At 42.3% G+C, this 72089-nt stretch overlaps 4 protein-coding genes across 4 annotated transcripts; 1 reads left to right on the forward strand and 3 right to left on the reverse strand.

The window, feature by feature from the left end:
* The first annotated feature begins 781 nt into the window (after positions 1-781).
* Positions 782-1204, forward strand: IQCF5 (IQ motif containing F5). Its single transcript, XM_003409858.1, has one exon. It carries the CDS (start codon positions 782-784, stop codon positions 1202-1204), a length of 423 nt encoding a protein of 140 aa, XP_003409906.1.
* Positions 1205-9423: 8219 nt separating this feature from the next.
* IQCF2 (IQ motif containing F2) lies at positions 9424-29306 on the reverse strand. The gene is made up of 3 exons (XM_064275186.1): positions 29301-29306; positions 10554-10634; positions 9424-9836 (listed from the first exon to the last, which is right to left on the reverse strand). The coding sequence occupies exons 1-3, from the start codon at positions 29304-29306 to the stop codon at positions 9453-9455; spliced, it is 471 nt and encodes a 156-aa protein (XP_064131256.1). The 3' UTR covers positions 9424-9452.
* Positions 29307-36626: 7320 nt separating this feature from the next.
* On the reverse strand, positions 36627-38623 carry IQCF3 (IQ motif containing F3). The gene is made up of 3 exons (XM_003409860.3): positions 38007-38623; positions 37806-37856; positions 36627-37016 (listed from the first exon to the last, which is right to left on the reverse strand). Exons 1-3 carry the CDS (start codon positions 38361-38363, stop codon positions 36627-36629), a joined length of 798 nt encoding a protein of 265 aa, XP_003409908.2. The 5' UTR covers positions 38364-38623.
* A 21144-nt stretch (positions 38624-59767) lies between these two features.
* LOC100667677 (IQ domain-containing protein F5-like) lies at positions 59768-61106 on the reverse strand. The gene is made up of 2 exons (XM_064275187.1): positions 61075-61106; positions 59768-60429 (listed from the first exon to the last, which is right to left on the reverse strand). Exons 1-2 carry the CDS (start codon positions 61104-61106, stop codon positions 59772-59774), a joined length of 690 nt encoding a protein of 229 aa, XP_064131257.1. The 3' UTR covers positions 59768-59771.
* Between the last annotated feature and the right edge of the window lie 10983 nt (positions 61107-72089).

Consider the following 72089-nt stretch of genomic DNA (forward strand, 5'->3'; position numbering starts at 1 on the left):
AGGACAAGTATAAACAGAGGATGTCCCAGGGAAATGGGACAAAGGGTCACTGTACACAGAGCTGGAATAAACAGGGATTGGCCCCTCCTTGGCTGTTCTCTTACCCCATTCCCTTCTTAGATGAAGAGATGTGGGTTTGGCTGAGATATGGAGAAGGGTTGAGGGGTGTAAGGTGGGGACTGTGCTTGGGAAATGCCTGGGTCTAGAAGTGAGTGTATGTTCATACTTATGTATGTGTTAACTGAAGTTTAAGCTCCTAATAAAGCATGTGGGTTGGAGAAATCTTTTAATGTTTTGGTGTGGCAGAGGAGAGACAGCAGATTGTGGGTTTGAGCTGAAGTCAGAGGTGAGAGGGCAGGAGGAACAAAAGATGGTACTTCCCCAAGTCTGAAGGAAAGGGATGTGGATCCCAGCTAGGTGGGCAATCCAGGTGGAACACGGTAACTTTGATTGATACATCATGGTGTTCTTGTCCTAAACTGGCCAACCAGATTCATGTAGAACAGGGTAAGGTAGCTAAGGCAGATGTATTCTCATTTTACAGAGGAAGACACCGAGCCTCAGGGGCAAGACAGGGCGCCCAAGGCCATTAACCAGAAAGTGGTAGAGGCAGGCTTGGGCTTCTGGCTCCTCAGTGTCCTGCCCAGTGCTCCTGAACTTTGGATGCAGGGGTGATTGTTGACTGAAGATCTTGGTCCCTTCCTGGCACACCCTGGGGCTGAAATGTACGTGTTTCCTAAATATCCTCTGTTTTCCCTTGCAAGACCCAAAAAAGAACGCCATGACGAATGAAGCCGCAGCCGTGCTGATCCAGGCCTGGTGGCGCGGCACCCTGGTGCGCCGGACTCTGCTTCACGCAGCCCTCAGGGCCTGGATCATTCAGTGCTGGTGGCGGAGGATGCTGGCAAACCTGCTAACCAAGAGGCGGCAGGCAGCACTGGAGAACTACGCACGGCGAGAATGGGCAGCCGTCAGGGTGCAGGCCTGGTTCCGCATGTGGCGCATCCGCGCACCTTATTGCCGCCTGCTCAACGCTGTCCGCATCATCCAGGCCTACTGGCGTTGGCGTAATTGCCACACCCGTGGCTTTATCCAGGGCCACTATGAACTCAAAGCAAACCTACTGAATCTTCAACTTGAAATCTCGTTGGGTTCACAGGCTTATAGGGTGACGCAATGCATACCCCTTCCAATAAAGGAATGACCAGGTCTGCTGTATCTCTGTGTCCTCAGGTCTCTCTGTCGGATATTTTTTCCCCAGGAATTCATTGTCTGAGCTAATAATGGCAAATACTTGAAATCTCACAAGTCAGCTTTGAGAAATCAGCAGGGCCTGTGATTCTGAGAGGCCAGTGCCGGATGAGCAGGGACTGTGATAAATTAGTCATGTCTGGAGGTGTGCAGGGTTAATGTGCTCAGCTGCTAACCAAAAGGTTGGTGGTTTTAGTCCCTCCAGAGGCACCTTGGAAGAAAGGCCCGGTGATCTACTTTCAAAAAATTGCTGTTGAAAATCCTGTGAAATACAGTTCCACTCTGACACATATGAGGTCACCACATGTTGGTCTCTACTCCATAGCAACTAGTGGTGGTGATGGTGGCCATAAGGAGGAGCATTGGTGGTACATAGACCTCATGTTGTCCAACTCCAGTTAGCCTCATTCCCCTTGTGATCTAAGTTAATGGTGCCTCCCCTGGAGTTGTGTGGGAACCCTGGCGTCACAGTGGTTAAGAGCTATGGCTGCTAACCAAAAGGTCAGCAGTTCGAATCTACCAGACGCTCCTTGGAAACCCTATGGGGCAGTTCTATGCTGTCCTGTAGGGTCACTGTGAGTTGGAATTGACGGCAATGGGTTTGGTTTTTTTGGTTGGGAGAAAGAGGGAGGTTGTGTATCTTTTGCTCTTAATCCAATGTCTTCTGATTAAATTTAGAACAAAATCAAAAGCCCTCTTCATGGTCCACATAGTCCTAAATGGTCTGGCCTTGGCCAGCTCTCTGAACTCAACAACCTATCACTCATCCTCTTATGGTCCTCTCTGGCCACTCTGATATTTATCAAATATCCCAAGCATGTTCCCATCTCAGAACATGGTACTTGTTTCCTCCTCTCCTAGCATTGTCTTCTTTTAGGCTGAGCACTTCATTCAGGTTTGTCTCTGCTCAAATGCTATTTCCTCAGAGAGATCTTCCTTGACCACCTTCTCTAAATAGTTCTTCCTTCCCTCCATGGTTATGTTATAGCTCCTGACTCTGCTTTTCTGTTTACATAGCCCTTATCTTTTTTAAGTGCTGAGTGATCCTATTTCATCGTTTGTTAATTTTCTGTTTCCCCCACTAGAAGGTGAGCCCCAGGACAGTAGGGACTTTGAGTTCAGTGCTGCGTTCCCAGGACCTAGAACAGTGTCTGACACACAGTAGGTGCTCAATGAATATTTATGTAATGAATGAATACATGAGCCTACCCAGGTCTGGGATTTGTGGCTTTGCCATAGTAAATTCTTCTCTAGAAAAAACTGTCCCATCCCTAAATGGTTCTCTTGGCCAAGATCCCAGATTCATCATACCCAATAGACATGTTGTTGTGGATTGTGTTGTGTACCCCCAAAATGTGTGTCAACTTGGCTAAACCATGATTCCTAGTATTGTGTGGTTATCTACCACTTTGTCATCTGATGTGATTTTCTTAAGTGTTGTAAATCTTACCTCTATGATGTTAATGAGGCAGGATCAGAGGCAATTGTGTTAATGAGGCAGGACTCAATTTACAAGATTAGGTTGTGTCTTAGACAATTTATTTTGAAATATAAAAGAGTGAGACAGAGTTCCCACAGTGTTGTATTAAAAATCCTGTTTCCTCTGCTGGGCTTTCTCCCCCACTAGCTTTGCATTTGAATTCTGCTTTTGCTTGGGGGTTATATGTAAACCCCATTGCGCCTGTATAGTATGATTCAGAATGTTGCTGACATAACTTGTATGAACTCCCTATTTGTAAGCCCCTTAACAGTAACTTGTCTGGTAGCTCCTGAGGAACAGTCTTGGCAGCAGCAGCTCTGACTGACTCCTTTTCCTTGTACAATGAAATAAAGGTGCCTTTCCTGTTCTCCCACCTCGGTCTCTTGTTTATTGGCCAATACAAGTCATGCCGAGCAAGAATCTGGTGTTTCCACCTGGTAACGAGAAGTGAGCAGAAGGATGGGGGGACCTCACACCACCAAGAAACAAGAGCCGGGAGCAGAGTGCATCCTTTGGACCCTTTGGTCTTCCTGCCCCGAGAAGCTCCTAGACCACGGAAAGATTGATGACAAGGACCTTCCCCAGAATTGACAGAGAGAGAAAGCCTTCCCCTGGAGCTAGCACCCTGAATTCAGAATCTAGCCTCCTAGACTGTGAGAGAATAAATTTCTCTTTGTTAAAGCCATCCACTTGTGGTATTTCTGTTACAGCAGCACTAGATGACTAAGACACATGTGTTCTTAGCCTCTCTGAGTTAGTATTTCCTTCTGGCAATTTTTCTGTGTGTGTATGTGGGTGGGTGCACATGCATGTATGTGTATCTGTATTGGGTGGTGGTGGTTGCTTCTCTATTTCTTCTGTCTATACAACTCTATTTCTGACTCTACCTCTCTTGGTTTCTGTCTCTGTATCTCCATATCTCTCTCTCTTATATTTTTCTCTCACTTTTTTTATATCTGTAATTAACTCCTTACCTTCCTCAGCTGTTGCTTTCCTTTGTCTGCATGTCTCATAATCTCATGTCTGTTTGTGTCTGTTTCTCTGCCCCACTGGGTTTCTGAATCAGTAAGTTGCTGGCAGGTCATTAATATTTAACCTGACAATCCACAGACATAGCTCTGTTCTTCTAAACCCTAATTACCCACTACTCTCCAAGAGCCCTAGACAAGTGGGATGGAGAAGCCTCTGAGAAGCTGCCAATGCAGTTGCTCGTGGGTGACAGAGCATTTACTGAGCACAGACTCAGTCTAGAGTGTGCAAGTGTTTAAAGGAATATTAGGACACTTTATCCATAAGGCCACAGTGATTGGCTCACTGATGGCCAAGCCAGGCCAATGAGACTCAGTTCTGGTGCTGTGTTGGGACTACTGGAACTATTAAGATTATGAATCCTGAGGTGCTGGGAGCTACTACGTGGAAATAGCTTGCTGAGAATGGAACCAGCAGGGAGGAAAGGAGAACCATAAGATGGAAAGAAAGAGACAAAGTCTTAAGAACTCCTTTAGGGTCCCTGGATTCAGCCATGCCTGAAGCTACACCTAGCTCTACTATGAGAATTCTTATTTTTGTGAGTCATTTTTTACTTGTCAGTCTGCTAAGAAAGATAGCAAACAAGTCAGACATCTCAGCAGATTAATGAAACTGAATTGAGTTTTATGTGAGCTGGTTTTTAGGAAGTGGCTTAGGGAATTACTGACAATAATTGTGGAATTATCTCCCATTTAATGGGTCCAGAATACCAGAACATTTTTGTAAAGCTACTTCCAGGTGGTAGTGGTAAAAAGAGAATGTGGTGCAAATGGATAGATCAATCAGCTAATCATCTAGAATTAGAATGGCCCGAGTGTGAGTCAATCATGGATTGGTCACTTGAAAGCAAAACATGGAGTTTCGTAATTTGCTTAGTTCAACAAGTTAGCAGGAAGAGCCCTAGGTAATCATCAGGCTGTTCGTTAAATAATCACATTAGAGATATGTGACCTGGTCAGGTTTCTCTCCTGCCCTGTAGTGCACTTATGCAAAACATATGTATGGCAAACTTCATTTCCAATGTAACTCTGAGTTCTGCCTCCTGAAGAAAAGTGGGCAACCTTCCCATGCAGAGATCCTACTGTGGGTGATGGGCCTAAGAGAGAAATTAATTTAGAGCAGTGCTCCTCAAACTTTAGTCTACATCACAAGCATGTGGAGGTCTTGTTAAAGCAGACTGCTTAGTCCATTCCCAGTGTTCTGATTAAGTATGTCTGGGTCCCAAGAATTTGTGCTTCTACTAAGTTCTCAGGTGATGCTGAGACTGCTGTTCTGGAGACCCCACTTTGAGAACAACTGGAGTAGAGCTTGACATTTAGGATTAAGGTCGACAGTGAATGACAGCACACCCAAAGTGATAATGGTTGAAACAAATTGGAAGTTTATTTCTCTTTTCCATATAAGCCAGGCATGGTGTCTTAGGCTGGGTTATCTAGAGGAGCAAAACAAGAAGTATACAGAAAGATTTACTTCAGGGAAATGGCTCATACAGTTGTGGAGGCTGGCAAGTCCCAAATCCATGGGTCAGGCATTAGGCTGGAGGCTTCTCCTGACACATATGGTTGCAAGGGCTGACAAACTCAAAATTAGTACATCAGGCAGAAGGCTGCTGGCTCACAGGGCTGTGGGGGCTGGTGAATCCCAAAATCTCCAGGTCAGATTGTAGGGTCATGTCCCAAGAACCAGAAGTCAGAGGGTGACAAATCAGATGCAGAATCTAGAGAGAGTGAGCTTTGCAAGAACATTCGTATATATCAGATGCAAGCCATACCCCCAAGGAAACTCCCTTTTCAACTGATCGGCTGCTCACATTAGGTCAGAAAATGTAGGATGATTACATAATGTCTGCCAAACCACCGAGAATCATGGCCTAACCAAGTTGACACATAACCTTAACCATCACACATGGTATGGCGCTCCATAGGCTGAGGAATATTGGCCTCTTCCTACTTGTTTTTCTGCTATGTGTGACCTTCATTTCCAAGGCCACTTCATGACACAAGATGGCTGCTTCAAATTCAACAATTATATCCACAGTGCAGCCAGCAGCAAGGAGGAAAGATGAGAAGAACATGATCCTTTCCTTTAAGAGAATGTCCTGGATGTTACATATCCCACTTTTGCCCACCAAAAAAACCCATTACCTTCGAGTCCAACCCAACTCATAGTGACCCAGCTCAGGATATAAAAGGGCTGAATAAATGGAGACATATACTATGTTTATTGATGGAATGACTTAACACAGTAAAGTTTTCAATTATCTCCAAGTTAATCTATAAATTAAACTCATTTCCAACAAAAATTTCATCAGGAACTTGAAAAACTGATTTAAAACATCATATTGAAGAGTAAATGTCCACAACTGGCTAAAACAATTTTGCAAAAAGAAGAGATAAGGGGGTGGGAACACATTTGGTCACATACCAAGTGCGTTACAAAGCTGTAACAATAAGGTTGTGTGGAACTGAGGCACAACTGGCTAAGAATCTGAGATAGAGAATAAACATTTATTTAAGGATTTGTCCATTTCATTGAGATTATCTAATTTGTTGGCAAACAATTGTTCACAGTATTTTTTTCTCTTATAATATTTTTTATTTCTGTAAAGTCATTAGTAATATCCCCACTTTCATTTCTCATTTTAGTTGTTCGCATCTTCTGTTTTTCCTTAGTCCGTTAGCTAAAGGGCTCTCAATTTTATTGATCTTTTCAAAGAACCAACTTTTGGTTTAACAGATTCTCTCTTTTTTCTTCTATGCTCTAATTCATTTTTCTCATCACTGACCTTTTTTATTTCCCTTTTCTGGTAGCTTTGGGTTTTGTTTGCTCTTCTTCTATTTCCTCAAGGTATAACAATAGGTTATTGATATGAGATCTTCTTTTTTACCATAGACATTTACAGTTATAAATTCACTTGGAGGACTGCCTTTGCTTCATTCCATAAGTTTTGGTATGTTGAGTTTCATTTTTATTCATCACCAAGTATTTTGTAATTTCGCTTGTATGTCACACTCAGCTGCTAACTGAAAGGATGGAGGTTCAAGTCCACCCAGAGATGCCTGGGAAGTAGGGCTTGGCAATGTACTTTCGAAAAATCAGCCATTGGTAACTGAATGGATGTTCACTCATAAATAAACAAAATATTTTTTAAAGGAAAAAAAACCTGTGGAGCACACTTCTATTCTGACACACACCAGGTTGCCATGAGTCAGAATTGGTTTTGGTTTTAATCAACTCTGTAGCCTAATGCAGAGATGACACATAAGGTAAAAATAGAAGTAACCACTGGCTTTGGCCAGTTGTAACACTGATGATGCTGCTCAGTGTAGTCTTAGTGGAGGGAAAAGGATAGAAGCATGACTGGAATGAGTTGAGACAAAAATGAGAGGAATAGATGTAGAAACAGTGATGACATGTTTTGATATGAGGAGGAGCAAATACTGCAACAGATGTTGGTCAAAGAATATTTTTTAAAGATGGAAGATGTAGGCATTAATAATTTAGATAAAAGCACTATGAGTGCAGGGCCAAACACCTTCAGAAGGCAGTAGGGTAGTGGAGGCTTTGGCCTTTGATTGGGCCAAGACCATTCATTTCAACTGGAGGGAAGGCAGCAAGTATAGTCCAGATGCAGCTGGGATAGAAGATAAGGTGGTAGAGAAATGGAGGTACAGTCAGTTCCCATTTTCTCAGTTAGGTGTGTGGTGACATCATAATCTGTCTTCAAGGCGAGAAGAATTTAGAGTTGGACATTTGGAGAGGAGACAGTATGGATTATTTAACTCAGAAAATGGAAACACAAACATATGAGAAATTTATTGGGAAAATTTTTCAGTCGAGACCTGTAGTCGTAAGTATAAACTGAGACCATGCAGCAGGTTGGTCGTTTTGCTCCAGCCATGCTTCACTCTTCTGTAAGCACAGAGCAAAGTGATGGTTGGGTTCATCGTGAACATGTTGTTTGCAGAGAGACAGAGGGCCAGTGGCGGTCAAGTTGTGCAGCACAGTGATTATAATAATTAACCACAAAATCTAAACTGGGTAAAGAAAGATGCGGGCAGATGTCAGGAGTGAAAGCTGTAACAAAATTGGTAAGGTCAATAGATCGAAATACCTTATCTCAGCCGAAGGTACACTCGATTGGGAATATTATAAAGGTGAACTGGAAAGAGAATAATCTGAGAATAGAACACTAGAAGAAGATTTTGGCAATAATACAGTTATTAGTGGTGGTGAGGTCTAGAGCCACACTATCCAATAAAGCAGCACTAGCTGTGTATGCCTATTTAAACTTAAATTAATTAAAATTAAATTAAATAAAACATTCAGCTCATGGTTGTACTAGGCACAGTTCAAGTGCTCCACAACCACGTGTGGCTGGTGGCTACCGTAACAGACAGCACAGACATAGAACAGTTCCGTCATCACAGAAATACGATTGAACAGCGCTGCTTTACTATGACCATGGGAGTGAGTGGTTGAGGAGAGCAGCGGAAATGGTTTATTAGGGCTAAGAAGTAGGGACTGGTGGAGACAAGTATATGGATAGGAATGCTACCAGAGGTAGCCTTGTTTGTGGCATCTTCTTTGGGGAGAGGAATTCCGGTGAGGGAATTGTGGAGACAGAGTTGAGGTGCTCTGAACTCTTGTTTTCTACTAGTCCCCAGAGTCATCACCCAGGTTAACCCACCCACCACTAATGTCTTGCACTGCTCCCAGAAGTGTCAGCCAAACGTTGGCATTCTCTCTTTGTGTTTGCTAAAGAGCAAATTGATGCACCCCAGACTCCAGCTCACCCTCTAAGCTGACAGAGTTCATTCTTATGCTCAAAGGTGCCCAGAGTCTTCAGGACAATGGAGCCCACCCATCTCCCAGCTCCTTGGGCAAGAAGACGGAAATGGGCAGGACAAGGAATTGAAACCTCTGGCTCTCCCTTATATCAGGGCAAACTGGGGCCTCAGTTTCTGCTTTGACAGCTGGGTTACTGGCATACGGCCATTGTCAGTCCACAGCAGGGTTCATGGGCACAGGGCGCAAACTTCTTTTCCAAGAAAAGAAGATAGCAAGGCCTAAATCCCAAGATTCCTAGGCACTGGAGAGACCATGTGTCATAGATTAAATTGTGTCCCCAAAAATATGTGTCAACTTGGTTAGGCCCTGATTCCCTGTATTGTGTGGTTATCCTCCATTTTGTGATTGTAATTTTATGCTAAAGAGGATTAGGGTGGGATTGTAACACTTTTACTAAGGTCACATCCCTGATCCAATGTAAACAGAGTTTCCCTGGGGTGTGGCCTGTACCATCTTTTATCTTATAAGAGATAAAAGGAAAGAGAAGCGAGCAGAGAGTGGGGGACCTCATACCACCAAGGAAGCAGCGCCAGGATCAGAGCACATCCTTTGGACCTGGGATTCCTGTGCAGAGAAGCTCCTAGACCAGGAGAAGGCTGATGGCAAAGATCTTCCTCCAGAGCTGACAGAGAGAGAAAGCCTTCCCCTGGAAATGACACCCTGAATTTGGACTTGTAGCTACTAGACTGTGGGAAAATAAATTTCTCTTCGTTAAAGCCATCCACTTGTGGTATTTCTTTTATAGCAGCACTAGATATCTGAGACATCATAAGACACAGCAGATCAGGTTCGTTAGACCTTTACTGGGCATAGGCAACACAATGCCCCTTCTCACCAGTCTTTAGGGATTAATGACCTCAATGTGGAACTGCAGGTGAGTAGTTGTGACCACACAGTGGCCCCGGAGCAGAGAGCAGGTCTGGCAGGTGTGGCATTTCCAGTGGCATTGGATGACATAGATAGCGTTGAGCACCTGGCAGTATCGCCAGTGGATGCGCCACATACGGACCAAAGACTGAAGCTTAACCACTGCCCACTCTTTCTTTGCATAAGCAATCAGGGCTGCGCGCCGCTTCCTCTCCAGCTGCCTTGCCAGCATCAGCCGCCACCAGCACTGAATGATCCAGGCACTGAGGGCCGCGTGCAGCAGCGTTCGGCGCACCAGTGTGCCACGCCACCAGGCCTGAATCTTTCTAGCTGCCCTGTCTCTTTTCGTTGTATATTTCTAGGCAGAGATAAAAGAGGCCACTCAGGCAACTTCCTGCCACCAGCTTCCAGGGTCTTCCTAGGAGAGGCCTGGGTTCTCTCAACAGTCAACCTTTCCTCAGAGAGTTCAGGGGAGTTAGCACGACATTGACTTGGAGCTAGAAAACTAGGATGGTAGTCTGCCTCTGCCATTATGGACACATCACCTTGTACTCAGAGTTACAGACCCCTTGATACCTCACAGGTACATAGATCAGGGAAAAAGCAATTAGTAGCTAGAAAGATACATTAGGGGTGTGAGAGACTTAGTCACACTCCACCTGTTCAGTGTTAATTGGGTTTGGGAAGTTTGACCTCACTGTAGTTTTGCCTAGTTATTCTCTGCTAATTCCAGTCCCAAACCACCACTGGCTGACCTCTCTGTCACGGCAATGTACTATGATACTGTGATGGATTTTCACACTCTCGCCCTATAGTCTACTCCCAGCCTGCCCATATTTTGAACATTCTCACCTTCCAGCCTATACATTTCTTGATGGTTTTCATTCTCCCCAGCCACTCTCCATATCACAGCCAAACCCAGACTCAGGGATGGGGATGGAGGGAAAATGAGCCAATATTGAGTTGAACCTTCATTACTTTAGACTCTGGATCCCTAAAAGACACAATCTCACACCCTTAGGGCACAGATTTTAACGTTCTGGGTTTCTCTTAACTACATGGAGTTTTTGCCTACCTTGACAAGCTTCGTCTTCTGCTGCCATTCTATTGTCTCTTCTACACTCTCAATAACAATTGTAATGAAATTGCCGTCCTTCTATAATCAGATTTAAATGGGAAATGCATGAGTGGGTTAAGACCGATGTTTCTCCCTATGGCTTTGCACAAAGGCACAAAGGCCTTAGCGTCTCCTCTTTCCCCAAGACTTACAAAGTCCAGGGTGATTCTCTCCCACCCCCAGCCCTCTTGGTATATGTGGCCATGTCTCTTACACAAAATTGAATCCCCATGACTTGTCTATAGATGTTTCATTAGCCCTGATTTCTCTGCTTCCCAAGGCCTGGTATGAGTAAGATGAGTGAGGGGGAGAGCTATGAGTTCACAATTGCAACTATGATATAAGGATTAGGACACCTGCCACACAGTTGAGTCTCTGTCAGAAACAAGCCTCCTGGGAACTTATCATACGTATCTACTTTCCTCCTGTCAGAGATGTGCCAGAGTCCAGGATATTAGGGCATTTGAGCTCTGTTTCACACCAGGGTTCTCCTCCCATGAAGTCCATCCACAATCCCGTCTCATTATCAGTCACAGAGAAGAAAAGGAGGGACCGTGGCAAGATATCCCACCTAGGTCTGGACTATCTTGACAGACTTAAACACCTCCTGTCCTTTCTTGGGAAACCCTCCTGGCGTAGTGGTTAAGCACTATGGCTGCTAACCAAAAGGTCAAAAGTTTGAATCCACCAGGCACTCCTTGGAAACTCTAGGGGGCAGTTCTACTCCTTTATAGGGTCACTATAAGTCGGAATCAACTTGATGGCAGTGGGTTTTTTTTGTTTGTTTATTTTCTCTTGACTCGGGTTTCAGTACCTCAGTGTATCTTTTTTTTTTTTTTGCTGTGCATATATATGTTTTTAATTTTTATTGTGCTTCAAGTGAAAGTTTACAAACCAAGTCAGTCTTCCATACCAATACTTATATACATCTTGGTATATACTCCTAGTTGCTCTCCCTCTGATGAGACAGCACACTCCTTCCCTCCAGTCTCCTTTTTAGTGTCCATTCGGCCAGCTTCTGACCCCTCTGTTCTCTCATCCCTTCTCCAGTCAGGAGCTGCTGCCCACGTAGTCTCATGTGTCTACTTCATCTCAGAAGCTCACTCCTCGCCAGTATCATTTTCTATCCCATAGTCTAGTCCAATCCCTGTTTGAAGACTTGGTTTTGGGAATGGTTCCTGTCTTGGGTTAACAGAAGGTCTGGGGACCATGACCTCTGGGGTCCTTCTAGTCTCAGTCAGACCAATAAGTCTGATCTTTTTATGAGAATTTGAGGTCTGCATCCCACTGCTCTCCTGTTCCCTTGGGGGCTCTCTATTGTGTTCCCCTTCAGGGCAGTCATCGATTTTAGCCAGGCACCATCTAGTTCCTCTGGTCTCAAGCTGATGTAGTCTCCGGTTTATGTGGCCCTTTCTGTCTCTTGGGCTCATAATTACCTTGTATCTTTGGCGTTTTTCATTCTCCTTTGTTCCAGGTGGATTGAGACCAATCGATGCATCTTAGATGGCCACTTACTAGCATTTAAGACCCCAGATGCCACTCTCCAAAGTGGGATGCAGAATGTTTTCTTAATAGATTTTACAATGCCAATTGACTTAGATGTCCCCTGAAACTATGGTCCCCAAACCTCCGCCCCTGCTATGCTGGCCTTTGAAGCATTCAGTTTATTCAGGAAACTTCTTAGCTTTTGGTTATTCCAGTTGTGCTGACCTCTTCTGTATTGTGTGTTGTCTTTCCCTTCACCTAAAATAGTTCTTATCTACTATCTAATTAGTGAAAACCCTTTTCTCTCCATCCTTCCCTCCCCCCGTCTTGTAACCATCAAAGAATATTTTCTTCTCTGTTTAAACTATTTCTCCAGTTCTTATAACAGTGGTCTTATACAATATTAGTCCTTTTGCAACTGACTAATTTCACTCAGCATAATGCCTTCCAGATTCCTCCATGTTATGAAATGTTTCATGGATTCATCACTGTTCTTTATCGAAGTGTAGTATTCCATTGTGTGACTATACCATAATTTATCCATTCATCTGTTGATGGGCACCTTGGTTGCTTCCATCTTTTTGGTGTTGTGAACAGTGCTGCAATGAACACGGGTGTGCATGTATCTGTTCTTGTAAAGGCTCTTATTTCTCTAGGATATATTCCAAGGAGTGGGATTGCTGGATAGTATGGTAGTTCTATTTCCAGCTTTTTAAGGAAGCACCAAATCCATTTCCGAAGTGGTTGTACCATTTTACCTTCCCACCAGCAGTGTGTAAGTGTTCTAGTCTCTGCACAACTCTCCAACATTTATTATTGTTTTTTGGTTTAATGCCAGCCTTGTTGGAGTGAGATGGAATCTCATTGTAGTTTTGATTTGAATTTTTCTAATGGCTACTGATCGTGAGCATTTCCTCATTTATCTGTTAGCTAACCTGAATGTCTTCTTTAGTGAAGTGTCTGTTCATATCCTTTGCCCATTTTTTAATTGGGTTGTCTTTTTGTAGTTGAGCTTTTACAGTATCATGTAGATTTTAGAGATTAAAAATGTCATAGCTAAAAACTTTTTCCCAGTCTGTAGGTAATCTTTTTACTCTTTTGGTGAAGTCACTGGATGAGCATAGGTGTTTTGTTTTTGGGAGCTCCCAGTTATCTAATTTCTCTTCTGCATTTTAGTGATGTTTTATATACTGTTTATGTCATATATTAGGGGTCCTAGCATTGTCCCTATTTTTTCTTCCATGATCTTTATTGTTTTAGATTTTATATCTAGGTCTTTGATCCTTTTGAGTTAGTTTTTATGCATGGTATGAGGTATGGGTCTTGTTTCATTTTTTTGCAGATGGATATCCAGTTATGCCAGCACCATTTGTTAAAAAGTCCATCTTTTCCCTTTTTAACTGACTTTGGGCTTTTGTCAAATATCAGCTGCTCATATGTGGATGGGTTTATGTCTGGATTCTCAATTCTGTTCCATTGGTCTATGTATCTGTTGTTGTACCAGTACCAGGCTGTTTTGACTACGGTGGAAGTATAATAGGTTCTAAAATCAGGTAGAGTGAGGCCTCCCACTTTGTTCCACCTCAGTATATCTTTAAAAAACTAGAAAAAGAGAGCCCAATCAGCCAAATGAATCTAGAAAGCAGAAAAATAAAGATTAAAAAATCAAATCAATAAACTAGGAAATGAAAGTTAGTAGCAGAAGGTAAGTTAAAAAGACAGTATTTTGAAAAGACCAGTATTAAAGATAATACTCATAAACCTGATCTAGAAAGAAAGAGAGCAAAAGTGGAATGAAAAAGGAAATAACCACCAAATCTGAAAAACCCAAACCCATTGCCCTTCCGTCTTGCGGCAACTGAAGTGTTACAGAGTAGAACTGCTCCATAGGATTTTCTTGGCTGTAATCTTTACAGAAGCAGATTACCAGGGCTTTCTTCTGCATCACCACTGGGTGGGTTTCAATCACCAGCCTTTAGGTGGGTAGTCTAGCGCAAATTGTTTGAGCCACCCAGGAACCTTTCCAGGTCAGATAAAGTCAATTCTTTGGGAATGAAGCTTTGAAACAGTTCCCTCCTTCTTTTTCTTCCTCCAGTGAGTGCCAAGCTGGTCTGGAATTCAGACTGTTAATTTCCAAGGCTACCACTGAGCTGGAGAGTGGGAGATGGGACTAGAGCAAATTAAAATGCTACAAATCTTGCTGTTCTTAACCAAGAGTCACCTGTTTTTCTTCAATAAATACTTCCTGAGTTGCTGCAAACCTTTGGTTAATTTCCAAAGTTCCAAAGATGTTGATTCTGACAATTTTGGGCAGTTTTTTTTTTTTTTTTTTTTGCTTTTATGGAGGGGCAAACTTTTGGAGGTCCTTACTCCACCATTTTTGCTGACATTACTCTACTTGTAAAAATCTTTAATAGAAAATTCTTTCACCTATAGTTGAGCCAGACACTGTTCTAGGGGCTGTGGATCATCACCCTGGCCTTCTAAATTTCAAAAATAGTTTATTTGGAAACTGTTTCAAACTTTGAGAAATATTGGAAAAATTCTTGTATACCTTTTGCCCAGAGAACCCATTCAAATTTCATAAATGGTTTGGTGCTGTTGAACACGTTGATCAAAGATTCCATAGAAGAGTCCTAATCAAAAAGTGGAAATTGCAGAATATAATTTCAAATTATCATGAAACCCAGACTTTCTGGAACCACAGAGGAGGGGAGAACCCTTGAAACTATTTCTGTGAGATAATCTTCAAACTTAAACCAAAAATATCTCCTGAAGTCTTCTTAAAACTAAACAATAGTTTAGCCTAACTACTAAAGAATGTCTACTTTGAACATTATGCTCTTTAAGATTTAACAATATGGGATTAAATTGACAGTAGCAACTCTAAAGATTAGATAAGAACCATAGTGGGCTGTGAGTTTATGTTAATGGACGAAGAGCAACTCAGAAAAGGAGGGCGATAATGGTTGCACAGCTCAAAGATTGTAATCAATGTCACTGAATTGTACATGTAGAAACTGTTAAATCAGCATGTTCTGCTGTGTATATTCTCAACAACAAAAATAAAATAAATTATTAAAATTTTTTTTTATCGACTGTCTAAGTAACAGGGACCCTGGTGGCAAAATGGTTAAGAGCTATAACTGCTAAGCAAAAGATCGGCAGTTTGAATCCACCAGCTGCTCTTTGGAAATCCCATGCGGCAATTCTACTCTGTCCTGCAGGGTTGCTATCGAGTAGACTCGACTTGACAGCAACAAGTTTTTTTTTTTTTTTTTTTTTGTTTAAGTAACAACCTTCATTTCAAAGAATTCAATCCAAGATCACATGTTACGCCAAGTTGTCATGTCTCTTTAGAGTCTTTAATCTTGAAAAATGTCTGTTTTTTTCTTCATTTTCATGACCTTGACATTTTGAAGCTTATAGGCCAGTCATATTGTGTAATTTTTTTGGGTTTTTCTGATTTTTTTCTCACATTTAGTCCCTGCTTATGTGTTTTTGGCTGGAATAACTCAGATGGTGTGTTCTTTGCATTGCAAGCTATTTGGTCACACATCCATCTGGTTGAGGGTATTCCTCTTTTTCACTGACCCTCTACTTTGCCAACCATGATGTTCTTCTCCAGGGGCTGGTCCCTCCTGATAACATGTCCAAAGTATGTGAAATGAAGTCTCGTCATCCTTACTTCTAAGGAGCATTCTGGCTGTGCTTCCTCCAAGACAGATTTGTTCGTTCTTCTGGCAGTCCATGCTATATTTAATATTCTTTGCCAACACTGTAATTCAAAGACGTCAATTCTTCTTCAGTCTTCCTTACTCATTGCCCAACTTTCATATGTGTATGAGGTGATTGGAAATACCGTGTTGTCTTAGTTGTCTAGTGCTGCTATAACAGAAATACCACAAGTGGATGGCTTTAACAAAGTAAAATTTATTTTCTCACAGTCTAATAGGTTACAAGTTGAAATTCAGGGAGTCGGCTCCAGGGGAAGTCTTTCTCTCTCTGTTGACTCTGGAGGAAGGTCCTTGTTCTCAATCTTCGCCTGGTCAAGGAGCTTCTCAGGTGCAGGGACCCCGGGTCCAAAGGATGTGCTCTGCTCCTGGTGCTGCTTTCTTGGTGGTATGAGGTCCCCACTCCCTGCTTGCTTCCCTTTCCTTTTACCTCTTGAGACATAAAAGGTGATGCAGGCCACACCCCAGAGAAACTCCCTTTACCTTGGATCAGGTAGATGACCTGAGCAAGGGTGGTGTTACAATCTTACCCTAATCCTCTCAACATAAAATTACAATCACAAAATGGAAGACAACCACACAATACTGGGAATTATGGTGTAACCAGGTTCATACACACATTTTTAGGGGGGCATGATTCAATCCATGACACGTGGCTTAATGGAAAAACATACCATGCTCATGGATAGGTAGACTCAACACTGTGAAAATGACAATTCTACCTGAAGCTATTTACAAATACTATGCAATTCCAATCCAAATACCAACAACATTCTTTAAAGAGATGGAAAAACTTATCATTAACTTTATATGGAAAGGGAAGAAGCCTCGGCTAAATAAATCACTATTGCAGAAGAATAAAGTAGGAGGGCTCACGTTACCTGAGCCTCAGAACCTACTATACAACTATGGTAGTCAGAGCAGCCTGGTACTGGTACAATGAGGAATACTTTGACCAATGGAACAGAATTGTAAATCCCTCCACCAATGGTTACCTAGGAAACCCTGGTGGCGTAGTGGTTAAGTGCTACTGCTGCTAACCAAGAGGTCAGCAGTTTGAATCCGCCAGGTGCTCTTTGGAAACTCTATGGGTCAGTTCTACTCTGTTCTATAGGGTCGCTATGAGTCGGAATCTACTCAACAGCAGTGGGTTTGGTTTTTGGCTACGGTCACCTGATCTTCAACAAGGGCCCAAAGTCCATCAAATGGGGAAAAGACTGTCTTTTTGACAAATGGTGCTGCCAAAACTGGATGTCCATACAAAAAAATAAATAAATAAACAGGACCCATACCTCACACCATACACAAAAACTAACTCAAAATGAATCAAAGACCTAAATACAAAACCAAAAACTATGAATTTCATGGAAGAAAAAATAAGATCAATGCTAAAGGCCCAAATACATGGCATTAACAGGATACTAACCATAACTAACAATATATAAACACCGGAAGATAAGCTAGATAACCGGGATCTTCTAAAAATTAAACACTTCTGCTCATTAAAAGACTTCAACAAAAAGGTAAAAAGAGAACCTACAGAATGGGAAAAAAATTTTTTTGGCTATTACAGATCAGACAAAGTTTTAATCTCCAAAATCTACAAGAAAATCCAACACCTCAACAACAAAAGACAATCCAATTAAAAAAATGGGCAAAGGAAATGAACAGACACCTCACCAAAGAGGACGTTTAAGCAGCCAACAGACACATGAGGAAATGCTCACAATCACTAGCCATTAAAGAAATGCAAATGAAAACCACAATGAGATACCGTCTCACCCCAGCATTACTGGCACAAATTAAAAAAAAAAAAAAAAAAGGGAAATAACAAATGTTGGAGAGGCTGCAGGGAGATAGAAACTCTTATACACTGCTGGTGGGAATGCAAAATGATACATCAATTTTGGAAAACGATGTGGTGCTTCCTTAAAAAAACCATATGAACCAGCAATACCACGCCTAAGAATATATCCTAGAGAAATAAGAGTTGTCACGACTAGACATATGCACACCCATGTTCATTGCAGCATTGCTCACAATAGCAAAAAGTTGGGAACCACCTAGATGCCCATCAACAGAGGAATGGATAATCAAACTGTGGTACATACACAGGATGGAATATTATGCAACAATAAAGAACAACAATGAATCTGTGAAGCATCTCATAACTTGAATGAATCTGGAGGGCATTATGCTAAGTGAAATAAGTCAATCACAAAAGGACAAATATTGTATGAGACCATTACTGTAAAAACTCATGAGAAGGTTTACACACAAAAAGAAACAATCTTTGACGGTTACAAAGGAGGGGGAGGGTGGGGATGGAAAAACACTAAATAGACAATAGATAAGTGGTAACGCTGGTGAAGGGTAAGACAGTATACAGTACTGGGGAAGCCAGCACAACGTGCACAAGGCAAGGTCATGGAAGCCCCCCAGACACATTCAAACTCCCTGAGGGACTGAATTGCTGAGCTGAGGGCTGTGGGGACCATGGTCTAGGGGAACATCCAGCTCAATTGGCATAACACAGTATATAACAAAAATGTTCTACATTCTACTTTGGTGCATCTAGTTCTCAATGTGACATCTTTGCTTTTCAACATTTTAAGGAGATTTTTTGCAGCAGATTTGCACAGTGCAACTTGTCATTTGATTTCCTGACTGCTGCTGCCATGGACATTGATTGTGTATCCAAGTAAAACGAAATCCTTGACAATTTCAAGCCTTTCTTCCTTTATCATGATGTTGCTTACTGGTCCAGTTGCGAGGGTTTTGCTTTGTTTATGTTAAGGTGTAATCCATACTGAAGGCTGCAGTCTTTGATCTTCATCAGTAAGTGTTTCAATTCCTCTTTGCTTTCAGAAAGCAAGGTTGTGTCATCTACCTAACTCAGGTTGTTAATGAGTCCTCCTCCAATCCTGATGTCACATTCTTCTTCATGTAGTACAGCTTCTCAGATTATTTGCTTACCATACAGATTGAATAACTATAGTGAAAGGCTACAACCCTGACACACACCTTTCCTGACTTTAAACCACGCAGTATCTCCTTGTTCTGTTTCAATGACTGCCTCTTACTCTATGTGCAGGTTCCTGATGAGTACAATTTAGTGTTCTGGAATTCCCATTCTTTGCAATGTTATCCATAATTTGTTATGATCCACACAGTCAAATGCCTTTGCATAGTCAATAAAACACAGGTAAACATTTTTCTAGTACTTTCTGCTTTCAGTCAAGATCCATCTGACATTAGCAACGATGTGCCTTGTTCGGTGCCCTCTTCTGAATCGGGCTTAAACTTCTGGCAGTTCCCTGTCAATGTACTGCCTCAACTGCATCACCAAAATTTTACTTGTGCATGATATTTACAGTATTGTTTGATAAAGGCCTGTGTAGTGATGTCTGCTCTCTTAGTCAACACTCTACCTGCCACCCTGTGCACCCCATAGCTCAGGCCTCTGAAACCAACAGGACAGGCCTACTGGGGAGTCAGTTCTGATCTGTCTGCTCCTCACTTCAGTCAGTGCTGATGACTGCTAAGGCTGCCGTGTGCTAAGAAGTAGGCATCTTTAGTGGATGTTACACTCACAGCCAACATATTTAGTGGTGGGGGGGGCTCTGATAGCAACAAAGTAGACCTCCCCAGGGGTCTATTTAGAGTGTGTCAGCACCTCTGCCACCTGGACACTGTTGGCTGTAAGCCAATTGTGAATTGATACAGAAGGCCCATGCAGTGGAGTCTGCTCCTGTAGTAAACACTCTACTGACCTCCCTAAGCACCCCATTGCTCAGACCTCTGAAACCAACAGAACAGACCTCCCAGGGGGTCAGTTCAGGTCTGTGCTGAGGACCTGAAGTAGGCATCTTTATTGGAGGCTACACCCACGGCCAATATACTACAGGGAGGGCTTTGATAGCCACAAGGCAGACCTTCCTGGAGGTCCATTTGGGGTGTGACAGCCCCTCCCTGACCCAGACACTGTCACCTGCAAGCCTGCTGTGAATTGCTACAGAAAGATCCTGTTCCCATAGTCAGCACTGTACCACCTCCCTAAGTGCCCCATACCTCTGGTCTCTGAAACCAACAAGCCATACCTCCCTGGGGGTCAATTAGGGTTAGTCTGCCCCCAGTTCCAGTTAACACTGAGGACTGCTGACTGAAGCTTCTGTGTGTTAGGAAGCAGGAGCCTTGAGTGGAGGCTGGACTCACAGCCAACAATCTACTGGGGGGACTTGGATACAACAAGGCAGACCTCCACCAGGATCTGGTCAGAGCATGACACCTCTTCCCCCACCTAGTAATTGCTGGTTGCCAGGCCATTGCAAACTGCCACAGAAGGCCCCTGCAGTGAAGTCTGCTCTCATAATCACTCCACCTGCCTCCTTGTGCACCCCATAGCTCAGGCCTCTAAAACCAACAGGACAAACCTCCCTGGGGTTCAGTTTGGGTCTGCCTTCTCTGTCTTATGGTTAGTGCTGAGGACTGCTGACTGAGGCTGCTGTGTGCTGGAAGTGGACATATTGAGTGGAGTCTACATCCACAGCCAATATACTCATGGTGGGCTCTGATAGCAACAATGCAGACCGCCCTGGAGGTTCAGTGGAGTGTGCTTCTCTCTCTGCCAATTGGTAACTATTGGCTGCTAGAGTGATACAAACTCCTACAGGAGGATCCCTGTAGAGTAGTGGAGTCAAGAGGTGCATCACCTAAGTGGAAGCTCCTTCCCCAACCACCACAGGGTCACTGGGGTTATGAAACCAACAATGACAGATCTCTCTGAGGTCCTTCTGGGGAGTTCCAGCCTCTCCTCCTCTTGAAACAGAAGAAAGTCTGCCTGTGCTTTCCCTGAATGCCAGCTCAGTTATAAGCAGACACCACAGAGCAGGGAAGGAAACCTTCAGCAAAACCAGAGGGCAAAACTGAAGGGGGCTTTCTGGGCATGTGCCATGGGTTTTCTGACTAAAAAATGTGAATGCAGAAACAGAGAGTGGAAGGGAGTAATAACCAGAAAGAGGGGACTGTGCGCCTTGATGGACAGCCAGACCAGTACCTGATAGCTCACCTGAGTGACAGTGCCCGCTGGTGGCCTGACTAAACACAGTGTTCTCTGGTGTGTTTGGGAGAGACTGAAAGTTGAGAAATGACATCTGGAACTTTCAAATCCCAACTAAACCAAAAAGCTCAGAGAACCCCAAGCAGGATAAACTCAAAGAGATCTACACCAAGACACACCATAATTAGGCTCTCAGAAACTAAAGAGAAAGAGAGAATCCTGAAAGCAGGGAGAGAGAAGCAAAGCCACATACAAAGGATCCCCAATAAGATTAAGTGTCAGGCGGGGTCAAGATGGCGGACTAGGTAGACGCTACGTCGGATCCCTCTTGCAACAAAGACTCAGAAAAACAAGTGAATCGATCACATACATAACAATCTAGGAATGCTGAACAACAAACACAGATTTAGAGACGGAGAACGAACAAATACCGGGAAGCAGCAACTGTTTTTGGAGCCTGGAGCCAGCGTCCCAGTCAGGTAACCTTGGCGCAGAGCTTAGATCTGGGCCCAGGGGAGCTGAACTCAAAATCTTGTGACGGCTCAAACAAGGGGCGCAGCCCTACCCCTCTGAACTGACCCCGGGAGGGGGCCCAGCCGGTCCGCTCAGGCGGCCTGGCGACGCGGCTGGTGGGAGAAGTCCCCGGGAGGCAGTGACTGGTTTTGGAGCCGGGAGTGCAGCGTCCCAGCCGGGGAACCTTGGCGCCGGGCTTTTGACTGGGCACTGTCATGGCGCAAGCACGGGGCGTAGCCCTACTCCCCTGAACTAACCCCGGGAGGGGGCCCAGCTGGTCCGCGGGGACGGCTTGGCAATGCTGCTAGGGGGACGAAAAGTCCCTGGGAGGCAGCGACTGATTTTGAAGCCAGGAGTGCAGCATCACAGCAGGGGAACCTTGATGCTGGGCTTTGGACTGGCAGCGGAGGATCTGACCGCGGCTTCAGCGGGCCGGACCCTCAGGGGCAATCTTCACACAGCCAGCACACATAGGTGACATGCCCCTCGGGAATCTCAGATAAAATAGTCATTCCAAGCAAGATAAGCAACTTTGGCTATATTCCGGGGTGTTACTCTCCTGTTTCTCTGAACCCTCCCCCACCCTTCCCAAGCGGCTTCATTAACATTGGAATTTCCTGAGCCAGAGGGAGAACGGCTCCGGCTCCGCGGAGGCTTTCCTTTTCCCTTTTTTTTTTTTGGTCTTTTCCTGACCCATTCTTCCGGCCTAAGAGAAGGAACCACAAAAAACCCAGGGACCAAAAATCCATCCCTAATTGGACTAAAAACACAGAAACAACTACAGCCAAGCATATATGATCCAAATCTCGGACTTTCATCCTTACAGGGAACAAGGTGGCGGTTATAATGCAAAGGCAGTTCTGATAGGGAACTGATTGCATTTTTTTTTTTAGCGGATTTTCTAGAAAAACAAGTTTCCCAGGTCTGATATCTCTGCTTATTCAACAGAGCCCTCACTGACCCACAACAGGGAACTGAGGGCTGAAGCTCCCCCCAGACCACCTAGCCTCTTGCCTTAGGGGTCTAAGGAGGGTGACACCTACCAATCAGTAGACGTACTTGCATTGGAGGCCTAAGGTACAGCTGCAGTGCCCTCCCACCAAGGTGCTACAGGAATAGAGACACACCTACCTCACTGACACTTGGGGGAAGCCTGTCAGCATCCTGCCCCCCCGGAGGGTGAACCCCAGCTGCTAATAGAATCTGGTGCACACAACTATCACCACTACTTCTCGAGGTGGATTGGTGTTAGGGTGCAGCACACACTTGATGACCCAAAATCAGATTCTACTCAAGAATAGTGAATAGACTCAGGCATATATATCTGGCAACAGCCCAAACCAGCTGGTAATAGGTCATAAGTAAGTCAAGGGCTACAACAAACAAGACAGCACAATCTAGTAGCCCATCCACGTATATTGAAAGAAAACAAAACAAGATAAGACTCAGTGAGCAATTATAGAATAAACCACTACTATATCTTAGTGATGGCTTGGAGACAGCAGTCGATATCAAACCACATAAAGAAGCAGACCATGACAGCTTCTACGACCCCCCAAACAAAAGAATCAAAATCTTTCCCAAATGAAGATACAATCCTGGAATTATCAGATACAGAATATAAAAAACTAATTTACAGAATGCTTCAAGACATCAGGGATGACCTCAGAAGTGAAATAAGGCAAACTGCAGGAAAAGCCAAGGAACACACTGATAAAAGAGTTGAAGAACTCAAAAAGATTATTCAAGAACATAGTGGAAAAATTAATAAGTTGCAAGAATCCATAGAGACATAGCATGTAGAAATCCAAAAGATTAACAATAAAATTACAGAATTAGACAACGCAATAGGAAGTCAGAGGAGCAGACTCAAGCAATTAGAACGAAGACTGGGACATCTGGAGGACCAGGGAATTAACACCAACATAGCTGAAAAAAAATCAGATAAAAGAATTAAAAAAAATGAAGAAACCCTAAGAATCATGTGGGGCTCTATCAAGAAAGATAACTTGCGTGTGATTGGAGTCCCAGAACAGGGAGGGAGCACAGAAAACAGAGAGAAAATAGTTGAAGATCTGCTGACAGAAAACTTCCCTGACATCATGAAAGATGAAAAGATATCTATCCAAGATGCTCATCGAAACCCATTTAAGATTGATCCAAAAAGAAAAACACCAAGACATATTATCATCAAACTTGCCAGAACCAAAGATAAAGAGAAAATTTTAAAAGCAGCCAGAGATAAAAGAAAGGTCTCCTTCAAGGGAGAATCAATAAGAATAAGTTCAGACTACTCAGCAGAAACCATGCAGGCAAGAAGGCAATGGGATGACATATACAGAGCACTGAAGGAGAAAAACTGCTAGCCAAAGATCATATATCCAGCAAAACTCTCTCTGAAATATGAAGGCAAAATTAAGATATTTACAGATAAACACAAGCTTAGAGAATTTGCAAAAACCAAACGAAAGCTACAAGAAATACTAAAGGAAATTGTTTGGTCAGAAAACCAATAATATCAGATACCAGCACAACACAAGGTCACAGAACAGAACATCCTGATATCAACTCAAATAGGGAAATCACAAAAACAAATTAAGATTAATTAAAAAGAAAACAAAAAAAATGCTCATAACAGGGAATCTTTGAAGTCAATACGTAAAAGATCACAATAACCAAAAAGAGGGACTAAATACAGGTGGCATAGAACTGCCATATGGAGAGTGATACAAGGTGATATAGGACAATACAAGTTAGGTTTTTACTTAGAAAAATAGGGGTAAATATTAAGGTAACCACAAAGAGGTATAACAACTCCATAACTCAAGATAAAAGCTAAGAAAAACGTAATGACTCAACAAACATAAAGTCAAACACTATGAAAATAAGGATCTCACAATTTACTAAGAAAAGCGTCTCAGCACAAAAAAGTAAGTGGAAAAATGAAATTGTCAACAACACACATGAAAAAGCATCAAAATGACAACACTAAACACTTATTTATCTATAATTACACTGAATGTAAATGGACTAAATGCACCAATAAAGAGACAGAGAGTCTCGGACTGGATAAAGAAACACGATCTATCTATATGTTGCCTACAAGAGACACACCTTAGACTTAGAGACACAAACAAACTAAAACTCAAAGGATGGGAAAAAAATGTATCAAGCAAACAATAAGCAAAAAAGAAGAGGAGTAGCAATATTAATTTCTGACAAAATAGACTTTAGACTTAAATCCACCACAAAGGATAAAGAAGGACACTTCATAATGATAAAAGCGACAACTGATCAGGAAGATATAACCATATTAAATATTTATGCACCCAATGACAGGGCTGCAAGATACATAAATCAAATTTTAACAGAACTGAAAAGTGAGATAGACACCTCCACAATTATAGTAGGAGACTTCAACACACCACTTTCGGAGAAGGGCAGGACATCCAGTAAGAAGCTCAATAGAGACACGGAAGACCTAATTACAACAATCAACCATCTTGACCTCATTGACTTATACAGAACTCTCCACCCAACTGCTGCAAAGTATACTTTTTTTTCTAGCGCACATGGAACATTCTCTAGAAGAGATCACATATTAGGTCATAAAACAAACCTTTGCAGAATCCAAAACATCGAAATATTACAAAGCATCTTCTCAGACCACAAGGCAATAAAACTAGAAATCAATAACAGAAAAACTAGGGAAAAGAAATCAAATACTTGGAAACTGAACAATACCCTCTTGAAAAAAGACTGGGTTATAGAAGACATCAAGGAGGGAATAAGGAAATTCATAGAATGCAATGAGAATGAAAACACTTCCTATCAAAACCTCTGGGACACAGCAAAAGCAGTGCTCAGAGGTCAATTTATATCGATAAATGCACACGTACAAAAAGAAAGAGCCCAAATCAGAGAACTGTCCCTACAACTTGAACAAATAGAAAGTGAGCAACAAAAGAATCCATCAGGTACCAGAAGAAAACAAATAATAAAAATTAGAGCTGAACTAAATGAATTAGAGAACAGAAAAACAATTGAAAGAATTAACAAAGCCAAAAGCTGGTTCTTTTGAAAAAATTAACAAAATTGATAAACCATCGGCTAGACTGACTAAAGAAATACAGGAAAGGAAACAAATAACCCGAATAACAAACGAGATTGGCCACATCACAACAGACCCAACTGAAATTAAAAGAATCGTATCAGATTATTACGAAAAATTGTACTCTAACAAATTTGCAAACCGAGAAGAAACGAATGAATTCTTGGAAAAACACTACCTACCTAAACTAACACATTCAGAAGTAGAACAACTAAATAGACCCATAACAAAAAAAGAGATTGAAACGGTAATCAAAAAACTCCCAACAAAAAAAACCCCTGGCCCGGACGGCTTCACTGCAGAGTTCTACCAAACTTTCAGAGAAGAGTTAACACCACTACTACTAAAGGTACTTCAAAGCATAGAAAATGACGGAATACTACCCAACTCATTCTATGAAGCCACCATCTCCCTGTTACCAAAACCAGGTAAAGACATCACAAAAAAAGAAAATTACAGACCTATATCCCTCATGAACATAGATGCAAAAATCCTCAACAAAATTCTAGCCAATAGAATTCAACAACATATCGAAAAAATAATTCACCACGACCAAGTGGGATTTATACCAGGTATGCAAGGTTGGTTTAATATCAGGAAAACCATTAATGCAATCCACCACATAAATAAAACAAAAGACAAAAACCACATGATCTTATCAATTGATGCAGAAAAGGCATTTGACAAAGTCCAACACCCATTTATGATAAAAACTCTCACCAAAATAGGAATTGAAGGAAAATTCCTCAACATAATAAAGGGCATTTATGCAAAGCCAACAGCCAACATCACTCTAAATGGAGAGAACCTGAAAGCATTTCCCTTGAGAACGGGAACCAGACAAGGATGCCCTTTATCACCGCTCTTATTCAGCATTGTGCTAGAAGTCCTAGCCAGAACAATTAGGCTAGACAAAGAAATAAAGGGCATCTGGATTGGCAAAGAGGAAGTAAAATTATCTCTATTTGCAGATGACATGATCTTATACTAATAGAAGAGTTTGGCAGAGTCTCAGGTTATATGATAAAAAAAAAAAAAATATGATAAACATACAAAAATCACTTGGATTCCTCTACATCAACAAAAAGAACACCGAAGAGGAAATACCAAATCAATACCATTCACAGTAGCCCCCAAGAAGATAAGATACTTAGGAATAAATCTTACCAAGGATGTAAAAGACCTATACAAAGAAAACTACAAAGCTCTACTCCAAGAAATTCAAAAGGACATACTTAAGTGGAAAAACATACCTTGCTCATGGATAGGAAGACTTAACATAGTAAAAATGTCTATTCTACCAAAAGCCGTCTATACATACAATGCACTTCCGATCCAAATTCCAATGTCATTTTTTAAGGTGATAGAGAAACAAATCACCAACTTCATATGGAAGGGAAAGAAGCCTCGGATAAGCAAAGCGTTACTGAAAAAGAAGAAGAAAGTGGGAGGCCTCACTCTACCTGATTTCAGAACCTATTATACAGCCACAGTAGTCAAAACAGCCTGGTATTGGTACAACAACAGGCACATAGACCAGTGGAACAGAATTGAGAACCCGGATATAAATCCATCCACATATGAGCAGGTGATATTTGACAAAGGCTCAGAGTCAGTTAATTGGGGAAAAGATAGTCTTTTTAACAAATGGTGCTGGCATAACTGGATATCCATTTGCAAAAAAATGAAACAGGACCCATACCTCACACCAAGCACAAAAACTAAGTCCAAGTGGATCAAAGACCTAAACATAAAGACTAAAACGATAAAGATCATGGAAGGAAAAATAGGGACAACCTTAGGAGTCCTAACACAAGGCATAAACAGAATACAATATATATATATATATATATATATTTAAAACATTACCAAAAATGACGAAGAGAAACCAGATAACTGGGAGCTCCTAAAAATCAAACACCTATGCTCATCTAAAGACTTCACCAAAAGAGTAAAAAGACCACCTACAGACTGGGAAACAATTTTCAGCTATGACATCTCCGACCAGCGCCTGATCTCTAAAATCTATATGATTCTGTCAAAACTCAACCACAAAAAGACAAACAACCCAATCAAGAAGTGGGCAAAGGATATGAACACACATTTCACTAAAGAAGATATTCAGGCAGCTAACAGATACATGAGAAAATGCTCTCGATCATCAGCCATTAGAGAAATGCAAATTAAAACTATGATGAGATTCCATCTCACTCCAACAAGGCTGGCATTAATCCAAAAAACACAAAATAATAAATGTTGGAGAGGCTGCGGAGAGATGGGAACTCTTATACACTGCTGGTGGGAATGTCAAATGGTACAACCACTTTGGAAATCTATCTGGCGTTATCTTAAACAGTTAGAAATAGAACTGCCATACAACCCAGAAATCCCACTCCTCAGAATATACCCTAGAGAAATAAGAGCCTTCACACAAACAGATATATGCACACCTATGTTTATTGCAGCTCTGTTTACAATAGCAAAAAGCTGGAAGCAACCAAGGTGTCCATCAACAGATGAATGGTTAAATAAATTGTGGTATATTCACGCAATGGAATACTACACATCGATAAAGAACAGTGACGAATCTGTGAAACATTTCATAACATGGAGGAACCTGGAAGGGATTATGCTGAGCGAAATGAGTCAGAGGCAAAAGGACAAATATTGTACAAGACCACTATCATAAGATCTTGAGAAATAGTATAAACTGAGAAGAACACATACTTTTGTGGTTATGGGGGGGGAGGGAGGGAGGGTGGGAGAGGGTTTTTTACCGATTAATTAGTAGATAAGAACTGCTTTAGGTGAAGGCAAGGACAATACTCAATACATGGAAGGTCAGCTCAACTGGACTGGACAAAAAGCAAAGAAGTTTCCGGGATAAAATGAATGCTTCAAAGGTCAGCGGAGCAAGGGCAGGGGTTTGGGGACCATGGTTTAAGGGGACTTCTAAGTCAATTGGCAAAATAATTCTATAATGCATCCCACTTTGAAATGTGGCGTCTGGGGTCTTAAATGTTAACAAATGGCCATCTAAGATGCATCAATTGGTCTCAACCCACCCGGAGCAAAGGAGAATGAAGAACACCAAGGTCACATGACAACTAAGAGCCCAAGAGACAGAAAGAGCCACATGAACCAGAGACCTACATGATCCTGAGACCAGAAGAACTAGTTGGTGCCCAGCCACAATCGATGACTGCCCTGACAGGAAGCGCAACAGAGAGCCCCTGAGCGAGCAGGAGATCAGTGGGATGCAGACCCCAAATTCGCATAAAAAGACCATACTTAATGGTCTGATTGAGACTAGAGGAATCCCGGCGGTCATGGTCCCCAAACCTTCTGTCGGCACAGGACAGGAACCATCCCCGAAGACAACTCATCAGACATGAAAGGGACTGGACAATGGGTAGGTGAGAGATGCTGATGAAGAGTGAGCTAATTATATCAAGTGGTCACTTGAGACTGTGTTGACATCTCCTGTCTGGAGGGGGGATGGGAGGATAGAGAGAGTTGGAAGCTGGCAAAATTGTCACGAGAGACTGGAAGGGCTGACTGATTAGGGGGAGAGCAAGTGGGAGTATGGAGTAAGGTGTATATAAACTTATATGTGACACTCTGACTTGATTTGTAAACGTTCACTTGAAGCTCAATAAAAGTTAATAAAAAAAAAAAAAAGGAAGTTAGAGAGAATAACCAAATGTAAAATAAGAGATGAAATTTTATCACCAGTCTTAGGCTGGGTTCTCCAGAGAAGCAAAGCCTGTGAAGTATATATAACCCAAAAACCAAACTACTACCGTCATGTTGATTCCAACTCATAGAGACCCTTATAGGACAGAATAATGATTTGACTTTATTTTGAAACAACGTAATGATTTGACTTCATTTTGAAGGATTTTTGAGTAATCATGAGGCAAGACTGGCCACCTAACACTCCTGCCCCAAAGTGGTCACGTCTAGCATTAGGTGGCTTCCAGCTCTAACTTTTATGGATCTTAGAACTCTAAACTCTTTGTGAGAGCTTAGAACTCAGATCAGCTTACCAGGAGTGGTCTGCTCCTGGCAGAAGTTAAAAGCACTCTCTTTCTATCAGCAAGAGATCATTAAGCGGGGAAGGCTGAGAAGGCAGAGGACAGTGTTGAGGATGTAACTGACACCCAGAGTTGGCTGACTGATTAGGAACCAGCTGAAGAAGCGAAAGAAAGGATGCTGAGAATGTCAGCCCTGCAGATAAGACATTGATTGTTCTGCCCTCCTTGACAACAGCAATGCTTCGGAAGCAAGTGTACTTTGTTCATAAGCGTTGGGGTATTTTGAATTCTACTTTAGCATATATATCTCATTACCTATAGTAAAAACTGAATGGTAATTAAAATAAACCAAAAAAACCAAACCTGTTGCTGTCGAGTCGATTCTGATGCATAGTGACCCTATGGGACAGAGTAGAACTGCCCCATAGGCAATTAAAACATATACTCTAAATTTAAAAGTTGCATTTTTGTTTGAAATATGTTATTACAATGGTATTGTGTTATGTTTTTTAGGAAAAAGAGTCCCTTTTTAAAGATATGCATTATATTTATGGATGAAATAATATGATGTCTTGGATTTACTTCACAATAATTCAGAGATGGGGGAAGAGGTTGGGGGTTATGAAATTTTGCATAATAAAACGGTAAAAAATTAAAGTAAAAAAAAAAGATTAAGTGTCAATTTTTCCTCAGAAACATTGGAGGCCAGAAGGCAATGGAATGATATAAAGTGCTGAAAGAAAACAAAACAAACAACAAAAAAAACTGTCAACCAAGAATACTATACTCAGAGAAACTATCCTTCACAAATGAGGGTGAAATTAAAACATTCCCAGACAAACAGAAGCTGAAAGAGTTCATATCCACCAGACTGGCCCTACAAAATATATGAATGGGAGTTTCTATAGATGGAAGGGAAAAGACACTAGAAAGTAATTCAAAGCCATAATTCAAAGATCCCTAATAAAGGGAAATCCATGGACAAGTATAAAGGATAGTAGTAATATATTCATACTGAATGGAAATAGGGAACCTGAGGTGGAGAAGGGGAGAATGTTGACATATTGTGGGATTGGCAACCAATGTCACAAAATAATCTGTGTATTAACTATTTAATGAAAAATTGATTAACTAATTTGCTCTGTAAATTTTCACCTAAATCACGACAACAACAAAAAGGTACTCATGCTTGATAATTCTAAATGTTTTGTCCTTCATATTTTTAAATAACACATATATAAAAGGCAAGGATAAAGTTATGTTACAGGGCATGTGAAATGCAAAGATGTAACTAGTGATAACAACAATAAAAGGGAGGAAGAGGAATGGTATACAGATAGAATTTCTTGTATGTTACAGAAGTTAAGTTGGTCTCAACTTACCCTAGAATGTTATAAATACAGGCTCTTAAATGTAGTATTCATGGTAACCACTTAGAAAATATGTAAAAAACATACACAAAAGGAAAGGAGAAAGGAGACAAAAAGGCTCACTACGATAAACCAACAAAAATGCAAAAGCAAGCAGTAGTAAAGGACAAAGACAAAGAAGGCTTAAGACACACAAAAAACAAATAACAAAATGGCGGAAGTAAATAACTTTTTATCAATAATTACAGTGACTCTAAATGGACTAAATGCTCCAATCAAAAAGCAGAGAGTGGCAGAATGGATAAAAAGGCATGATCCAACTACATCCTGTCTACAAGAGACACACCTTAAACCCAAGAGCACAAATAGGTTGAAAATGAAAGGATGGGAAAAAAAATTCCATGCAAATAATAACCAAAATAGAGCTGGTGTGGAATCTTAATATCAGGCAAAGTAGACTCTAAGACAAAACCTGTCCGAAGAGATAGAGATGGACATTACATAGTGATAAAAGGGTCAATTAATCAAGAAGATTCAGCAATCATAAATATGCACCCAACATTGGGGCACCTAAATATATAAAGCAAACACTGATAGAACTGAAAGTAGTAATAGATAACACTACAATAATAGTCACAGACTTCAATACACCACTATCAATATTGGACACAACATCTAGAAAGGAGATCAACAAGGAAACAGAGGACCTGAGTGACACTATAAGCCAACTGGACTTAACAGACATATATAGAACACTCTACTCCAAAACAGCACAATATATATTCTACTCCAGTTCACAAGGATTATTCTCAAGCATAGACCACATTTTAGGTCACAAATCAAGTCCTGATAAATTTAAAAAGATTGAAATTATACAAAGTATTTTCTCTGACCACAATGCAGTGAAGCTAGAAATCAATAACAACAACAACAAAATCCCTAGAAGATACACAAACATGGAAATTAAACAATATACTATTAACCTACCAATGGGTTAAGGAAGAAATCAAAAGGGAAATTACAAATTTCTTAGAGTCAAATGAAAATGAAAGCACAGCATACCAAAACTTATGGGATGCAGCAAAGGCAGTACCCAGAGGGAAACTTATAGCAATAAATGCCTTCATGGAAAAAAAAAATGATGAAAGATCTCAAGTTAACAGACTAACTTGACAACTTTAGGAAATGGAAAGAGAAGAACAAACTAACCCAGACTCAACGATTGGTGTCTATTCACCTGAAGTAACAAAGGAAGAAGGAGAGTCAGGAATACGAAGAGGATATGGAATGTGTGGCTAATTGCCTCCATGAACAACTGCCTCCTTTACTATAAGACCAGAAGAACTAGATGATGCCTGGCTGCCATTACTAGACATTTTGATCAAAGATTCCTTAGAACAATCTTGATCAAAAGGAGGAAAATGTAGAAAGGAATTTCGATTGCTCATGGACTCTAGATTTTCTGGAGTCATGGAGGTTGGATGAACTCCTGAAACTATTGCCCTGAGATAAATCTTTAAAACTTAAACCACAAATATCCCCTGAAGCCACCTTAAAACCAAAAAATAGTTTAGCTTAACTAGTAAAAAAGGTCTGCCTTGAGCATTATGCTCTTTTAAGAACTATCTGTATGGGATCCAGTTGGCAATAGCAACTCAAAAGATTAGATAGGAAACTTAGAATGCAATGAGTTTATGTTAATGAGGGAGGAACAACTCAGAAAAGGAGGGTGAGAATTGTTGCACAACTCGAAGAATGTAATCAAGGTCACTAAATTGTACATGTAGAAACTGTTGACTTTGTGTATGTTTTGCTGTGTATATTCTCAACAACAACAACAAAATAAAGTCTTGAAAAAAAAGTGTGGTCTTAGTTATCTAGTGCTGCTATAACAGAAGTACCACAAGTGGATGGCTTTAACAGAAATTTATTCTCTCACTGTTTATTGTTGTTAGGTGCTGTCAAGTTGCTTCTGACTCACAGCAACCCCACGCACAACAGAATGAAAAGCTGCTTGGTCCTGTACTATCCTTACAATTGTTGCTATGTTTGAGCCCATTGTTGCAGCCACTGTGTCAATCCACCTCTTTGAGGGTCTTCCTCTTTTTCGCTGACCCTCTATCTTACCAAGCATGATGTCTTTCTCCAGGGACTGGTCCCTCCTAATCACATGTTCCAAGTACGTGAGAGAAAGTCTTGTCATCCTCGCTTCCAAGGAGCACTCTGAGTGTGCTTCTTCCAAGACAGACTTGTTCGTTCTCCTGTTCTCTCACTGTTTAGGAGGCTAGAAGTCCAAATTCAGGGCACTGGCTCTCGGGGAAGGCTTTCTTTCTGTCAGCTCTGCAGGAAGGTTCTTGTCTCCTTGGGCCCAGCATTCCCTGGAGATCGCCATGTGTCTTGGCATCAATTTTCTCCTGGGTCTAGCAGATTCTCAGTGCAGGGTTCATTGGTCCAAAGGATATGCTCTGCTCCCAGCTCTTTTTTCTTGGTGGTAGTAAGTCCTTCTCTCTGATTACTTCTCTTTTCATCTCTTGTCAGATAAAAGGTATGACTCAAGCAAGGATGTGACTTGAGTAAGGTGGTAACTTGAGTAAGGGTGGTGACTTAAGTAAGGGTGTGGCTTGAGTCACGCCCTGTAGTAAGGGTGTGACTTAAGATACACCCACCCTATTCCTGCCTCAGAAGTTTTAGGATTTACAACACATAAAAGGGAGGATCACAAAATGAAGGACAATTAGATCACAAAATAGAGGATAATTACATACTACTGGGAAATGAACAGGAGATTTCAAATGGTGGCTTGAGAAGACAAAGTAAAGTATTATGATGACATGTGCAAAGAGCTGGAGATAGAAAACCAAAAGGGAAGAACATGCTCAGTGTTTCTCAAGATGAAAGAACTGAAGAAAAAATTCAAGCCTCGAGTTGCAATAGTGAAGGATTCTATAGAGAAAATATTAAAAGACGCAGGAAGCATCAAAAGGAGACAGAAGGAATACACAGAGTCATTATACCAAAAAGAATTAGTCGATGTTCAACCATTTCAAGACATAGCATATGATCAGGAACCGATGGTGCTAAGGAAGCAAGTCCAAGCTGCACTGAAGGCATTGGCGAAAAACAAGGCTCCAGAAATTGACAGAATATCAGTTGAGATGTTTCAACAAACAGATGCAGCACTGGAAGTGCTCACTCGTCTATGCTAAGAAATTTGGAAGGCAGCTACCTGGCCAACCAACTGGAAGAGATCCATATTTATGCTCATTCCCAAGAAAGGTGATCCAACCAAATGCAGAAATTATTGAACAATATTATTAATGTTACATGTAAGCAAAATTTTGCTGGAGATCATTCAAAAGCGGCTGCAGCAGCATATTGACAGGGACTGCCAGAAATTCAGACCAGTTTCAGAAGAGGACGGGGAACCAGGGATATCATTGCTGATGTCAGATGGATCCTGGCTGAAAGCAGAGAATACCAGAAGGATGTTTACCTGTGTTTTATTGACTATGCAAAGGCATTTGACTGTGGATCATACCAAATTACGGATAACATTGCGAAGAATGGGAATTCTGGAACACTTAATCATGCTCATGAGGAACCTGTACATAGCTCAAGAGGCAGTTGTTTGGAGAGAACAAGGCAATACTGAGTAGTTTAAAGTCAGGAAAGGTGTGCGTCAGGGTTGTAGTGTATCCTTTCTCCATACCTATTCAACCTATTCAATCAGCAAATCTGAGAAGCTAGACTGTATGAAGAAGAATGGGGCATCAGGATTGGAGGAAAACTCATTAACAACCGGAATTATACAGATGATACAACCTTACTTGCTGGAAGTGAAGAGGACTTGAAGCACTTACTGGTGAAGATCAAAGACCACAGCCTTCAGTAGGGATTACACATCAACATAAATAAAAGTCCTCACAACTGGACCAATAAGTAACATCGTGATAAACAGAGAAAAGACTGAAGTTGTCAAGATTTCTTCTTACTTGGATCCTCTATCAACACCCATGGAAGCAGCAGTCAAGAAATCAAAAGACGCATTGTATTGGGCAAATCTGCTGCAAAGGACCTCTTTAAAGTGTTGAAGAGCAAAGATGTCACCTTGAAAACTAAGGTGTACCTGACCCAAGCCATGGTATTTTCAGTCACATCATATGCATGTGAAAGCTGGACAATGAATAAGGAAGATCGAAGAAGAATTGATGCCTTTGAATTGTGGTGTTAATGAAGAATATTGAATATACCATGGACTGCTAAAAGGACAAACAAATCTGTCTTGGAAGAAGTACAACCAGAAACCTCCTTGGAAGCAAGGATGGCAAGACCACATTTTGCATACTTTGCACATGTTGTCAGGAGGGATCAGTCCCTAGAGAAGGACATTATGCTTGGTAAAGTACAGGGTCAGCGAAAAAGAGGAAGACCCTCAACGAGGTGGATTGACACAGTGGCTGCAACAATGGGCTCAGGCATAACAACGATTGTAAGGATGGTGCAGGACTGGGCAGCGTTTCGTTCTGAGATACATAGGGTTGCTATGAGTCGGAACTGACTTCGTGGCACCTAACAACAACAACAACTAGGAATCATGGCCTACCCAGGGTGACACATATTTTCTGGGACACAATTCAATCCATGACATGAAGCATGAATGGTTTGTTACTAATGAGTACAGAGATTGAGAGTAAGCATTTAGAAATTTTTATCGCAATTTGAAATAGTAATTTTATGCATGTTCAATTTAATAATCAAAAAAAGATTTATAGTCTATACGTCTTTTTCATTTATTTTCTCATAATTAATTTTTATTGTGTTCTACAAAATAATTCATTTGGATGGGTTGGACTTTTTAATAAAATGATCTTTCTCCACAGACACTGAGAAGCAATAGTCTAGGGTGTGATCCCAGGAATGGTTTACTGAGGTAGAATGGAAGTCAAAATCAATGGAGGTCAGAGGCAAGAGACTTGGTGGCATCATCCTAGTGAATGTTGAAGTCATCAAGAATGGTGCCATACTTAGGGTGGAGGTAATATCAGTTTCTGTTTATGTTCAGCACCCTGGGGAAATTGGTTCTGAAAAGGCAGAGCTGAGTTTCCATAAGATCACATTATCTATTGTTTCCCAGGAGAAATAGCGTCCATGATGGCATAAGGCTTGCAGAACCTAGTGCCCAGGCATTACTAAGACCAGCCTCCTGTGCTTTTTCTGGGCTGCACTGCTCACAGGGGAGGCCCCAAGTGCCTGACTTCTCTCTGGGCAGGTACAAATAGAAAACCAACATGTCCAGGTCCCAGCTGACCCCTGATGGCAGGCTGACAGAGCATGGCCTCAGGGGTGACTATTATAAGAGGAAGTACCCAGAGTATTCAGGAATATCAATCCCAACTTCTATCAATTCCAGGTTCAGGAGACAGGAAATGGTGCAGGGGCTGTGGAATAGTTCACCTGGCTCTGCATGTATGAGGAGGCATGGGCCACATTTTCTGATTTGGATACAGAGTGAGTGGCATATGGTCTCCATCAGTCCAGAACAGGGGTCAGGGGCACTGCAGAGACTGGGGTGAGGGACTGCACTGAAGCCTCTCCCAAGTGGAGAAGAAGACAGCAGGGCCTAAATCTCTGATATCCCCGGGAGTGTAGGAGTCATTGAAACACACAAAACCCGGTCAGACATTTATTGAGGCAGGGAGCCCATTCAGCACTCTGTAGGTCTTCAGGCTGATAAGATTTCGATGTGGAACTCCAGCTGGTTGGAAGAGACTTCCTTGTCTACCTGTAAACGGTCATTGGTCTGGAAGGTGAGGCAGCTCTTTGGCTCCTGAATCATGTAGACAGCCTTGCTCATTTGGCAGTAGCATTGTTGGCACCTACACATGCGGACCCAGGACTGCAGCTTGACTGCTGCCTGCTCTTGGATTACATAGGCCTTCAACAGCTTATGCAGTTGCTCATGCACCTGTCTCAGCCTGAGCGTCCTCCACCAGCACTGAATCATCCAGGCCCTGAGGGCAGCCACCAGCAGGGTCCGACGCACCAGGGTGCCACGCCACCAGGCCTGGATCTTCCTGGCCGCCCTTTCTCTCTGGAGTTTTGCACGAAGCAACTGGCCAAGCAAAGCAGAGACTCACAATGAATTTTTCACCATCAACCGCAGCCCCAGGGTCTGCCACAAAGGGGCTCTGATCCTCAATCTTAACAGTCAGCATTCATACCCAAGTGGTTCTGAGGATCCAGGAGACCCAGGTGGGGTTTTGTCTATGCTACCATCTTGTCCTTGACCATGGACACATCCACTCACCCTCTGAGTTGCAGTCTCCTTGTCTATAAAAAGGGGATATGTTTGCCCTGTGGACCTCACAGGCGCACAAAACCAGGTGAAGCACTTTCTGTTCCAGACAACTGGACGTGGGTATGAGGAACCAGTGGGGTCCCTATAGGTCCACTAACCGCTCCACTCTTGCAATGCTCCCATACTTATGAGGACAGTCATCTTCATTTATGACCTGAATCTCAGCCTACATTTCAGCCCATGATGCTGCCTTCTTTTGTAAGTGGTGCCAGAGCCCTTTGGGGTCCTCCCCACCTCACATTTTTTTTATTTCCACCACTTACCTCTCAGCCATTCTCATGTGGTTCTAAGCCCAGGCCACCCCTTCTCCAACATCCCATTTTCCACTGTGCTGTGTCCCACCTCCTGTGTGGCCTGTCTGCACACTGATTCCGAGCCTCTCCACACCTAACTCAGCTCACCCAGATGGGGACAGGGTTACTGAGACAGGAGAGCAACACTGCACTGTCCCCTGTAGAACCTGAGAGGGATCCTTCCTTCCAGGGACCCTGGAATCAGAGGATCAAAGATTTTTGGGTTTTGCACATTCCAGGGCCCACCTACCTTCAGCCTCTCTCTCTCTAGGGCATCTGTATCTGGACCAGGCCTAGATTTCTGCAATCAGAATGTAGGGGAGAACATAGGTGGGGACTATCTTCTGTGCCCAGTCCCCACAGCCCCAGCTCCCCATTCTTTCCTTGGGTCCTATGAAGTTGTTAGACTTCCCACTGTCATAGGGCAACTTCCCACCCTTCTGAGTCTTACACAACATTTACTGCCCATGGTTTGGGGACAGTGATTCAGGTGTTCACAAGCCCTTTGGTTGCTGCTCCTCCAGCCCTGGGAGGGGCAGAATGATGATGGAAGAGGAGACAACCATGATGTCACAAGGGCATCTGTGACCAGGGACCAGGTTGCCCACTCCAGCCTCAAAGTTGTTGGATCAAGAGGAAACACCTGTCCATTTCCTTCCTGCCAGTAAAGCGCTAGAGCCCTCAGTGGAACCATAGTCCCTGTGAGACTTTCTTGCCCCGAGGATGACCTCTTGTCTGGCCTGCCCCAGGACCTTCCTGCCATCCACCACTGAGGACAGTAGTTCCTGCCATGCAGAGGAGAGTGCATAGGGCTTCCCACTGTACTGGCTCCTGTGGGCACCCCCCCTACCCCATCACCATGCTCTCCTGCCTTCTTTGCTACGGTTTCTGTTCCCAGGGAGTGGGAAAGCAGCTCTTTTAATGGAGATCAGTGTGCTTGTGGAGGGTGAGCAAAGAAGCTGAGGAAGGGTCAAGATGGGGGTACCTCAGTCAATTTCACTCTCTCCTGCCACTGTAACACCCTGTCTTTCTGTGGCTTGTTGGAGGCAATTAACTTACCATCATGGATTGAATTATGTCCCCCCAAAAATATGAGTATCAACTTGGTTATGCTATGATTCCCAATATTGTGCAGTTGTCCTCCATTTTGTGATTAGAATTTTATGTTGGGAGGGTTAGGGTGGGATTGTAACACCACCTTTACTCTGGTCACCTCCCTGATCCAGAGTAAAGGGAGTTTCCCTGGGGTGTGGCCTATACCACCTTTTATCTCTCAGGAAAGGGAAGTAAGCAGAGAGTTGGGGACATCATACCACCAAGAAAGCAGTACCAGGAACAGAGCGTGTCCTTTGGACCCGGGGTCCCTGTGCCTGAGAAGCTCTTTGACCAAGGGAAGACTGATGAGAAGGCCAAAACAGAGAGAAAGCCTTCCCATGGAGCTGACACCCTGAATTTGGACTTTGAGCCTACTTAACTGGGAAGAAATAAATTTCCCTTTGTTAAAGCCATCCACTTGTGGTATTTCTGTTATAGAAGCACTAGATGACTAAGACACTTACCAATACATGATCCTTAAAACAAACCCTTCTAACCCTGTATCTGAAATTCAGTGGAGTGGAGAAATTTTTCAAACTTACGTCATTGTGTATGAGATGGTGCCCCTCTCCAGGGTAGACACTTCTGGTGTTGGCACCTGACTTATGGAGCACAGGGGAGCTGGTAGGACAAGAGTGAGAGAGAGAGAGTTGGAAGATGGTGATTGGCAGAGAGCAGAGGTCAGTTCATGTGCAATGTGTTTGTTGGCAGGGGCACTGGGACCTTGGGATCAAGATGCCCTCCGACAAGCCTAAGTTGAAGGAGCACCACCAGTGGAATGCAGGAGAGCTCACAATTCCTAGAGGCCAGAAACTGTGCTACCTGCTCCCTCTCCCTCTCCTGTTGCGCCTGTCTCCTACCTTTGCTTCTCTCTGTCTCTGCAGAGTATCTCCTTAAGGTCCTGTGTGCACGAGACTGAAAATGGCCATCCCAGCCATGGTGTCAGCATATCCTAGCTTCAGCAACACCTGCCAATTCGATCAGCATTGCTGACGCAAAGGCCCGGAGGAGCAAGAGGAGTCTGGTTGGCCCAGGACAGGCTCTAGATTAGAGAGCTGAGGGCCCAGCCTGGTGGTGGATGTGGAGAATGGAAGCACCGCTCTCAGAAAAGCCAGGCCTTTGGGCAGCATGTGCACCCATATGGTGACTTCTATTTCTACTCTTTGGCCACCTGTCTCCACACATGTCTTCTTCCCACGACCCAATGTTCCACCAGGAGTGTTCTCAGCCCCTGCTCATAGGGAGACTCCTAACATCACATCCTGTTGCCTCAAGACGTGGCATCAGGGGTTGCCAGTCTGGGCAACGCCCTTTTCTCCTCTAGTTCTCTTATCAGTTCCTTATCTAGTTGCCCAAGGGTAACTCCTCACCACCTTGCAGCTTGAGACCAAATGGAACATTCTTCTGCCATTAACATGTCAGTCATACAAGGAATGAGAAAAACAGAATCTGACATACAAGGAGTGAGAAAAACACCTATTTAGAAGAGGGTGAGAATGCAAGAAGTTGGCAGGGCAGAGCCATGGTGGGGTCTAGGGCACATGTAGGAGACACTGTAGAATCTGCAGATCTCTCATCATGGGAGACACCAGAGGTGCATGTGTCTTCAGGCTGAAACCAGACACAGATCAATGCCACTAGGCACAGAGGACTGGAAAGGCCTGTTACGGATTGAATTGTGTCCTCCCCAAATTTGTGATGTAAATTCTAACCTCTATGCCTGTGGTTATAATCTCATTTGGGAATGGGTTTTCTTTGTTATGTTAATGAGGCAGGGTTGAGTCAATCTCTCTTGAGATATAAAAGAGATTACACAAGCAAAAAGGAAAAGCAAAGATGGGGGATGTTAGATGTCACACCATATGAAGATCACCCAGAAGCAAAAGCTCAAAGAGACAAGGACTTTCCTCCAGAGCTGACAGAGAAAGCCTTCCCCTAGGGTTGGCACCCTGAATTTGGACTTTCAGCTTCATCAACTGTGAGAAAATAAAATTTTGTTTTTTAAAGCCCCCAATTTGTTATATTTCTGTTATACCAGCACTAGGGAACTAAGACAGGCCCCATGGCCTGGGACAGGAAAAACAGGGGTCTTCCTAGGAGAGAGAGCTTCACCTGGGTCTCTTTGTTTGTTTTTATTTATTTGTTTCCATATACATGAGTCCATGTTTTAAATCCACCACCTGCCTATCAGTTTGTTGTACTGTGGTGACTCGTGAGTTGCTTGCAATTCTGGAAGCTATGCTGCCAGTATTTCAAATACTAGCTGGCCACTGAGGGTAGACAGGTTTCAGCAGAGCTTTTAGACTAAGACTAGGAAGAAAGGCCTGGTGATTCATTTCCAAAAATTAGCCAACTTTATGAATCTCACAGTTATGTTTTTGTTTTTGTTAGGTGCCACCAAGTTGGTTCCTACTCATAGTGACCCTATGTACCACAGAATGAAACACTGCCCGGTCCTGCACCACCCTTACAATTATTGCTATGCTTGAGCCCATTGTTGCAGCCACTGTGTCAGTCTACCTCGTTGAGGGTTGTACTTCTTCCAAGATAGATTTGTTTCGTTCTTTTGGCAGTCCGTGGTATATTCAATATTCTTTGCCAACACCACAATTCAAAGGCGTCAATTCTTCTTCTGTCTTCCTTCTTCATTGTCCAGCTTTCACATGCATATGATGCGACTGAAAATACCATGGCTTGGGTCAGGCGCACCTTAGTCTTCAAGGTGACATCCCTCCATTTCCAACTTTAAAAAGATCCTTTTGCAGCAGATTTACCCAAATGCAATGCGTCTTTTAATTTCTTGACTGCTGCTTCCATGGCTGTCAATTGTGGATCCAAGTAAAATCAAATCCTTGAAAACTTCAATCTTTTCTCCTTTTATCATGATTCTGCTTATTGGCCCAGTTGTGAGGATTTTTGTTTTCCTTATGTTGAGGTGCAATCCATACCAAAGGCTGTGGTCTTTGATCTTCATTAGTAAGTGCTTCAAGCCCTTTTCACTTTCAGCAAGCAAGGTTGTGTCATTTGCATAACGCAGGTTGTTAAAGAGTCTTCCTCCAATCCTGATGCCCCATTATTCTTCACACAGTCCAGCTTCTTGGATTATTTGCTCACAGTTATAAATACTTCTTAAATATAACCAAATACCTTGAGGGACTACATTTCTGGATTTGAAAGATTAGGACGATAGCCTCGTGGGACTTCTTGGTCACTTGGCATAATATAGTTCATAAAATTATGTCCTGGATTGGTGAATAGTGTCTGGGATCTTAAAAACTTGCAAGTGTCCATCTAAGATACAATTATGTTTCTTTTTTTTTTTACTCATCCGGAGCAAGAGAAAGAAGGAAATCAAAGACTCAAAGAAGAAATTACTGTATTTTTATGCAAATAACTCATGCCATATGTGTTTCTTTGCCACTCGTGCCCTCCCCCCTTGAGGTATTTTCATAATCACACTAAGCTTTTTTTTTTTTTACAGCAACATCTAAAAAAAACTGGCATGAAAATACCTCATGGAGGAGGATGTGGTTAGCAAACAAACATAAAAGGCACACATTTTTTGTGTAAAAGTACAGTAGTCTACAGCGCAAATAGTCTACACAAACCACATCCTCATTTATCCTTAGACCAGAAGAACTAGATGGCACCTAACTACCATTCTAATCAGGGTCACAATAGGTGGACCTTGGTAGAATGGGAGAAAAATGTACAACAGAACCTCAAATTCCTTTAAAAAACAAAAAACAGACTTACTAGACTGGTTTAGATTGGAGGACTCCCTGATACTATTGCCCTGAGATACTCTTTAAACCTTGAGCTGAAACAAATCCTTAAGGTCACCTTGTAGCCAAATAACAAATTGGCTCAAAAAATAATGAATATCACCCGTAAGTACTTTTAAAAATCACCTATATGAGACCAAACAGTCAAGAACTACTTTAAAACAAAGGTGAGAAACAGGGAAACTAGATTAATAAAAATGAAACACGCAAAATGGAAATAATGAGAATGTTCAAGCATTGAGAAGAAAGCAATCAATGCCACTAAACAACTTGTGTATAAACTCTTGATGGGAACCTAAACTTGTGTAAACCTTCACCAAGAACACAATAAAGTATTATTAAAAAAAAAAAAAAAAGCCCTTATGAATCACTACAGGACATTGTCTGACTCTTGCTTCGGATACTTCACGAGGAGAGATAAATTCCTAGAGGAGGACATCACGGATGGTGAAGTAGAGGTGAGGGAGACCGTTGGTGAGATGGATTAGCCCAATAGTCATTGCAAGGATAGATTCAAACATGCTGGTGATCACGAAAATGACTCAGGACCAGGCAACGATTTGTTCTGTTGTACATAAGATCACCATGAGTCAGAGTTGACTCAACAGCAGCTAATAATAACATATTTTAAAGAGTCAATTAGTTATTCTGGCTTGTTTAAAAGCTAGCCATCTTTAGCAATCCCCACCGCATTTCCCAGCAACTTCCATTCTTCTGTCCCTGTGCATCTGTCAGTTTGTCATACTGTGGTGGCTTGCATGATGCTGTGATGCTGGAAGCTATGCCACTGGTATTTTGAATACCAGCAGGGTGACCCATGGTGGACAGGTTTGAGCAGAGCTTCCTTCCAGACTAAGACAGACTAAGAAGAAGGACCTGGTGGTCTACTTCAGAAAACATTGGCAGCAGAACATCCTCTGGTATAGTGCCAGAAGATGAACTCCTCAGGTTGGAAGGAACACAAAATACGACTGGGAAAGAGTCATCTCCTCAAAGTAGAGTTGACCTTAATGTCTCGGATGCAGTCAAGCTTTCAGGACCTTCATTTACTGAAGTGGCACAACTCAAAATGAGAAGAAACAGCTGCAAACATCCATTAATAATCAGAACATGGAATGTACTAAGTATGAATCTAGGAAAATCGGAAGTTATCAAAAATGAAATGGACCACAAAAAGATAGGTATATATGCTAGATATTAGTGAGCTGAAACGGACTGGTATTGGCCATTTTGAATCAGATAATCATATGGTCTTCTATACCGGGAATGACAATTGAAGAGGAATGGTGTCACATTCAACATTAAAAAGCACATTTCAAGATCTATCCTGAAGTACAATGTTGCCAGTGATAGGATAATATCCATATGCCTACAAGGAAGACAGGTTAATAAGACCATTATTCAAATTTACACACCAACCACTAATACCAAAGATGAGGAATTGAAGATTTTTATCAACTTCTCAGTCTGCAATTGATCAAAGATGCAATCAAGATGCACTGATAATTACTGATGATTGAAATGTGAAAGCTAGAAACAAAGAAGGATTGTTAGTTGGAAAATATGACCTTGATGACAGAAACGATGCTGGAGATCGCATGGTAGAATTTTACAAGGCCAACAGCTTCATTGGAAATACTTTTTTTCAACAACATAAACTGGGATTATACATGTGGGCCTCACCAGTTGGAATACACAGGAATGAAACTGACTACGTCTGTGGAAAAAGACTATAGAGAAGCTCATTATAATCAGTCAGAACAAGGCCAGGGGCCAACTGTGGAACAGACCATCAATTGCTCATATGCAAGTTCAAGTTGAAGGTGAAGAAAATTAGAACAAGTTCGCAAAAGCCAAAATATGACCTTGAGTATGTCCCACCTGAATCTAGAGGCAATCTGTAGAATAGATTTGATGCATCGAACACTGGTGACTGAAGACCAGGCGAGTTGTGGAATGACATCAAGGATATCATATGTGAAGAAAACAAAAGATCATTAAAAAGGCAGAAAAGAAAGAATAGACCAAAATGGATATCAGAAGAGACTTTTAAATTTGATCTTGAATGTCAAGTAGCTAAAGCAAATGGAAGATTTGATGATGTAAAAGAACTGAACAGAAAATTTCAAAGGGCAACTTGAGAAGACAAAGTATTATAATGAAATGTACAAAGACCTAGAGTTAGAAAGCCAAAAGGGAAGAACACACTCGGCATTTTTTTAAACTGAAAAGTGAAGAGAAAATTCAAGTTTCGAGTTGCAATATTGAAGGATTCAACTGGGAAAATATTGAAACCACACAAGAAGCATCAAAAGAAGATGGAAGGAATACATAGAGTCACTGCACCAAAAAGAGTTGGTTGACTTTCAACCATTTCAGGAGGTAGCATATGATCAAGAACTGACAGTACTGAAGGAAGAAGTCCAAGCTGCGCTGAAGGGAATGGCAAAAAATAGGCTCCAGAAATTGACAGAACAACAAATGAAATGTTTTAACAAACAGATACAGTGCTAGAAGTGCTTACTCATCTATGCCAAGAAATTTGGAAGACACCTCCTGGCCAAGTGACTGAAACAGATTCATACTTGTGCCCATTCCAAAGAAAAGTGATCCAACAGAATGCAGAAATTTTCAAACAATATTGATAATATCATGCACAAGTAAAATTTTGCTAAGAAGCATTCAAAAGCAGTTGCAGCTGTACATCAACAGGAAACTGCCAGAAATTTAATCCAGATTCAGAAGAGGACATGGAATGAAGTACATCATTGCTGATGTCAGATGGATCTTGACTGAATGCAGAAAATACTAGAAAGATGTTTACCTCTGTTTTATTGACTATGCAAAAACATTTGACTATGTGAATCATAACAAATTGTGGATAACATTGCAAAGAATGGGAATTCCAGGACACTTAACTGTGCTCCTGAGGAACCTGTGCATAGACCAAGAGACGGTTGTTCAAACAGAACAAGGGAATAGTAAAATGGTTTAAATGCCCATGGAAGCAGCAGTGAAGAACTCAAATGACATATTGCACTGGGCAAATCTGCTGCAAAAAGACCTCTTTCAAGTGTTAAAAAACAAAGATGCCACTTGGGGACTAAGGTGTGCCTGACCCAAACCATGGTATTTTCAGTCATTTCATATGCATGTGAAAGCTGGACAATAAATAAGGAAGATCAAAGAAGAATTGATGCCTTCAAATTATGGTGTTGGCAAAGAATACTGAATATGCCACGAACTGCCAGGAGAACAAACAAATCTGTCTTGGAAGAAGTACAGCCAGAATGTTCCTTAGAAGTAGGGATGACAAGACCTCATCTCATGTACTTTGGACATGTTATCAGGAGGGACCAGTTCCTGGAGAAGGACATTATGCTTGGTAAAGCAGAGGGTCAGTGAAAAAGAGGAAGACCTTCAACCCTCAATGAGATGGATTGACATAGTGGCAGCAACAATGAACTCAAACATAGCAATGATTGTGAGGATGGCACAGGACGGGGCAGTGTTTCATTCTGTGGTACATAGGGTTGCTATGAGTTGGAACCAACTCTACAGCACCTAACAACAACAACCACAACCAACTCTGTGAAGAGTTGGGTAAAGTGTGACCATCACCTCTTTCAATGCCTCCGTCTCAGGGTATTATCCATCAGCCTTTCAGGGAAGTTTTCTGCCAAAAAGTCTTCAACAATTTTCTCTGTATTTTATGTTATCCCTCCCTGTTCTGGTACTCCAATCACTTGTAGGTTATTTCTCTTGATAGAGACCCACATGATTCTTAAGGTTTCTTGTTTTTTTTAATTCTTTTATTTGATTTTTCTTCAAATATATTGGTGCTAAGTGCTTTATCTTCAAGGCCACCAATTCTGCCTTCCACTTTCTCAATTCTGCTCCTCTGACTTTCTATTGAGTTGTCTAATTCTGTAATTTTATTGTTAATCTTCTGAATTTCTGGTTGCTGTCTCTCTATGGATTCTTGCAGCTTATTAAATTTTTCATTATATTCTTGAATAAGCTTTTTAATTTCTTCAACTGTTTTATCTGTGTGTTCCTTGGCTTGTTCTGCATATTGCCTGATCTCCTTCCTCATGTCTTGAAGAGTTCTGTACATTAATATTTTGAATTCTGCATCCAGTAACTCTAGGAAAGCACCTTCATCCAGAAGATCCTTTGATTCTCTGTTTTGAGAGCTTGTCGAAGTGATCATGGTCTGTTTCTTTATGTGGTTTGATACTGACTGTTGTCTCCGAGCCACCTATAAGTTATTGTATTAGTTTATTTTATGTTTGCTTACTGTATCCTAGTTTCTTGCTTTGTTTTGTTTTGATATACCCAAATGGGTTGCTTGAGTGAGCTAGCTTGATTATTTTCACCTTTGGAGCTTGGACATCCTGTAACCAGATGGCTAGAGCTATTATCAAGTATATGAGCTTATGAGTCTATTCACTTTTCTTGTGTAGATTCAGCTCAGGTGTCCAGGTAGCTGGTCATCAAGTGTGTGGTACAGGCTCTGTCCTACAGTCTTAGAGGGGCAGGGGTGTTTGGTGCAGGTACCAGTATCTGGTTGCAGCAGGGGGTCACGCTCTGAACAAGGCAGGGGGTTGAGAACTGTCCCCCGAGTGTCTCTGAGGAAAGCACGTCCCTGATCCCTAAAGTGTACAGGTGGGTGGGTTCTGCAGATGGACCATGGGCACCCAATGCTTTTAGTTGTAAGGACTGGGAGGTACCTGTTATCCTTGGACTCCTTTTGTGGGTGGCTGGGTGCCCTGAGTGGAGCCACCAGTCCTTATGCCTCTTATGTGGGTAGGTGAGGACCCTGTTTAATAGGCAAAGCAGTACCAAATATCAAACACCCACCTCTCCACCACACAACTTAAACAGTTGCAGTCTGCCAGCAAGGGCCTATTCTTCTGAAATAGGCCCACACAGGTCCATTCAGGGGGGAAAGGTATTCAAAGTCCATGGACCATTTATGCCTGGACAGAAGCTGCTTCTATCCTGAGTTCCCAGGTTAGTGGAGCAGGCAAATTATCTTTTCCCCCTGTTGTGAATTTGTTCCTTCTCCAAGTCCAGGAATATGCCTCAGGGTGCTCAAATGGGCCTATCTCAGGCCCAGGGAAATCAACAGCCACTGAAGCCAGCTTGGGGGCGGGGAACCTGGTAAAATATACTCAAATACTTAGCTTTTACCAAGAGCGCCATTATTCTCTGGTTCCGGAGGTGTGAGTAGGCTGTGCAGCTGGCTGCTTCACCCTAAGGAAACTGCGGCTGAACGCTACCACCAACCTGCTTCCAGGAATGGTGCCTGAGGGATCCCAGCGATTCAGGTCTGGCAACTCCTCTCTGCTTCTGAACTGTCTCTCTCGCCCCCTGCCACTCAGTCCATTTTCTAACTTTGCCTTTGAAGTTCAGGGCTCCTAGCTTGTCATAAATATAATTGTTTCACTTGATTTTTTGGGTCTTTGTTGTAAGAGGGATCGTCAGAAGCTAGTTTGTTCTGTAAACCTTCATCTAAAGTACAATAATAAATAAAAATTAAAAAACCAAACAATAGTTTAGGTTAACTAGTAAAGAATGTCTGCCTTGAGCATGGTGCTCTTTTAAGATATATCTACATGGGATCAAGGAAACCCCGGTGGCATAGTGGTTAAGAGCTACAGCTGCTAACCAAAATGTCCATGATTTGAATCCACCAGGCGCTTCTTGGAAACTCTATGGGGCAATTCTACTCTGTGCTATAGGGTCACTATGAGTAGGAACTGACTCAACAGCAACGTGTTTGGTGGTTTTATATGGGATCAAATTGACAACAACTTGAAAGATAAGAAACTTAGGGAGCACTGAGATTATGTTAATGGGGGAGGGAAAACTCGGAAAAGGAGAGTAGGAATGGTTGCACAACTTGACAAATGTAATCAAAGTCACTGAATTGTACGTGTAGAAATTGTTGAATTGATATATGTTCTGCTGTGTATATTCACAACAAAAATAAATTATACGTAAAAAAAGAAGTTAAGTTCTGATCATGCTGCAACATGAATTGAATCTTGAAAACATTATGCTAAGTGAAATAAGTCAGACACAAAAGAACAGGTATCATATGATTCTACTTACCTGAAATATCTAAAATAGGCAAATGCATAGAGACAGAAAGTAGATTAGAGGTTACCAGGGCCTGGAGGTAGGGGGAATGGGCAATTTTTGTCTGGTTTCTGTTGGGGTGATGAGAAAGTTTTGGAAATAGTCATGATGATTGTACAACATTGTAAATGTAATTAATATCACTGGATTAAAAAAAAACCCAGCGCCGTCAAGTCGATTCGGACTCATAGCGACCCTATAGGACAGGGTAGAACTGCCCCATAGAGTTTCCAAGGAGCACCTGGAGGATTCAAACTGCCAACCCTTTGGTTAGCAGCCATAGCACTTAATCACTACACCACCAGCGTTTCCATCACTGGATTGTACACTTGAAAATGGCAAATTTTACATTATTATACTACTTTATCACAATAAAAAATAAACAAACAAAAATGACCTCCATTTGTCTTGGATATAACAGAGATCTTTGTACTAGGATTTGTGGCATTAGAGGTGCTAGGGGAAGAATGAAAGTCCCTGTGCCCCAAAGGCACAGGGAAGGAGCCCACATGTGGAGCCCAGAGAAATTGGGTGCTAGGGCCCAGGAAGGAGGGAGATCCAAACAGTGGGGAGGCCCAGGGTCTGGGGGTGTTGGCAGACCTGGCGACACAGGGTGAACGGCCTGGGGCAAGTATGGTGGGGGTGAGATGAGGTCAGGGACACAGCACAGGGAACGAGATACAAAGGCCCCTCAGGGCCACCATAGCTGACCCTCAGCTGCAGAGGTGCCAGCACTCTGGGGTCTCTCTCCATCTCCCCCCACAGTTCATCCTCTACCACTTTTCCTGGAGTTCCCCCTAGAGGTTCTCAGTATACGATTCAGGGAGGAGTGGGAAGGAGAGCAGAATGGAGGGGGCCGTGAGCATCTTAATGAGATCAGCACTCTCCATATGCCTTCAGTTCAACAGCCAGCAGAAAAGCATGTCTCCTGGGAGTGGGCTGTGCTAAGAAGGATCCTCACCATTAGTCCCTGCCTCCTTCATTTTTTCTGCCCCTGCCCCCACATGCCAGGTAGGTGACCCTCAAATGCTGATCTTGGCACAGCTGTGCTCCCAGCAACTCCGCTAGGGGTGATTTGGTGGATCTGCACCCTGGGAAATCCCAAACCCCCTATTATAGATCTCCACTGTGGGACTATCAGATGCTATTTTAGTCACCTGTTTGCTGACCGGCTCTTCCTTTACTGGCTCCTGAGGGCAGGGCCTAAGCATTTTTCGTGTTTGTGACCCCAGAGGTTGCACAGAACTGGGGCATAATGACAAATAATTGCTCGTTGAATGAATGAATGCAATATCCACCCCTGGCCCTCTTCTCTGGGAAGACCTGAAGTCCTCAGGGCCTGAGACCCTTCTCTCCATTCCTGGCGACAGATTCTGTCATTCCCTTCCCTCCACCCTCTTTCTCAGTAGGGATTGAGGGTGGACATGGGCTGGAGCTGAAAGTCCCCAGGTCTGATGTGAGGATGCAGGCACACTTTGGTGCTGGGGGAGAGGTTGTGACACTAGAAAAGCAGAGGAAGAAAAGGAAGAAGAAACCTGCAGGAGAGAGGAGAGAGGGAAAACCTGGGGACTTGGGGGCCTGAGAGAGAAATGTGGGGAGCAGGAGAAAGAAACCAAGACAATGTGGTTTTTCTAGGCTTCAGACAGTGGCAGCTCTGAACCTTCTGGATCTCCCCACTAAAGAGTATGGGCCCTCTCTTCTCCCCGCAAATGTCCACAGCCCCAACCAGGAGGTCTTGGCATGTGGATTTTGAGAATGAATCCAAGACCCTTGAGTGGCCCAGCTGGGATCCACTGCTTCAGGGCTGTGGGTGGAGTGGCTGCCCACAAGAGACCCTTCCCTCTCTCCTTCCTGGTGATCCCAGCCCCACCCTGTCCCACTGAAGCCTCAGCAAATCCTACAAGGATTTTTGGAGCTGGGATCGCCCTTCAGAGTTGTTCCAAACTGAGGTGAGGGGACCTGGCCTTTGTAGCTGCCCAGGGCTTCGACTGGTTCATTCCAGTTCCAACCCCTGCTGATAATTTGCATTTCCACCCTTAGATATACTGAATCAGAATCTACATTTTAACAAGATTCCCAGGTGATTCTTATGTATAATAAATTTTGAGAACCACTGCTCTGCTAGCGGAGCCCTGGTGGCACATTCAGCTGCTAACCAAAAGGTCAACAGTTCGAATCTACCAGCCACTTCTTGGAACCCTTATGTGGCAGTTCTACTCTGTTCTATAGGGTAGTTATGAATTAGAATCAGCTCTGTGGCAATGGGTTTGATTTTTGGGCGGCTGTACTAGTGGTTCTTGGAAACCCTGGTGGCTAGTGGTTAAGAGTTTGGCTGCTAACCAAAAAAGGTCGGCAGTTCGAATCCACCAGGCTCTCCTTGGAAATCCTACGGGGCAGTTTTACTCTGTCCTATAGAGTCACTATGAGTCGGAATTGACTCAATGGCAACAGGTTTTTTTTTTGGTACTAGTGTTTCTTGGAAACCCTGTTGGCATAGTGGTTAGGTGCTACGACTGCTAACCAAAAGGCTGGCAGTTTGAATCCAGCAGGCACTCCTTGGGAACTCTATTGGGCAGTTCTACTCTGTCCTATAGGGTCATTATGAGTCAGAATTGACTCGATGGCAACGAGTTTGGGTTTTTTTTTTTCTTTTTGGGTTTAGAGGTTTTCAGAATTGTTCCCTAATCAGCAGCATTAGCACCACCTGGGAACTTTCCAGAAATGCAAATTTTCAGCAGGGGTTTGAACCAGAATGAACCATTCAAAGCTCTGAGGCTGTCCCTTAGAAGAGAACACAACCTGGTCAAGTCTCTTTCCTGTTGCCAAAGGCACTTCCCAATATGAGACACAGTTGTGATCCAGCAGCACCCAATACTCCCAACAGCTGTTAGTCATAAAGAAGGGATCTGGACAAAGCACCATATATCCACTACTGTCCATCCCTTTATACCACTCAGATTCACCAGCTTTCCATAGTAAGTTTCTCCCATCTGGCATCAGCTTCTTCAAGATTTTGGTTGGCCTTGTTTCCTGGGAAAACTTAAAAGAGAAGGGTCAGAGAGACATATTACAGAACCTCATGCTACAATTGATCTTGAGGCCATTACACCCCTTTTCTTCTTCTTCCACCACCCTTTCCAGATTCCCTCACCCTCTACTAGCATCTTTGCTGATCTAGCTGTTTGCCTTGGGGGCAAGTGGGTGACACAAACCCTCATCCCACAGGATCTGATTCCATGGTTACTGTGCACTTCTCTGCACATGATTGCTGTGGTTGCTGTACTTGTTCATCTATCCTTACACCTGGGCAGGGGAGCTCCAAGAGATGTCCCAGTGAATTACCTGAGCAGCATTCATAGTCTGTATCAGCCCGCATAGTGTGTATAAGCAGCCCCACCTCCTCCTGATAATCAGGGTTAATTACACCTGCCATTTTTGCATTACACCCCCTTTCATTGCTTGCTTTTCTCTTGGCACAAGCAGTCTGTAGTGACCAGTTGGCAGCCATAACTTGAAGTTCAATGGGACTCTTACTATGTTCCCTGATGAATGTGTTCCCTCTCTAGAAACCAGGAGCTTTAGCGAGACAGACTGAAATTGTGAGGATGGAAAACACAAATTCCCCCGAAGAGGTACCTGGGGAGAACAGTAAGCAGGAATATTACCACTTGCACACATTGGTTCCAAGACCCATGTCTTCTACTTATTACAGACTCAGCAACATGTAATGGGCATTAATTTAGGGTGATTTAGGATAGCAGAAGAGGACATGGAACCAGGGATATCATTGCTGATGTCAGATGGATCCTGGTTGAAAGCAGAGAATACCCTACCGGAAGGATGTTTACCTGTGTTTTATTGACTATCCAAAGGCGTTCAACTGTGTGGATCATAACAAATTATGGATAACGTTGTGAAGAATGGGATTCCTAGAACACTTCATTGTGTTCATGAGAAACCTGTACATAGATCAAGAGGCAGTTGTTCGGACAGAACAAAGGGATATTATGTGGTTTAAAGTCAGGAAAGGTGTGCATGAGGGTTGTATCCTTTCACTATACTTATTCAATCTGTATGCTGAGCAGATAATCTGAGAAGGTGGACTATATGAAGAAGAATGGGGCATCAGGATTGGAGGAAGACTTATTAACAACCTGTGTTATACAGATGACACAACACTGCTTGCTGAAAGTGAAGCGGACTTGAAGCACTTACTGATGAAGATCAAAGATCACAGCCTTCCATATGGATTACACCTCAACATAAAGAAAACAAAGATCATCAGAACTGAACCAATAAGCAACATCATGATAAACGGAGAAAAGATTGAAGTTGTCAAGGATTTCATTTTACTTGGATCCACAATCAATACCCAAGAAAGCAGCAGTCAAGAAATCAAAAGATGCATTGCATTGCGCAAATCTGCTGCAACGGACCTCTTTAAAGTGTTGAAAAGCAAAGATGTCACCTTCACGACTAAACTGTGCCTGACCCAAGCCATGGTATTTTCAATCACCTCATACGCATGTGAAAGCTGGGCAAGGAATAAAGAAGACCGAAGAAGAATTGACTCCTCTAAATTGTGGTGTCGGTGAAGAATATTGAATATACCATGGACTGCCAAAAGAACAAACAAATCTGTCTTGGAGGAAGTACAACCAGAATGCTCCTTAGAAGCAAGGATGGCAAGACTGCGTCTTACATACTTTGGACATGTTGTCAGGAGGGATCAGTCCCTGGAGAAGGGCACCATACTTGGTAAAGCAGAGGGCCAGTGAAAAAGAGAAAGACTCTGAACCAGATGGACTGACACAGTGGCTGCAACAATGGGCTCAAGACTCGGTCACTCTGATGATGAAGTCCTGGGCCTGGCCCTCAGCTTTCTCTGCCCTTTAATAACAACAATTGTGAACATGGTGCAGGACCAGGCAGTGTTTCGTTCTGGGGTACAGTGGGTGGCTGTGAGTTGGAACAGACTCGACAGCACCTAACAACAACAACAACAGGGTAGCATCCCATTCTGTAGAGCCTCAACTTTAAGCTGGTACCTCAGCTGTATCTTCATACGGCCTGTCAATGTCTTTATCACATAAATAATATTTTCATATATGAAGGAAGGATGCTGGTGCCACAGTGGTGGATTGCTTGAGAGTCTCGGCTACCTGCCTATATAATTTACTTCTTCAGTTTCCTGCTGTCCCAGTTGCTATCAATGAGTTTAGGGAGAGGTGTCATACTTCTTCAGACTCACAGGGTTCAGAGAAATCTAGGAATTCAAGATCTGGGGGTCAGGAGGGTGGCATCAACCCAAATGATCTCATCTCATTTGTTAGGATTCCATTCTTTCTCCATCATGGTCCTGATCTTGGCATATCAGACCTGTCTTGGTTGAGAATTTAACCTTCTCAAGAAGTCGGTCACTCTAATGATTAAGTCCTGGGCCTGGCCCTCACCTTTCTCTGCCCTTCAATTGCAGATGAGAGCTTCTTTATATGCTACCAAGGAGGTCCTCTGGCTTTCACATTTGGATTTCAACTGCCTGTTACTTGACCGTAGTCTTTGTTTTCTTTTCCTATAGCTTCAATAGAACAACAACAAAAACCAGTTGCCATTGAATTGATTCCAACTCATAGTGACTCCATGAGTGTTAGAGTAGAACTGTACTTGTCATAGAGTTTTCAATGGCTTATATTTTGGAAGTAGATTGCCAGGCCTTTCTTCTGAGGTGCCTCTGGGTAGTCTCAAATTGCCATCCTTTCAGTTAGCAGCCGAGCGCGTTAACCAATAGAGCCTAGCAATAAACGTCCAATCCTTTTGCCATTGTAGTTAATTACCCTCAAGTTCTTTAAGGAGACCTTTTTGCCCTTTGCTTTTGCCTTTTCTTTCCTGAAATGCAGACATGATGGCTAGCTCTCTGGTAGCCAGTTTGAGAGTATAAGGACTAGGCTTACATCCCTAGGATGGGGGGTGGGGTAGATGTGGGGAGAGGAGTGAAGAGGTGGGAAGATAGAAGAATATTAGTTCCCTAATGATAATATTAGAAACCCTGGTGGTGTAGTGGTTAAGTGCTATGGCTGCTAACCAAAAGGCTGGCAGTTTGAATCTGACAGGTGCTCCTTGGAAACCCTGGGGGGCAGTTCTACTCTGTCCTGTAGGGTTGCTATGAATCAGAATTGACTCATTGACAATGGGTTTGGATTTTTTTTTCTTTAATGATACTGTGGGCTACCACATCAGTTCTGAACTGCCTTCTTCCAGACTTTTTCTACATGAGATAAAAATAATCCTCTAACACTTATACACTGTTGGTGGGAATGTCAAATGGTACAACCACTTTGGAAATCGATGTGGCGTTTCCTTAAAAAGCTAGAAATAGAACTACCATACGATCCAGCAATCCCACTCCTTGGAATATATCCTAGAGAAATAACAGCCTTTACAAGAACAGATATATGCACACCCACGTTTATTGCAGCACTGTTTACGATAGCAAAAAGATGGAAGCAACCAAGGTGCCCAACAAAGGATGAATGGATAAATAAATTATGGTATATTCACACAATGGAATACTACGTATCGATAAAGAATAGTGAGGAATCTGTGAAACATTTCATAACATGGAGAAACCTGGAAGACATTATGCTGAGTGAAATTAGTCAGTTGCAAAAGGACAGATATTGTATAAGACCACTATTATAAAAACTTGAGAAATAGTTTAAACTGAGAAGAACACATTCTTTTGTGGTTACGAGAGGGGGAAGGGAGGGAGGGTGGGAGAGGGGCAGTCACTAATTAGATGGTAGATAAAAACTACTTTAGGTGAAGGGAAAGACAAGTACAATACAGGGAAGGTCAGCACAATTGAACTAAACCAAAAGCAAAGAAGTGTCCTGAATAAACTGAATGCTTCGAAGGCCAGTGTAGCAGTGGCAGGGGCCTGGGGACCATTGTTTCAGGGGACATCTAAGTCAACTGGCATAATAAAATCTATTAAGAAAACATTCTGCATCCCACTTTGAAGAGTAGCATCTGGGGTCTTAAATGCTAGCAAGCAGCCATCTAAAATGCATCAGTTGGTCTCAACCCACCTGGATCAAAGACGAATGAAGAACACCAAGGACACAAGGCGATTATGAGCCCAAGAGACAGAAAGAGTCACATGAACCAGAGACTACATCAACCTGAGACCAGAAGAACTAGATTGTGCCCCGCTACAACCGATGGCTGCCCTGACAGGGAACACAACAGAGAACCCCTGAGGGAGCAGGAGAGCAGTGGGATGCAGACCCCAAATTCTCATAAGACCAGACTTAACGGTCTGACTGAGACTGGAGGGACCCTGGTGGTCATGGCCCCCAGACCTTCTGTTGGCCCAGGACAGGAACCATTCCCGAAGCCAACTCTTCAGACATGGATTGGACTGGACAATGGGTTGGAGAGGGATGCTGGTGAGAAGTGAGCTTCTTGGATCAGGTGGACACTTGAGACTATGTTGGCATCTCCTGCCTGGAGGGGAGATGAGAGGGTGGAGGGGGTTAGAAGCTGGCGAAATGGACACGTAAAGAGAGAATGGGGGGAGAGAGCGGGCTGTCTCATTAGGGCAAGAGTAATTGGGAGTGTGTAGCAAGGTGTATATGGGTTTTTGTGTAAGAGACTGACTTGATTTGTAAACTTTCACTTAAAGCACCGTAAAAATTATTAAAAAAATAATAATAATCCCCTAATTTATTTGAGCAACTATTGCCTAGGTTTCCACTGTAGCATCCAAACACAATTCCCAACTGATACAGAAATTACACATCTTTTTTTTCTTCTAATACTTAAAATTAAATATTAACATATATTTTATTTTATAATTTGCTATTAACATCTAGAGCAAACGTCTATTACCTCCCTCTAAATAAGGCAAGAACTTTAGTCCAATTTCCTTCTTCCTCTCACTCCCCCCAATAGCCTCCAATGTTCTTATCATCTTAAGCATTATTTCTAAGTTGATATTAAAATTTTTACAGTCATATCTTGCTTACACTTGAGAATAAATTTTACTGGCTTCTCTACTCATCGCTGCTTCTTGTGTTATTCCCTAGATTGATCTTTCATTGTCACGGAGTTCATTGCCCAGTAAATCTTTCTGGGTGATAGAGTAAACTTGTGGGTCTTTGATGTATGAAATGATCTTTCCTTTGCTCATACAATTGAACAACATTTTGGGTGAGTTTATAATTCTGTGCTTAAAAAGATATCTCTTCAGAAAGTTGGGGATGCTTCTCCACTCTCTCCTCGCACCCAGTGTTGCTGCTGAGAAAGCTGACGTCATTGTGACATTTGCTCCTTAGTAGGTAAGGTGTTGGCTTTATCTCTTCTTTCAGTGTGTATGCTTTACCTTCATCAGTTATGGGATTGTACTGTGATGTGTTTGGAGATCTGTTTTCCTTTACCTCTGGGGGCAGTTGTGTATTTACAAAGCTCTGGGAAATCCTCTCTCCCCAATGATTTGAGTGTTTCAGCCTCTGTCCTTCCTCTCTCAGGAACACACATTTGATCTACGCTGGAACTTCTGCATCAACGCTCCCTTTGTTTACTTTTTTACTCTTGCCACTTCTCTGCCCTTTTGTGTGCATTTCAGGAGAATTCCTCACGTCAAACTTCCCACTGTTAATCTGCACTTCAGTTATGCCCCTTCTGCTCTTCATCCATCTATTGGGTTTTGATTTTGTTCCTCTCTGAGACGCATTCTTACATCTTTTTAATAACGGCTTGTTCTTCCTCCCTGGAGAAGAGGTCATTGCCTGTCCTTTGAATACACACTTATTAGGCTTCTTTGGCATCGCTGTTAGGGCTCTTCAGTCTTGTTCTTGGCCATCAGAGATTCTGCTTCTTTAGCTCAAGAATTCTTTATCACAGTCTTAGTTGCACACACATTAGTCCTGAGATTTCCGCTCGGCCTGAAATGTGAGTCTCTACCTCTTTCCTGGGGTTACAAGTGGGCACCTAGCTGGCTTCTGAGCATGGGGTTTCCCAGGGAGTGTGGCCTTGCTGAAGCCAGCTCCCTGGGAATTCTTGCACTACAGCTGGTGGCCATGAGACCTTGTATAGACCCTCACACTGCAGGAGGATGAGCCTCCTGTCTCAGCTGGAGCCTAGAGTCATTCCACCAAAAACCCTAGGCCCCTCTCTGCACCACACAAACAATGCAGGGATGATGCCCCATCCAGGACTCCCTAAGGCCCAAGTAGGAGAGGTTCTCTGGGGCATACACCAGGGACGGAAGCACTGGGTCATAAACTATGGTCGATTGTTCTCTGCTATCTCTACACCAGGACTGCCACATACACTTGGCAATCATGTTCTGCACACAGGTGCTTGGACCAGGAAGTGAGTGGGCCCTGAAATCCAGCACAATGCCCCACTGAGCTGTGGGTCTGGACCTGGACTGCACCTTCCCAGAAGAAGAGATGCCTTATTCCAATCTCCCTGAGGTCCCTGTCAGCTGTAAGGGGCTGGGTGGTGCCATTGTAACTTCCCCTGGTTGCCCCAATTCCCCCATCACTCTCTCCTACCCTCCAGTTGGGGTGGAAGGGTATAGCGATTCCCACTGAGTTTATTTCTCTCCAGATTTTGGTGATAACTGTGAGAAGTCTCAGAAAAAGGAGGGTTCACATCATGACTTCTTTAGGATGGGAGCTGGGTCTTCATTTTTTCACTTACAAATTCTGCCTTGAAATCTTATCCAATGGTGCCAGTCTGTTAACATACTTTTTTGCTGACCCTGTTCATCAGGTGACAGTGTTTTCAACTCTTTGCTATTACAAAACCAGGGCTGCCTCTTTTATAGCTTCTTAAATCAGTTTCCTTACGAACACTGCATGATTCAAAACCCAATGTAATATTTTTGTCTTTGTGGCAACAGTATCCCCATTCTGGTACCATTTCTGATTCAGCCAGCTTTTGCAGCATAACAAATAAACTAGAATCTTCAGTGTTGTACAATAATAAGCACTTACTTTGTTGCTGACATGGCTGGCTATTGGTCAGTTGGAGTTCAGGTGAGCTGACTAACACTAAGTGAATTTCATCAGGCATAACAAGGGAGGGTCTGATATGCTCAGCATACCTCTAGGCCAGGAAAACAGGCATGTCTTGAAATAATGTGGCTCAGAATCTCAGAAAGATCCTGTCATTAGGACATGGAAGGACTGAACCAGGAAATACAGTGCTCACACCCATGTGAGACAGAGAGCTGGAGCCTGTCAGGTCCAGAGAGCATCTCAGGAACTCTGCAAGCCAACGGACCACCAGGGCAGAGGGGAGAGGGCAGGACTAGGGCCCAAGGCTTCTGAGCTTTTATACATGATGGGGGAATGTTCCAAGTTGCAGATCCTATCTCCTTTGCCTAGACCAACCTTTTGGATGGGGTGGGCTTGGGGAGAGGATGAGAGAGACAAGGCCAATGCCAACTTGGGACCGTGACGCCTTAGGTCCTGACACTTGCCAGAGAGCTCCAACCAGTATGGGATATGCTTTCTCTCCCCACCCTAACTCCCAAGGAACTGCCCACACTGGCAAGGTTTGAGGAACATGAGTCCCCACTCAGGAGGAAAAGGGACAGGTGAAGTTTGAAGAAGGAGCAAGGACTCCAGCTTATGATCTATACCACCTTGGAACTAAGGGGTCATATTCCAGTTTGGAGGCTGAGTGTGAGGAAAGCAGCCCCCGAGATGGACAGGAAAGTAGCATCATAGGGTTCCTGTGGGGGGACCCTTAAACCAGTTTCCGTGGGTACAGGTGGGAAGAGAAGCAGGGCCTGAGACACTACACCAGATGGGCAAACGGTAGGGGTGTCACCACACCCCACCCAAGCCCTTATGCAGCACAACTCCAGGGGGCGCCATTTACATGGACCTCAGGTGAATAAGGACCCCTGGAGTTGGTGGACATGGTAGCCCTGCACTCCCAACACTTCTGCCTATGGCAGACATCACTAGTCAATCATAGCTCCTGCTCACTTTGCACTCAGCTTTCAGAGTCCTTCTCCACAAGGGATTCTGGACAGCCCTTTCCAATTCCTGGTAGCTGGCATGTTAGATGTCAGGCATCTGCCATCATTTTCCTTGACCGGCTGCGGAAACAAGGACCTCCTGGAGCTTGTCAGAAAGAGATCTAGTGACACAGAGTTGGAGCCGACCTGGTCATTCCTTTATTGGGAAGGGAATGCAGTCCGTAATTCGACAAGTCAGTGAGCCCAGAAGGATTTCAAGCCGAAGTTGTAGCTGGTTTGCTGTGAGTTCATAGCTACCCTGGAAATCGCCACGGGTATGGCAATGACGCAACCTCCACCGCCACCGCCAATAGGCCTGGATGATGCGGACAGCGTTGAGCAGGCGGCAGTAACGCCGGCGGATGCACAGCATGCGGAACCAGGCCTGAGCGCTGGTTGCTGCCCGTTCTCGCCGTGCAAAGCACTCCAGCGCCTCCTGCCGCTTCTTGGTCTGTAGCCTCGCCAATGTCTGCCGCCACCAGCACTGAATGATCCAGGCCTGGAGGGCTGCGTGCAGCAGAGTCCGGCGCACCAGGGTGCCGCGCCACCAAGCCTGGATCTTTATGGCTTCCGCTTCATTGTCAGGGCGTTTCTTTTTCTTTTGCGGGGGCTGCAAGGAAAAAGAAGTGACACTCAGGAAATATTCCCCACCCACCTCAGCCCCAGGGTGTGCCAGAAAGGGACCCTGATCTTCTATCAACAATTGCCACTTCCTCTGAAATTCAGGAGCACTCAGCAGGGCACTGACTGGAGCCAGGAGCACAAGCCTCCCTCTACCACTCTCTGGTTCATGGACGTGGATACATTGCCTTGCCCAGTTTTACATGGATCAGGTTGGCCAGTCTACAGCAAGAAAACCATGAACTGTAGGTAGAAGGGTTACCATGTTCCTCTTGGGGTTGCCCACCTTCTTGGGATCCCTGTGGTTTCCCTTCAGACCCCATCCACCTGCTGGAGAAATGGTAGCCTTTGCTCCCACTGCCCTCTCATCCCTGACACCAGCTCAGATCCACAACCTGCTCCCTCCCTCTGCCACGTAATTGTGTTAAAAGTTTCCCTGCTCCATACAGCTTGAGGTCCTTCTTATCTATTTCCAACTTTCACCTTTTTTGATTCTCACATCTTAAACTTCAGTTAACACACACATACACATGTGCAAACACACACACATTGGCCATGCATTCTCCACACACAGCCCTCACCACCCTACTCCTAAACTTTGCATGGTCTGGCTCCCAGTTTTTAGGGTTTCTCCTCCCTACCGCCAAGTCTCCATGTCTCAGCACTCACATTTCTCAGACTGAGAAGGAAATGGAAGAAGAGGATACCCAAGGAAGAGTCAATTGCTATTAATTCCAGCTCTGAATAGGAAAGCTATTGGTCTTGGCTGGCTTGGGACATTCTCAATTTATGACTGTTGCTTCTAATAATTAATAGCACCACCGTTCACTCGCCAATGGATCTTGGTTTGGGTGATAAACTCCATGATCACTCCATGCTATGGGCCACAGAGAATACAACCCAACATTGATGATGACATCAGTCAGAAAGGTCACAAATCAGGGCTCCCTGTCAACCTTGAGGACATCCACTGACCTACCTTTGGTGGAGGGGGTGGAGGTGGAGGATTTTCCTTCTCTGGTCTTTGCTTCATCACAGTGGTTTCATCAACATTTCTGATTACAATTTCACAGAACTGTCCATCTTTCTGTAATCAGAGTTTAGGGGGGAAGGGTGTGGGTGAGGTTATTCTCTGTACAAACCAGTGCCAAGTTCCCCATATGCTCAGCCTCCTGTCTTGTCCAGAGACTTTAGTTGTAGGGCCCACGTCTGGAGTTAACTGTGGAAATCTGCCCTGCTTTTCCTGCAACTTTGAGTGGACTGGCTGACTCTTACACAAAATCGAATGCCCATGACTTGGGGATGGATGGTTCAAATCCCTTTAGGTCTCCAAACCCCTAAATTGCTCATGGTTAGGGGCAAGACGGCTCCATTGCTCTCAGGTCTGCTCTCCTCCTGTGGCTCCAGCAGGAAGAGCGGAGGAGGGGAGAGAGCTGTGATGTCATAAGAGAAGCTGTGATTGAGGCATCAAGATGGCTTCCAACAGTTGAAATCTTGAGGACAGTGATAATATGGAGGTCTTGTCCATTCTTTTCTACCAGAAATGTCCAAAATTTATCTACAAAGGGAGGATGCTGGAAATGTGTTATATATTTTTTGGGGTGGTAAAACAAAAGAACACAGAACAGTAAAAACTCATCAAACTGAACACTTTAATAAAACAGTGAAGAATGAGTTTGCTCTTAATGTCCTGACATGGAAGAGAACTTGAGTAGAGGAACAATATCGTCCCTATCTAGCTATATAATTTATATGAATGTCTTACGAAGGTATTATTTTAATAGATGCAGGGAGAGATTAGAAAGATATAAACAAAAATTTAATGAAACAAGATGCGTACCTCACACCATGCACAAAAACTAACTCTAAATGGATCAAAGACGTAAACATAAAGTCTAAAACGATAAAAATCATGGGAGAAAAAATAGGGACAATGCTAGGAGCCCTAATATATGGCATAAACAGTATACAAAACATTACTAACAATGCAGAAGAGAAAATGGATAACTGGGAGCTCCTAAAAATCAAACACCTATTCTCATCTAAAGACTTCACCAAAAGAGCAAAAAGATCGCTTACAGACTGGGAAAAAGTTTTCAGCTATGACATTTCTGATCAGCGCCTGATCTCTAAAATCTACGTGGTACTGCAAAAACTCAACTACGAAAAGACAACCCAATCAAAAAATGGGCAAAAGATATGAACAGGCACTTCACTAAAGAAGACATTCATGTAGCTAACAGATACGTGAGGAAATGCTCACGATCATTAGCCATTAGAGAAATGCAAATCAAAACTACAATGAGATTCCATCTCACTCCAACAAGGCTGGCATTAATCCAAAAAACACAAAATAATAAATGTTGGAGAGGTTGTGGAGAGACTGGAACACTTCTACACTGCTGGTGGGAATGTAAAATGGTACAACCACTTTGGAAATGGATTTGGTGCTTCCTTAAAAAGGTAGAAATAAAACCACCATACGATCCAGCAATCCCACTCCTTGGAATATATCCTAGAGAAATAAGAGCCTTTACAAAAACAGATATATGCACGCCCATGTTATTGCAGCACTGTTTACAACAGCAAAAAGATGGAAGCAACCAAGGTGCCCAACAAAGGATGAATGGATAAATAAATTATGGTATATTCACACAATGGAATGCTACGCATCGATAAAGAACAGTGACGAATCCGTGAAATATTTCATAACATGGAGGAATCTGGAAGGCATTATGCTAAGTGGAATTAGTCAGTTGCAAAAGGACTAATATTGTATGAGACCACTGTTATAAGAACTGGAGAAATAGTTTAAACAGAGAAGAAAATATTCTTTGATGATTACAAGAGGGGGGAGGGAAGGAGGGAGAGAAAGGGGTTTTCACTAATTAGATAGTAGATAAGAACTATTTTAGGTGAAGGGAAAGACAAAATACAGGAGAGGTCAGAACAGCTGGACTAAACCAAAAGCAAAGAAGTTTCCTGAATAAACTGAATGCTTCCAAGGCCCGCATAGCAGGGGTGGGGGGTTAGGGACCATGGTTTCAGGAGACATCTAAGTCAATTGGTATAATAAAATCTATTAAGAAAACATTCTGCATCCCACTTTGGAGAGTGGCATCTGGGGTCTTAAATGCTAGTAAGTGGCCATCTAAGATGCATCAATCCACCTGGAGCAAACGAGAATAAAGAACACCAGAGACACAAGGTAGTTATGAGCCCAAGAGACAGAAAGGGCCACATAAAGCAGAGACTACATCATCCTGAGACCAGAGGAACTAGATGGTGCCCAGCTACAACCAATGACTTCTCTGACAGGGAACACAAAAGAGAGCCCCTGAGGGAGCAGGAGAGCTGTGGGATGCAGACCCCATATTCTCGTAAAAAGACCAGACTTAATGGTCTGACTGAGACTAGAAGGACCCAGAAGGCCACAGTCCCCAGTCTGTTAGCCCGAAGCTGGCTCTTTGGACAGGGATTGGACTGGACAGTGGGATAGAAAATGATACTGGTGAGGAGTGGGCTTCTTGGATCAAGCGGACACATGAGACTATGGGGACATCTACTGTCCGGAGGGGAGATGTGAAGGTGGAAGGGGTCAGAAGCTTGCCAAATGGACCTGAAAAGAGAGAGTGGAGGGAGTGAGTGTGCTGTCTCATTGTGGGGAGAGCAATTAGGAGTATATAAACCCAACCTAGGAGTATATATATATATAAAAATATATATATATATAGTGAGGTGTATATAAGTTTTTGCATGAGAGACTGACTTGATTTCTAAACTTTCACTTAAAGCATAATAAAAAATTAAAAAAAAAGAAATAACAGGAAAAAAATTTAACAACGATCATCTGACGGCACTGAGTTTCTGAGTATCTCTGATGAGGATAGTGGAATTGGGGGGATAGGGTAAATTACCTCACTGTGGCTGTATCCCCCCATGTCTGGCCCATCCATACGACACCCAGTTACCAGCTTGCTGGGACAGGAGGACACACACAGGTCAGAAAACCCCATGAGACCCCGACTACCAGCTGGGGCCCCAGCTCAGGCTCAAAAGACCTCAACTGTTCTCCTGTCTTCCTTTGCCGGCAAGGGCCTCAAGGCCACAGTCAAGAAATGGATGAGGGGGTGACCTGGAGCCAAAAAGTCAGTGCTGATCAGAAGGGCTTCTGGCCAAAGCCCAGGGGTAGGTATAAGACCCTGGCTCCCCTCAGAGTCACAGCCCCAGGGACCACTGAGAAATAATGTCTAATATATATATGTATATTTGGGAAAATTTGATATTGTGTTTTTTTCCCTAAGAATCTTTATCTGAATATTTAATTAATGCTGAAATGTTTAAGACACAATATATGATGCCTGAAATTTGCTTCAAAATAATCTGGAAGGGGAGCTATTACTGAAACAAAATTGTCCATGAGTTAAGAAATGTTGGAAGGCAGTAAATTTTTTGTGATACATGTACTCACCACAATAAATAAATTAAAAAAAAAAAGAGAGAGAGATTGCAGCCAGAAAACCCTATGGAGCACTTCTACTGTGTAACACACAGGGTTGCCTTGAGTTGGAATTGACTCAATGGCAACTAACAACAACTACTCATCATTGCTTCTTGTGTCGTTCTCCTAGATTAGTTTATCCTTGTCATGGAGTTCATTGCTCAGTATGTCTTTCTGAACAGTACAGTAAACTTTCTAGGGTCTTTGGATGCTTGAAATGGCCTTTCATTTGCTTTCATACTTGCTTAAAAAGATATCTCTTCAGAAAGTTAGGGATGCTTCTCCACTCTCTCCTTGTACCCACTGTTGCTGCTGAAAAAACTGATGTCCATCTGGCTTCCTACTTGGTAGGTAAGCTGTTGGTTAAGTATTTTATTTTTATCAGTTGAGGTTGTGCTGTGACATGTTTTGGATTCCATCTGTTTTCATTCATCTTGGCATAGTTGGTCGACTGCCTTAAACTGTAATTCTTTCTAAAGAATCTCTTCAGAAATTCTCTCATCAATGATGGGCAACTGTCTTATCAATGCCTTGAATCATCTTCTTTTTTATAATTTATTTTATTTTGTTGTTGTTATGCATATACCCAGCAGAACATAAACCAATTCAACAATTTCTACAAGTACAATTCAGTGACATTGATTACGTTCTTCAAGTTGTACAACCATTCTCACCCTCCTTTTCTGTTCATGTCTCATGAACATAAACTCACTGCCCCCTAAGTTTCCTATCTAATCTTTTCAGCTGCTGTGGTCACTTTGATCCCATAAAGATGTTCTTTTTTTTTTTTTAATGATTTTTATTGTGCTTTAAGTGAAAGTTTACAAATCAAGTCAGTCTCTCACATATAAACTTATATACACCTTACTACATACCCCCACTTGCTCTCCCCCTAATGAGTCAACCAGCTCCCTCCTTCCAGTTTCTCCTTTCTTGACTGTTTTGCCAGTTTCTAACCCCCTCCACCCTCTCATCTCCCCTTCAGGCAGGAGATGCCAACATAGTCTCAAGTGTCCACCTGGTCCAAGAAGCTCACTCCTCATCAGCATCTCTCTCCAACCCATTGTCCAGTCCAATCCATGTCTGATGAGTTGTCTTTGGGAATGGTTCCTGTCCTGGGCCAACAGAAGGTTTGGGGACCATGACCCCCAGGATTCTTTTAGTCTTAGTCAGACCATTAAGTCAGGTCTTTTTATGAGAATTTGGGGTCCGGATCCCACTGTTCTCCTGCTCCCTCAGGAGTTCTCTGTTGTGCTCCCTGTCAGGGCAGGCATTGGTTGTGGCTGGGCACCATCTAGTTCTTCTGGTTTCAGGATGATGTAGTCTCTGGTTCATGTGACCCTTTCTGTCTCTTGGGCTCATAATCGCCTTGTGTCCTTGGTGTTCTTCATTCTCCTTTGATCCAGGTGGGTTAAGACCAGTTGATGCATCTTAGATGACTGCTTGCTAGCGTTTAAGACCCCAGACGGCACACTTCAAAGTGGGAGACAGAATGTTTTCTTAATAGAATTTATTTTCCCAATTGACTTAGATGTCCCCTGAGGCCATAGTCTCCAAACCCCCACCCCTGCTCCACTGACCTTCGAAGTATTCAGTTTATTCAGGAAACTTCTTTGCTTTTGGTCCAGTCCAGTTGTGCTGACCTTCCCTGTATTGAGTGTTGTCCTTCCCTTCACCTAAAGCAGTTCTTATCTACTATCTAATCAATAAATAACCCTCTCCCACTCTCCCTCCATCCCCTCTCTTGTAACCACAAAAGAATGTGTTCTTCTCAGTTTAAACTATTTCTCAAGATCTTATAATGGTGGTCTTATACAATATTTGTCCTTTTGCATCTGACTAATTTCACTCAGCATAATACCTTCCAGGTTCCTCCATGTTATGAAATGTTTCACAGATTCTTCACTGTTCTTTATTGATGCGTAGTATTCCATTGTGTGAATATACCGTAATTTATTTATCCATTTGTCTGTTGATGGACACCTTGGTTGCTTCCATCTTTTTGCTATTGTAAATAGTGCTGCAATAAACATGGGTGTGCATATATCTGTTCGTTTAAAGGCTCTTATTTCTCTAGGATATATGCTGAGGAGTGGGATTTCTGGGTCGTATGGTAGTTCTATTTCTAGCTTTTTAAGGAAACGCCAGATCGATTTTCAAAGTGGTTGTACCATTTTACATTCCCACCAGCAGTGTATAAGTGTTCAATCTCTCCACAGCCTCTCCCACATTTATTATTTTGTTTTTTTGGATTAATGCCAGCCTTGTTGGAGTGAGATGGAATCTCATCGTAGTTTTAATTTGCATTTCTCTAATGGTTAATGATTGAGCGCATTTCTTCATGTATCTGTTAGCTGCCCGAATATCTTCTTTAGTGAAGTGTGTGTTCATATACTTTGCCCAATTTTTAATTGGATTGTTTATCTTTTTGTGGTTGAGTTTTAGCAGAACCATATAGATTTTAGAGATCAGGTGCTGGTCGGAGATGTCATAGCTGAAAATTTTTTCCCAGTCTGTAGGTGGTCTTTTTACTCTTTTGGTGAAGTCTTAAATGAGCATAGGTGTTTGATTTTTAGGAGCTCCCAGTTATCTGGTTTCTCTTCATCATTTTTAGTAATGTTTTGTATTCTGTTTATGCCTTGTATTAGGGCTTCTAACATTGTCCCCATTTTTTCTTCCATGATTTTTATCGTTTTAGACTTTATGTTTACATCTTTGATCCATTTGGAGTTAGTTTTTGTGCATGGTGTGAAGTATGGGTCCTGTTTCATTTTTTTGCAAATGGATATCAAGTTATGCCAGCACCATTTGTTAAAAAGACTATCTTTTCCCCAATTAACTGACACTGAGCCTTTGTCAAATATCAGCTACTCATATGTGGATGGATTTATATCTGGATTCTCAATTCTGTTCCATTGGTCGATGGGCCTGTTGTTGTACCAGTACCGGGCTGTTTTGACTACTGTGGCTGTATAATATGTTCTAAAATCAGGTAGAGTGAGGCATCCCACTTTCTACTTCTTTTTCAGCAATGCTTTACTTATCTGGGGCTTCTTTCCCTTCCATATGAAGTTGGTGATTTGTTTCTCCAACACATTAAAAAATGTCATTGGAATTTGGATCAGAAGTGCATTGTATATGTAGATGGCTTTTGGTAGAATAGACATTTTTACTATGTTAAGTCTTCCTGTCCACGAGCAAGGTATGTTTTTCAACTTATGTAGGTCCCTTTTAGTTTCTTGCAGTAGTACTTTGTAGTTTTCTTTGTATAGGTCTTTTACATTTTTAGTAAGATTTATTCCTAAGTATTTTATCTTCTTGGGGGCCACTGTGAATGGTATTGATTTGGTGATTTCCTCTTCGATGTTCTTTTTGTTGATGTAGAGGAATCCAACCGATTTTTGTATGTTTATCTTGTAACCTGAAACTCTGCCAACCTCTTTTATTAGTTTCAGTAGTTTTCTGGTGGATTCGTTGGGGTTTTCTGTGTATAAAATCATGTAATCTGCAAATAGAGATACTTTTACTTCTTCCTTGCCAATCTGGATGACCTTTATTTCTTTGTCTAGCCTAAGTGCTCTGGCTAGGACCTCCAACACAATGTTGAATAAGAGCGGTGATAAAGGGCATCCTTGTCTGGTTCCCGTTCTCAAGGGAAATGCTTTTAGACTCTCTCCATTTAGGATGATGTTGGCTGTTGGCTTTGTATAAATGCCCTTTATTATGTTGAGGGATTTTCCTTCTATTCCTATTTTGCTGAGAGTTTTTATCATGACTGGGTTTTGAACTTTGTCAAATGCCTTTTCTGCATCAGTTGATAAGATCATGTGGTTTTTGTCTTTTGTTTTATTTATATGGTGGATTACATTAATTGTTTTTCTAATATTGAACCAACTTTGCATAAAACTTTGCATACCTGGTGTAAATCCCACCTGGTCATGGAGGATTATTTTTTTGATATGTTGTTGAATTCTGTTGGCTAGAATTTTGTTAAGGATTTTTGCATCTATGTTCATGAGGGATATAGGTCTGTAATTTTCTTTTCTTGTGGTGTCTTTACCTGGTTTTGGTATCAGGGATATGCTGGCTTCATAGAATGAGTTAGGTAGTATTCCATCCTTTTCTATGCTTTGAAATACCTTTAGTAGTAGTGGTGTTAACTCTTCTCTGAAAGTTTGGTAGAACTCTGCAGTGAAGCCGTCCGGGCCAGGCCTTTTTTTTTTTTGTTGGGGAGTTTTTTGATTACCTTCTCAATCTCTTTTTTCGTTATGGGTCTATTTAGTTGTTCTACTTCTGATTGTGTTAGTTCAGGTAGGTAGTGTGTTTCTAGGAATTCATCCATTTCTTCTAGGTTTTCAAATTTGTTAGAGTACAATTTTTCATAATAACCTGAAATGATTCTTTTAATTTCATTTGGTTCTGTTGCGATGTGGTGCTTCTCGTTTCTTATTCGGGTTATTTGTTTCCTTTCCTGTATTTCTTTAGTCAGTCTAGCCAATGGTTTATCAATTTTGTTAATTTTTTCAAAGAACCAGCTTTTGGCTTTGTTAATTCTTTCAGTTGTTTTTCTGTTCTCTAATTCATTTAATTCTGCTCTAATTTTTATTATTTGTTTTCTTCTGGTGCCTGATGGATTCTTTTGTTGCTCGCTTTCTATTTGTTCAAGCTGTAGGGACAGTTCTCTGATTTGGGCTCTTTCTTCTTTATATATGTGTGCATTTGTCAATATAAATTGGCCTCTGAGCACTGCTTTTGCTGTGTCCCAGAGGTTTTGATAGGAAGTGTTTTCATTCTCGTCGCATTCTATGAATTTCTTTATTCCCTCCTTAATGTCTTCTATAACCCAGTCTTTTGAGCAGGATATTGTTCAGTTTCCAAGTATTTGATTTCTTTTCCCTGATTTTTCTGTTATTGATTTCTACTTTTATGGCCTTATGGTCTGAGAAGATGCTTTGTAATATTTCGATGTTTTAGATTCTGCAAAGGTTTGTTTTATGACCTAATATGTGATCTATTCTAGAGAATGTTCCATGTGCACTAGAAAAGAAAGTATAGTTTGGCTGCTGTTGGGTGGAGTGTTCTGTATAAGTCTATGAGATCAAGTTGGTTGATTGTAGCAATTAGATCTTCCATGTCTCTATTGAGCTTCTTAATGGAAGTCCTATCCTTCTCCGAAAGTGGTGTGTTGAAGTCTCCTACCATAATTGTGGAGGTGTCTCACTTTTCAATTCTGTTAAGGTTTGTTTTATGTATCTTGCAGCACTGTTATTGAGTGCATAAATATTTAATATGGTTATATCTTCCTGGTAAATTGTCCCTTTAATCATTACGTAGTGTCCTTCTTTATTCTTTGTGGTGGATTTAACTTTAAAGTCTATGTTGTCAGAAATTAATATTGCCACTCCTGCTCTTTTTTGATTGTTGTTTGCTTGATATATATTTCCCATCCTTTGAGTTTTAGTTTGTTTGTGTCTCTAAGTAGATAACACACAGACAGATCGTATTTTTTTATCCACTCTGAGACTCTCTGTCTCTTTATTGGTGCAATTAGTCCATTTACATTCAGTGTAATTACCGATAAGTATGAGTTTAGTGCTGTCATTTTGATGCCTTTTTTGTGTGTTGTTAACAATTTCATTTTTCCACTTACTTTTTTATGCTGAGTTTTTCTTTGTAAATTGTGTGTTCCTCATTTCCATAGTAGTTGAATTTATTTTTGCTGAGTTGTTATGTTTTTCTTGGTTTTTATTTTGAGTTATGGAATTGTTAGACCTCTTTGTCGTTATCTTAATATTTACCCCTATTTTTCTAAGTAAAAACCTAACTTGTATTGTCCTATATCACCTCGTTTTCTTCTCCATATGGAAAATCTATGCCTCCTGTATTTAGTCCCTCTTTTTGGGTTATTATAATCTTTTACATAATGACTTCAATGATTCCCTGTTTTGAGCATGTTTTTCTTCTTTAAATTAATCTTATTTTATTTTTTGTGATTTCCCTATTTGAGTTGATATCAGGATGTTCTGTTCTGTGATCTTGTGTTGTGTTGGTTTCTGATATTATTGGTTTTCTGACAAAAGAATTTCCTTTAGTAATTCTTGTAGCTTTGGTTTGGTTTTTGCAAATTCTCTAAGCTTGTGTTTATCTGTAAATGTTTTAATTTCACCTTCATATTTCAGAGAGAGTTTTGCTGGATATATGATTCTTGGCTGACTGTTTTTCCCCTTCAGTGCTCTATATATGTCATCCCATTGCCTTCTTGCCTGGATAGTTTCTGCCGAGTAGTCTGAACTTATTCTTATTGATTCACCTTTGTATGTGACTTTTCTTTTATCCCTGGCTGCTTTTAAAATTTTCTCTTTATCTTTGGTTTTGGCAAGTTTGATGATAATATGCCTTGGTGATTTTCTTTTTGGATCAATCTTGTATGGGGTTCAATGAGCATCTTGGATAGATATCCTTTCATCTTTCACAATGCCAGGGAAGTTTTCTGCCAACAGATCTTCAACTATTCGCTCTGTATTTTATGTTATCCCTCCCTGTTCTGGAACTCCAATCACATGCATGTTATTCTTCCTGATAGAGTCCCCCATGATTCTTAGGGTTTCTTCATTTTTAAAAATTATTTTATCTGATTTTTCTTCAACTGTCAATTGCTTTATCCTCCACCTCCCCCACTCTGCATTCCAATTCCTCGATTCTGCTCCTCTGACTTCCTGTTGTCTAATTCTGTAATTTTACTGTTAATCTTTTGGATTTCTGAAAGCTGTCTCTCTATGGATTCTTGCAGCTGATTAATTTTTCCACTATGTTCTTGAATAACCTTTTTGATTTCTTCAACTGTTTCATCAGAGTGTTCCTTGGCTTTTTCTGTAGATTGTCTTATTTCATTTCTGAGGTCATCCTTGATGTCTTGAAGCATTCTCTATATTAGTTTTTTATATTCTGCATCTGGCAATTCCAGGATTGTTTCTTCATTTGGGAAAGATTTTGATTCTTTAATTTGGGGATTTGTAGAAGCAATCATGGTCTGCTTCTTTAAGTGATTTGATATCGACTGCTGTCTCTGAGCCATCTACAACATATTGTAATGATTTATATTTGCTCACTGAGTCTTATCTTCTTGTTTTGTTTTGTTTCAATATACCCAGATGGGCTACTAGATTGCACTGTCTTGATTGTTGTAGCCTTTGAATCACTTATGTCCTATTACCAGCTGGTCTGAGTTGTTACCAGATATATAAGCCTCAGAGTCCATTCACTATTCTTGAATAGAATCAGCTTAGGTGTCCTGATTTTGGGTCACCAAGTGTGTGGTATAGGCTGTCACCTATTAACGTAGAGGAG

Source organism: Loxodonta africana, chromosome 22 (genome assembly GCF_030014295.1).
Source record: "Loxodonta africana isolate mLoxAfr1 chromosome 22, mLoxAfr1.hap2, whole genome shotgun sequence".
NCBI lineage: Eukaryota > Metazoa > Chordata > Mammalia > Proboscidea > Elephantidae > Loxodonta > Loxodonta africana.

Coding starts and splice junctions, on each gene's coding strand:
- LOC100667677 (XM_064275187.1), bottom strand. CDS start 61,106: ATGGAGTTTATCACCCAAACCAAGATCCATTG. Junction 60,430..61,074: donor ACCCAAACCAAGATCCATTG/GCGAGTGAACGG, acceptor AAACTGGGCAAG/GCAATGTATCCACGTCCATG.
- IQCF5 (XM_003409858.1), top strand. CDS start 782: ATGACGAATGAAGCCGCAGCCGTGCTGATCCAGGCCTGGTGGCGCGGC.
- IQCF3 (XM_003409860.3), bottom strand. CDS start 38,363: ATGCACTCTCCTCTGCATGGCAGGAACTACTGTCCTCAGTGGTGGATG. Junction 37,857..38,006: donor CCATGGGCAGTAAATGTTGT/GTAAGACTCAGA, acceptor TTCTGATTGCAG/AAATCTAGGCCTGGTCCAGA. Junction 37,017..37,805: donor TAGAGAGAGAGAGGCTGAAG/GTAGGTGGGCCC, acceptor TTGCTTGGCCAG/TTGCTTCGTGCAAAACTCCA.
- IQCF2 (XM_064275186.1), bottom strand. Junction 9,837..10,553: donor AGAAGACGAAGCTTGTCAAG/GTAGGCAAAAAC, acceptor ATCTCTGCCTAG/AAATATACAACGAAAAGAGA.